We start from the raw sequence: 72,089 nt of genomic DNA on the forward strand, positions 1-72,089 counted from the left end.
AAAAATCTCCAAGTCCTAGCGTTCCTGAAATAAAGGAAGGAGAGTTGTTTGAGGCTCATAATTAGCCTGACTGCAAAACTGAATGAAATTTTTGAACAACAGTATTAGAAAAGTTAATTGAAAATGCCATCAGCTAATAAGACACATACCAAGGTTTTTTGTTTTTTCGGTTAAATTGTTAGATGAACTGTTCACTGAAGTTGCTCAATAGAATGGCACTTGGCAGATCATACCCCTTTATTCACCACACATTTGCTCAAATCCTTACTTTTGTCTCACACACTCTTTTAATTGCCAGAGAGAAGGGTATGGAAAAGACAGTTTTAATTACCTGTGATTCAGTCACACAATGGAAGTGTTTTCTGGGAGCACAAGACGGGTGTGTGAAGGGTCAGGAGGGACGTGTGTATGCAGCCATCAGGAAACGATGTGTTAATGCTTATTCTATACTAGATAGGTTGGTAAGGACTGAGAAAACACAGTTGCCAGAGAAACTGAAGCCAATTCAGTTTTTTTAATATCAGCCTCAGTAAACTATTAGTGATCTGTGAATGTCCCAGACAAAATGTTTATGGTAGGAATGTGCTTTTAACTTCACATTGTAAATAAAATTATTTATGTTTATATAGGTACCTCATTAATTTTAATATATAACTTTTAGCTTTTTACAGACTGCTAAACCTGCAAACAATGTTTTGGTGTATTATTTTCCCAGGAGCACTCTATTGTTATAATTCATATTGGCAATATATATAATATGTAATTTATATATACTACTTGCATATGTATAATATACATATATAATTATATCTCTAATCTGAATTATATAGTGATTACATGTAACATATACACAAATATATATATATATATAATATGTAATATATATATAAAATTTTAAAGTCTAACATGCTATCACTGGGTGTTCTTGTCATTTAAATATATCATCTCCTTTGTCAGTGTGAGCTATTGTGGATAACAGAGACAAAAAACAATTTTTATAGCGAGGACTACTTTTACTAAATATAGCTTGTGAAAGATATTGGGAGTTGAAATATCATTGACCAATATTCATAGGTTTCAGGCTTAGCACAGAAGGAATAAATGAATTAATAAAAATAGAAAGGGTTGAAAATAAACTAGGACAAGAGTGACAACACGTAATCATAGGTATAGAGATAAAAGGAACGTATACATCTGGTTGTTCATTTTATTGTAATGCTTACTAATATAAAGGAACCCCTCTTGTAGCATTTCTTCCTCCTGAGAAGTTATAATATCCAAAAATTATTGCCTTGTCACAGCCAAACATGAGGACAGCAACCTCGTCCTTTAGAAAGTTGGACAGCAATTGCCCTGGAGACTCTGGAGACTTTGTCCCCTCCTCTGCCCCACCCCACCCCTGCCTTTCCCAGCCTTTGAAAGATCTACCCATGCAGACTAACTACAGTTCCATTACCCATGATAGAGTCAGGACATTAGAGATCAGAGGGGACAAAGTTACTGTCCTTGGGAATCTTAGTAACACTTCAAGGGCTTCAACTTTAATTGTCAAAGAGTTGTATCTAGTATTTGTCTAACTTCTTTTATATCTGTGACTATTCCTATTTTATGATTAATCTTATATATTTTGGCTCTTCTTTAGAAGTGTCAGAGTAAAAATTTATTTAACTATTAGTTTGATATTTTTGGAAATTTATTTATTTGTTTTAAAGTTTACTTATTTATTTTGAGAGAGAGAGAACAGAGAGCTCAGGAGGAGAGAGAGAGAAAGAAAGAAAAAATCCCAAACAGGTTCCACCCTGTCTGCACAGAGACGGTGTGGGGCTCAAACTTGCAAACTCTGAGATCGTGACCTGAACCGAAATCAAGAGTCAGAAGCTTAACCGACTGAGCCACCCAGACGCCCTTAAGTTGCTCTGTTTCTTTCACGGACTCTCTTTGATTGTATTCTCTCAATATTCTGTGTCTCTTCCTGTCTCCCTTCATTGAGGTGTTCTATTTTTTCTTTGTCTATTATTTGAGATTGGGACCTGGGTGCAAGTTATAAGTTTTAATAGATCTGTGAGTGATGTTAGGAAAAGTATTCTCTGCTGTATTCTTGGTTTGAAGTAGTTGGACCAGCTTTCAATCCCCCACTGTAGCACCAGCAGAAGTAGGTTGTTTTCTTAGTCTTGGAAAGTAGTAGAAATAGCCCACCTTAATAGCTCCTCTTTGGACGCTTGGGACCAGAGGAACCAGATGCCCTCAAAGGTGCACTCAACTACCCTACTGAAAGATCTACAGATCTCTGTGAATTGAATTCTTCTGAGTGCCCTGTGTTCCGACCCCACACTAGAACAGGCTGATGGTGTGTCCAGCCTCTCCAGTGACTGACCCACCAAACACAAATCTCACACCTCTCCCTCAGTCTGCACGCACAGAATATCCCAGGCCTGATTCATGCCAGTCTACTTGCTGACTCTGGCAGGAACTGGTCCAGAGAGAGAAGTTTGTTGCAGTCGAGAGTGTTGCAGAAACCAAGTCATTTCTCTCTTAGAAAGTTCCACGAAACAGAGCATCTATTCCTAGTTCATTAGAAATAAAAGTTTCTTACACGACCACAACTTAACTTTAAAACAAGAAATGCATTAGCATCTTTATTACAAATGTAATTGGTTTTCTTTTATTTTTCTTCTTGGGGATAGGGTCACTAGTTAAAATACACCACTGTAAAATCTGCAATTTAAATTTCATTTCATGGTGCATTGTAGAAAGAGTTTACATAAATAGCATCCATTAATCATTTAAAACAAAGGTTAAATGTAAATTAGGATCCTGCTATTTATTTCTGTGATTATTTATGGTTTTCTGGTAAACTTTGATTTTTCTGAGGGTAAAAGAACTAATGTTTTTGAAAGTAAAATATCTTTAAACTAAAACTGATAACTCCCGGAAATCAATGAGCCTGGAGAGAGGACCATAACATCACAAACAGTATTGAAGTTAAAAATCATGCTAGCTCTTGGTCAAAATTATAACTGTCACGATTTAGTGATGAAATCTCTTTCTCTAGGAGTCCTACCTACTAATATTAAATACATATATCAAACACAATTTTGGAAAAAAATGGTATTTTTCTGGTGGCTGTAAATTTTTGAAGAGGGTTAGAATATTGGTTTCATTATCTTTCTCTTTTTTTTCAACAAAAGAAGGTAGCAAAAGGATAAGTTAAGAAAGACTTTAGTTTAAGCTGTACTGATAAGAGAACAAAACACCTGAATGAGCACTTTGTTTCAGTGGTTGGTATAAATTATTTTTATACCTTTGTTATGAAATACCTGAATAAGTGACCAACTATTGATTCACCATTTTATTTTTTTAAAGATTTTTGTTGTTGTGGTTGTTTATTTATTTTGAGAGAGAGAGAGAGAGAGAGCGCGAACGAGTATGTGCAGGAGCTGGGGGAGAGGCAGAGAAAAAGAGAATCCCAAGCAGGTTTTTGCTGTCAGCACAGAGCCCAACTGGGGCTCAAATGGTGAGATCATGACCTAAGCCAAAATCAAGAAGAGTCTGATGCTTAACCGACTGAGCCACCCAGACACCATTATTCACCATTTTAAACTATTGTCCCTGGATAATTGCAGCTAATTTCTTTTAAATCTATTTATTCTTTAATCTGTCTCGTATGGTTTTACTCTATTACCACAGCTTTGATATGACACTTATGTCAACAATGACAGTCTGAACTTTAGGAAACAGGATTAAATAAATAATTGAACATTAATCATTTTACTGAAGTTCAAAATGAAAGCATAAAAGCTGTTATCGAAATTAAAGTTGTCTGAAAGAAATTAGTATTTTGATGCATAAGAACGTAGAAGTAGTAAAGACCATAGTCATAAGGGGAAAACAAGCACCAAAATAAAACCAACTGTGTTCATTTTAGCACTCGGTGGCATCTATTTTATCCTGTTGCTTTCTTTATGAAGGTTGTTAAAGGTATATTCAGCATTGAAGGTACAGCAAGGTTTCTTAGAATCTTAAAACAAAGAATTTGATATTCTGATGAACAATATCATTGTAGCTAGATGTTATTGTCCATCTTTCTTAATTCTTAGGGGTTTTGAGCAACAATCCTAAGAACAAATTGAAGTAACAATAGGAAAAATTTTATCTTTTGTAATACCACAATAACATCTATGCTGTTAAATAAGAGTTTTTCAATATATTTGCAATAATTTTAATAAGCCATCATTATAATATCCATTCAGAGAGAATTTAGTTTAACTAATATGTTAATTTGAAATATCTGAAGCAAAGTTCAAGTAATTGTCTCTAATAAACTGTCTTAATGGCTTTTTATTCATATTATTTCCAGATCGTGTTATAGAAGGTTGATTATATGTAAATACAACAGTTTGCAGCTCATTGTCTCAAGCAAAAATTATACTTTAATTATGCTCTGAATGTATTTGGTGTTGCTCTTTACCCGTCCAAGAACGCAACTGCACTTTAACTGTTTCTGATGATATAATAATCCGAATGCATTACCATGTTAAAAAGGATAGATTACTACATGCAATGTCATTTAGAGAGTGAAAGTAAATGAGTCGGGGTCAGGAAATTATTTTCAGGGCTTTGACAATAAAGCTTCTCACAATGAGACCAATCTACAGATGCTTCTGTTTGAAATCTCGTTCTCCATTACTCTATCTCTAAGGACAACATGGCTTTAATTTGATCGTTCACGATGTACCCTTTAAAATGAACAAAATCCATATTTTAATATCTCCTGTGAAGAGGAAACAATATGTGTAGCAAGCACACAAGGGGAAACTTTATAAATTAATTTACATTGAGAACAAATGTCATACGAAGTGCATTTTTGATACTACCCCGGAAGGACAAACATCAGCCCTTGAACACCATATGTGGTCTGCATTATGGCTTCGTGGCACCAATCCATCATCTATTTCCAGCAGCTACCATTTCAAACATTTATGAGGACCTGGAAAGCACAGAAGGGCTAGAGAAGCCACTTGAGTTCTGCTTATTAGCATACTCATTAAGCCTAATCAATAATTGATGAACCATTTGTGAAAAACATATGGATTACATTACTTCTTGGCTTAGACCATTCAGAAAAGAGTTATAAGTATTTTTGCCCTATTGTTTGCTGTGTACACATGATGTCAAAACTGACTCTATAACAGAAAACTGAAAAGTCTTGGGCTTTCTTTTCTCTACAGACCAAAATTATAATGTGTTATGGCATATTTTTAAAATGATTGAAATGAATTTAATACAGAAGCTACTAAAATGTAAAATGAATGGGATATAAAAACTCTTTTTAAAAATTCAAATAGCCCCTAAAATATGCTTGAGAGAAAAAAACCAAAGGCATCTATTAGCTAAAGTTCATACTTCATTCTGATTTCTTTAACTTTTATCTATCGTCCTTTTTTTATTTCATGATCCCATCCATAATACCACATTACATTTAGTTATCATATCTCCTCAGGCTTTTCTTGGTTGTGATAATTTCTCAGACTTTCCTTGTCTTTGGTGACCCTGATAGTTTGAAGGAGTATCGGTATTTTGTAAACGATCTCTCCTTTGAGTTTTGTCTGATATTTTTTTTCATTATTAGACTGGATTTTGGAGGGGTAAAGAACATTTCTCAACACACTGTATTAAAGGTATATACTACTAACATGACTTATTACTGCTGGTATTAACTTTGATCACCTGACTGATATAGTTTCTAAGGTTTCTCTACTCCAAAATTCTTCTTCCCACCCTAATGTATTTCTTGAAAGGAAGTCAGTATGTACAGTCAACACTTAAGTATTGGAGAGTGTGCTTCAAGAATGAAGTATTTATGTAAATTATTTAGAATTCTAATATATGAGAGATTTGTCTATTCTCCGCATTTATTTACAGTATTCATTTATTCAATCATTTATTTCTTTTTTTTTAATTTTTTTAACGTTTATTTATTTTTGAGACAGAGAAAGACAGAGCATGAATGGGGGAGGGTCAGACAGAAGGAGACATAGAATCTGAAACAGGCTCCAGGCTCTGAGCTGTCAGCACAGAGCCGACGTGGGGCTGGAACTCACGTACCGCGAGATCATGACCTGAGCCAAAGTCGGCCGCCTAACCGACTGAGCCACCCCAGCGCCCCTCAATCATTTATTTCTATCAGTACAGACTCATAGATATTTGTTTCATACTTTCAGTTTTAATCCAAACTACTTAATTTTGTTGCTCAAAGTGTTATAGTGTTGGCTGTTGGGTGATCTTTTGGTTGGCTTCTGTGTCACTTTAAAATACCACTGTCTTTCTTTTTTGGGATTGCTTTAGCTATTTGAGGTCTTTTGTGTTTCCATACAAATTTTAAGACTATTTGATTCCAGATTTTAAGATATACTACAAAGCTGTAGTCATTAAAATAATATGGTACTGGCCCAAAAACAGACACATAGATCAATGGAATGGAAGAGAAAACCCAGAAATGGATTCACAGCTATATGCTCAATTAATCTTTGACAAAGTATCAAAGAATATCCAATGGTAAAAAGACAATCTCTTTAACAAATGGTGCTGGGGATACTGGACAGCGACATGCAGAAGAATGAAATGGGACCACTTTCTTAATCATACACAAAAATAAATTCAAAATGGATAAAAGACCTAAATGTGAGACAGGAAACTATCAAAATCCTAGAGAAGAGCACAGGTAGCAGCCTCTTTGACCTTGGCTGTAGCAACTTCTTACTAGACATGTCATCAAAGGCAAGGGAAACAAAAGCAAAAATGAACTAGTGGGACTTCATTGGACAAACATCTTCTGCACAGTGAAGGAAACAATCAGCAAAACTAGAAAGCAACTTGGGAATGGGAGAACATATTTGCAAATGGCATGCCAGGCAAAAGGTTAGTATCCAAAATCTATAAAGAACTTATCAACTTCAACACCCAAAAAACGAACAATCCATTTAAGAAATTGGCAGTTAAGACATTTTCCAAAGAAGACATCCAGATGGTTAACAGACACATGAAAAGATGCTCCACATCACTCATCATCAAAGAAATTAAAATCAAAATCATGATGACACATCACACCTGTCAGAATGGCTAAAATTAACAACACAAGAAGCAACAAGTATTGGTGAGGATGCAGAGAAAGGGAAACCTTCTTGCACTGCTGGTGGGAATGCAAACTGGTGCAGCCATTCTGGAGAACAAGGGTACACACATTCCAGTGCTTATAGCAGCATTATTAACAATAGTCAAACTATGGAGAGAGCCCAAATGTCCTTTGACTGATGAATGGATAAAAAAAAAGATGTGGTATACATATACAATGTAATATTATTCAGTCATGAAAAGAATGAAATCTTGCTATTGGGATGACATGAATGGAGTTGGAATGTATTATGCCAAGCAAAATAAGTCAATCAGAGAAAGACAAATGCAATATGATTTCACTCATATGTGGAATTTAAGAAACAAAACAGATGAACATATGGGAAGGGGGAAGAGAAGAAAGGGAAACAAACAACAAGAGACTCTTACTGATAGAGAACAAACTGAGGGTTGATGGAGGTAGGTGGGTGGGAGAGGGGCTAGATGGGTGATGGGCATTAAGAAGGACACTTGTGATGAGCACTGGGTGTTGTATGTAAGTGATGAATCACTGAATTCTACTTCTGAAACCAATATTGCACAGTATGTTAATTAACTAGAATTTAAATAAAAACTAAATAAATAAAATAAAATACCACCGTCTTGCTTGTATATGTGTGTGTATTGTGTTGGAGACCTTCCTTACCAAATGGCACCACATTTCCAGTTTCAGTCATTTTGTATATTTTCATTATAGCCCTAGAATCATCCATTTCTCTAAGGAGCCTTTGTTTATTTGTTTTATAATGAAATTAGAAACAAAGATCTTGGTTCCAGGTGTGCTCTTTGCTATTGGAATGTCATTTCTTCAAAGTTCTCTCATCTGAGAAAGTAGGTAAATATACGGGTGCATACTAGCATATCTATAGGTATTTCTATATGTAACAATCTGTGTCCAGATTAAGCTAAATGTGAGTTCGTACTGATGACTCCAACTCTAATTCATTAACACGTGGATCATTATAACTTCCTCCCTCTGCTTATCTGTAATGTCCAACCCCAACTGTATGATACCTGGCTCTCACCATCCATCATCTATTTACTTAATTGTTCAAATCCAGTAATTATTCACCTACTGAAGCACATGTTGGTTGCTTCCAGGTTTTGGCAATTATGAACAAAGCTGTCGTAAACATTCACATGCGAGTTTTTGAAAAGTATATAAGTTCTCAAATCAGTTGTGTAAATAGCTGGGAGTGTGTTTTCTGGATTTCATGATAAGATTATCTTTAGCCTTGTAAGAAACTGCCGAAGTCTCTTCATCATGACTGTACCACGTTCCATTCCCACCAGCAGTGGATGAGAGTTCCTATTACACTATATCTTTGCCATCATTTGGTATTGTCAGCTTTTTAGATTTCTAGTATGTGTACAATGGTATCTCAGTGTTTTAAATTGCATTTCCCTAATGACAAATGATGTTGAGCATCTTTTTTAAGTGTTTATTTGGCATGTCTATATCTTTCTTGGTGAAGTATGTATTCAGAGCCGTTGGATACTATTTAATTGGGGAGTTCACTTTCTTAATGTTGAATTTTAAGAGTTATTTATAGATTTGGATACCAATCCTTTAACAAACATGTTTTGCAAATATTTTGTCCCAGTCTCTGACTTGTCTTTTCTTAATTTTACTAAGTTCAACTGTCCATTTTTTCTCCTTTATTGATTGCATTTTTGGTATTCCTTCTAAAACTCATCACCAAATTCAAGATAATTTTGGTCAGACATTTTCTTCTAAAAATTTTATTGCATTGCTTTTTACATTTAGTTTTATGATCAATTTTGAATTAAATTGTGCAAAAGGTATAAGGTTTAAGCCATGTTTAGCAGTTTGTTATTGTTGCTTTGTATATGGACATAAAATGTTCCAGAATCATTTGTTGAAAAGACCATACTTTTCCATTGCATTGTCTTTGTACCTTTGCAAAGATGCATTGGCTATATCGATATGGTCTATCTAGCTGTCTATTCTCTTCCATTGATCTCTGTGTCTGTTTTTTCACTAATACAACACTGTCTTGACTACTGTAGTTTTATGTTAACTATTCTTTTTCAATACTGGATTGGCAATTCTAGGTCTTCTGGTTTTTCTTGTAAAATTTAGAATTTTTTCATCAATATCTATAAAGTAACCTGTTGAAATTTTTAATGGAATTGTGTTGAATCTATAGATCACATTGAGTAGAACTGAAATCTTAGCAATTATGAATGTTCTTAACCATGACCATGGCATATTTCTCCATTTATTTAGAACTCCTTTGATTTGTTTCATCAGTTTTATGGTGTATTGCATATAGCTCCTTGCATGTTTTGTTAATGTCATATCTAAGTATTTCTCTTGTTTTAGTGCTATTTTAAATGGTATTGTTCTTTTTTTAAATTTTTTAATGGTTATTTATTCTTGAGAGAGAGACAGAGACAGAGCATGAGCAGGGGAAGGGCAGAGAGAGAGGGAGACACAGAATCTAAAGCAGGCTCCAGGCTCTGAGCTGTCAGCCAAGAGCCCGATGCGGGGCTCAAATTCATGAACCATGAGATCACTACCTGAGCTGACATCGGACACCCAACTGACTGAGCCACCCAGGCACCACTTAAATGGCATTGTTCTTAAAATTTCAAATCCCAATTGTTATTTGCTGGTATATTAAAACACACACACACACACACACACACACACAACTGACTTTTGTCCATTAATCCTGTGACATTGCTAGACTCATTCATGAGTTCTGGAAGTTTTTTTGTTGAGACTTTGGGATATTCTACATAGATAATCATGTCATCTATGAATGAAGACAGGTTTATTGCTTCCTTTCCAATCTGTATACCTTTAATTACCTTTTCTTATCTTACTGTACTAGTTACGGGGTCCAGTATGTTTAATAGCAGTGCTAAGAGAAGATTTCTATGTCTGGTCCCTGATCTTGGGTAGAAAGTGTCCTATTTATCACCATTAAATATGATACTGCCTGCAAATTTTTGTAAATATTAAACACAGTTTTTAAATACCATTTTTATAACCCTCAGAAAATCCCAATAATCAAAATTTGTTCCAAGATCTGTCATAAACTTGTACTTGTTTCTCTAATTTATTATTACTTGCCCATTATCAGTAAACATTTTTTCTAATTCCAGCATGGAGAAACATAATTTAGCTTTAGTTAGTTGGTAAGGACATAGTTATTAAATTTAAAATCTACAGAAGTTTACAAGCCTAGAAAATAATCATAAAAGTAGACATGTAGATAGGGCATTTTGTAAATACAAAATGAATTAGCATAAGCATTCAAGGGAAAAAAATTCAGAAAAGTCATGCAAAGAATAAAAAAAATCATGTAATATAGACAAAAAGGATAATCAGGAAATATTCAGCGCTTAACATCCAACTAGAGAAATTTAGAACATAGAAGATACTAAAACAGCAGATGTTTAGAATTTCTATTTTCTTCTCATTCTATCTGTAATAATATTTTTTAAATGTCAGCAGGCTTCAGATTGTTTCAAACACCTGCAGTTAGAGGATTAAAAGTCAGATTTAGCTAGAATAAAAGACATAAAGGTCATTGTACAAATAAACACCAGGCCACTTTATCATCTACCCTAAAGTAAAAAAAAAAAAAAAAAAAAAAAATTCTTCTACAGTATAATTGTATTTCTCTATGTCCATAGCAGTAACCCTTTTAAACGACTATGAAAATAGAGTTCTCTAATAAAAGAATTATGCTATAGCTGATACTCTTATTAATGTTGGATCCTGCAGTATCTAAGTGCAATTGAAGGATAGTAATCACAGACTCAATACCAGGAAATTGAACTATTCAACTATTAAAGAATAATTTTTAAGGAAGTTAAAATCCAACTGTGGGTCTTACTCATTCACTGAACAAATGTTCATGGAACATCACTTTGTCCGCAGATATTATTCTGTGTGCTGGATACAGTGGTGAGGAAATAGTCCCTGACCTCATGGAGATTATATTTTAATAGAGGCATATATAGTTAATAATTAATAGCCCTTTGTCTCTATCATATTATATGTAATGTTATATATTATACGTATATGGCATTTAGCAGAGAATACAAATATTGAAAAATTAATAACTGTGTGTTTAGAATCAGGTCATGTCATTCTGAGAATGCTATTTAAGGTGCATAAAAAAGCTTTTTATTGAAAACATTAAATCAGCAGCCTTAAAACCATTTTAAATCTTTGACCAAGAAATTCAAATTCTGATTTAGCATAAAAAGTCACCAGAGAAACAATTTTAAAAATCACATGTCCATCTCCATATTTATAACAGGCAAACTTTGGGAATAACTTTAGTGTGGAGAGGGAAAGCTGTTTCAGTGAATTTTGGTATATTGATGTGATGATATATTATGCAGCAATCAATATTGTGTCTTATAAAATTTGAATATTAAGAAAAAGTGCACATAATGCATTCTGTGGGGAAAGTGAAATATGTAACTGTATATGTAATAGGATTTTCTCATTTCAGTATTTTTATTAATGTGTTATACTGTCTGAACTAAAGTTCCAAGAGACATTCTAAATAGAAAAGATTTCTGTCTTTTTCAGTGGCAAGGACTTGAATTATTCTGTGTAAGTTTCCTTCTACCTGAGAAAACTTCCTTATTCAGTCCTTTAATTACTCATATAGAAAGCAAGCATATTCTCCACATTTAGAAGGAAAAAAACTGAGAAGAAACCATTAACCTGAACACAAATATTTTAGAGAAGCCAAATGTTCTGTGTGGAATGTATTTTATTTATTGTGCTTTTTATGAGAGGTTTGTCTCTGCAGAAATCGTGGCTCTTAGGATTTATGCTTCTTGTTCTAGGAGTGGAGTCTGATGGCTCTGTGCTGTACTCTACTGCTCAATTTTTGTGGAGCTGTCTTCTCCATTCAGTAGTTATTTGCAGGAGATGCAGAGCTGAGACAGAAGAGCCCAGAGGGATGTGTGGACCTGAACTTCACCTGACCCTACAGGGGAGGGACATAAAAAGTGGTTCAGTGAAAGCTCAGTCTGGACTGGATTGCTATTGATGATTGTATCCACAAAGGATTGTTGAGTTGCAAATCACCCCAAAACTCAGTGGCTTCAAACACAATTTATTATGGTTCATAAGTTTGCACATGAGTTGGGGTTTGGCTAATCTAGGCTGGGCTCTGCTGTATGTCTCTGTTTAGGAACAGCTGGGACAGCACTGCTCACTGTAGACCTATTGGTCACCTAGGGTAATTTTAGCCCATGTATCTGTCACTCTTCTTGCACATGTGGGCTACCTGGGCAGGTTTATTTTCCTCTTACAATTGCACAGTGCAAGTGGAGCACACAAACGTCTTGAGTTTAGGCTCTGAATTGGCATTGTGTCACTTCTGCCCATACACCATTGCCCTAACAAGTGAGATGGCCAAGCCTAAAGTCTAAGGATGAGGACATACACTGGACCTACACTGACCACAACAATGTAGTTTGTCACAATGATATTATCCACGCATCAAGTAGCTTGACTATGGGAAATGCACCAATGTTGGGATATTGTTTTCTGATGTGACCCATTGAAATCAGTGTAGGAAGTCACAGCCTTGGGTGTTACTTCCTCTCTAAAGGACATGAACATTACCCACTGTTAATCATCCTAATAAATTGCAAATTCTGTGATTCAGTCACTATGAGTAAGTTGGGGCATTCTTCTCCATTGGTCTTGTTCATATTGGCCCTTTGTGTTCAATTAATTTCTGTGGTTTTAGAAACCCTTTCTCAAAAAATGATGTCCAAGTATTTGTGTACAACATCCACCCATGGCTCTGGTTTTTTGTACTAATTCTGGTTTCTTTGAAAAGTGTGTTCTTCCCTATAGTCTCAAACTTGTAGTAGGAGCTCCTTGGACCTGCTTCACCTAGACTAGTAAACTCCAGGCTTAATCCTTACATTTAAAGAGATAAATAGACAAGAGTTTATTTTAGTCTTCATGATTGACCATGTTGATTATTTAAATTAAGACTTTCTGGGGGTGTCTGGGTGGCTCAGTCTGCTAAGCTTCCAACTGCGGCTCAGGTCATGATCTCACAGTTCATGAGTTTGAGCCCCACATTGAGCTCTCTGCTATCAGCACAGAGCCCACTTTGGATCCTCTGTCCCCTTCTCTCTCAGCTCTTACCCCACTTGTTCTCTCTCTTCCTGTCTCTCAAATAACTAAATTAAAAAAAAGACTTTTGGGTTGCCTAGGTGGCTCAGTCAAATAAGCATCCAACTATTGATTTTAGCTCAGGTCATAATCTCATGGTTCATGAGATAGAGTTCTGAATCTGGGTCTGTGTTGACACCATGGAGCCTCCTTGGAATTCTCTCTCTCTCTCTCTCTCTCTCTCTCTCTTTCTCTCTCTCTCAATATAAATTTAAAAAGTTAATAAAAAGACTTTGTAGCACTAAGTCTCTTAAAATAAAAGTCAACTGATTTGAGGATATATTAGTAAATGAAACAAAACTATGTAGCTTTCTTTCATCACATTTTAACTCAAGAGTAGGCTAATTCTTTTTCTTTTAATGTTTATTTATATTGAGAGAGAGAGAGAGAGAGAATGAGCAGGAGAGGGGCAGAGAGGGAGACAGAATCCCAAGCAGGCTCTCTGGGGCTCAGTCTCAGGAACCATGAGATCATGGCCCAAGACTAAGTCAAGAGTCAGATGCCTAACCAACTGAGCCACTCAGGCACCCCATTACGTGATCATTTTTATAGAGCTTTTGAGTCCTTTAACAGAAACCAGTAGAGGTACAAGTGGGCACTCTTATCCAGACTAATCCCACATGTGGGCCATTGCCAAATCCCAACATGTATCTCAAGGAAGCATCCAGACCAGGGTCATATCTCAGTTGATAGCTCTCAATTGTGGAATAACATCCATCAAAACATCTGGGGCTGCTGGTTTATTGGAAGATACTCATGTTTTTGAAGTATGGTTGGTTCTTTTTCACCTGGGAATCCAATCTCTACTTCCACACTTGTCCTGAAAGAAATTAAGCTAAATATACTTAAGGAATGTACTGATTCTTTATAGCTACAATTGAGGATAATAGTCATTTGCCAATCCCTTTATTATTATCCACTTGTTGAATATTCTGTCTCTAGTATGTCTTCACTCTTTCCCAAAGAAGAACTTCAACACAGAGAAAATCTCTAATGCACCTACTTAGATTAGCATAAAATTTCATAAAATGATTTTTTTTCATTTCTTATACATCCATTCTACATACAAAATTTTAATACTTCTGTTATTTTTATATAAGAGAATTGGGTTTTTATACCATCCTGCTATAGAAAATTCTAGATCACTGAGATGATAGTAGCTGGTTAACGTCCCGCTAACACTTCTTGGCACAAACTAACATGAAGATGATCACTGAAACTTAGAAAGCAAGAAGTGCCATTATATGACACAGATCATATGAAGAAGGACATATATATGAAGAATGATTATTCTATTTAATCATATGCTAGTAACAAAGGCAGAGGAAAACTGCCAAAGAGGGTAGAGTTGGGGAATCTGAGGTCCTACTCTGCAACAGGTGAAACTTTAAAGCATTAAGAATTAGTTGGTATGGTGGCCCCTGGGTGGTTCAGTCAGTTAAATGTCTGACCCTTGACTCTTGACTTTGGCTCAGGTCATGATCTCACAGTTCATAAGTTCGAGCCCAGCGCCAGGCTCCATGCTGACAGTGCAGAGCCTGCTTGATACTCTCTGTCTCCCTCTCCCTCTCTTTCTGCCCCTCCCCTTTCTCTCTCTCTCTGTATGACTCTAAAATAAACATTTTTTAAATTAAAAAAATGAATTAATTGGTATGTTAACATTACCTTATGCTGGTAAGTCCAGTTACCTCTAATTAGAATGAAGCACTCATAAATGTTACCAATGAGTTTTTAAATAACAGCAACAAAAATAACAAAGACTATTGTATCTGTTAAAAATATAAAATGGAGCTGATGCCCCCAAATTGCTGTGGTAAAAGGTAAAATCATTAAAGTGGTCCCTTTATCTTTTCCATGCCATCTCATGGTTCAAGGATACAAAACTGGAGATTGTGGAGTATGGTAATGGTTGTTGGGTACTAAGAGGGGATGAGAACCACAGTAGGATCCGTGGATAATTGCCTTGATGACTCAGGTTTTAGTATCACACCTACTTATGGCAACTCATGCTCATCAAAAATGAAATAATGGATCTAAAATAATAACACATATAAATGGGCATTGAAGGTGTTTTTTTCCCCTTTGCACTTTTGTTTATGTACTGTGATAAGTGCATAAGTGAATTGCAAATTATCCTAGAAAATTAGGCCCCTGAAATGTTATCAAGTATAATAGTGAAGAGACAAAGGTTAAAATGAGATTAAATATTACTAAAAGAATGAGAATATCCTGCGTTTCCCTCCTTGTTCACAATGACCCACCATTCAGTCTTGCCTTTGCAAACAAAAAGTGTTCTTTTTCATTTTGTAGCTTCGGTTGAAGCTCATATTATACTTTGTGAATGGCCTTTTGCTACTTATCACAATACTGCAAATGACTTTGGGGGACAAAAGCAGATTTCAAAGGCAGAATGAAATTTTAATACATGAGATGAAGAATCTTAAAGAAAATTATATAATATGATCTGACTGTTATTCTGAAAATTCATTTGCACTGAATTATTAGCACCAAGGAATGAAATGTTTCTGAAAGATGATTTAATTTTCCCAAGAGTTATTGGTCCATATCTGAAAAGGAATAGTTGGTTTCTTCCTTGATGATTAATTAGAATGTGATGAATAGTGTCAGATAAAGGAGTAATACTTGGCATATATTAATGATATTGGAATTTAGGTATCTGTTCCACATTACAAACACCAGTGGCACCTTAACAAGAACAGAGTGTAAATGCACACTATAAATCCTGTTTATGACACAAATATTTAAATATATTTTTTTGCCATAGGTATAGCTATTTAAGTGATTTTTTTGCCTTAGGTATAGCTATTCAAATATTTTTAATTATTTAAGTATGTTTATTTGTCATTATTTTATGTGATTCTTTAACTCAGTTTTTCTCTGCTACTATCCATGTACTTTTTTGCCTTAGCGCCTTAAGTTATAAATAAAAATCCAAATACATGCACCGGAATTTTCAATATTCGAACTAAAATAAGCATCAAATATCAAATCTGAAAAAAGACACTTTTAAACAATTTTTAAAACACAAAACTTGTAAAACGATCAATAAAATGTCCTTAGAGATATTTTTTTTTTGTATGAAGAGTCATTATTTCTTAATTACAAATTGGATATTTCACATGGATAACATATTCCCAACCCCCAAAATGGTATCTAATTAGAGCAGTTTAAATCTCTTTTAAATAGAATGTTAATTATGTTATGGTATTATTAGTTCTGATTAGACATTTTCTGTAAAATAATAAAACAAATTCTTTGAAAATATAGCCAAATGAATTATAAAAATATATGTTCAGAAATGTATGATATTTAGAATTACTTTGTTTTTTTTCTTAATGTTTTTATTTATTTTTGAGACAGAGAGAGACAGAGCATGAGCAGGGAAGGGGCAGAGAAAGAGGGAGACACAGAATCGGAAGCAGGCTCCAGCCTCTGAGCCATCAGCACACAGCCCAATGCGGGGCTCGAACTCACAGACTGTGAGATCATGACCTGAGCCAAAGTCGGACGCTCAACTGACTGAGCCACCCAGGCACCCATAGAATTAATTTGTTTTTTAATCTTTTTATGTTTATTTATTTTTGAGAGAGAGAGACAGAGCACAAGTGGGGGAAGGGCAGAGAGAGAGGGAGACACAGAATCTGAAGAAGGCTCCAGGCTCTGAGCTGTCTGCACAGAGCCTAATGCAGGGCTCGAACCCACGAATCATGGGATCATGACCTGAGCTGAAGTCGGACACTTAACTGACTGAGCCCCCCAGGTGCCCCTATTTAGAATTAATTTGAATCATTACTGTTATAGGATGAGTAGCATTTATATTATTCACAGTTTACTTGATAAAAAATCAGTTGTATTCAAACAGTTCATTTGAAATTTATCCATTCATTCATTCAACAAATATTTATTAATTACACGCTGTGTGTTCCAGACACTGTGCTGAAAGCTGAGTTAAATCATTGAAGTGAACAGACACTGCCCATGACCTCTTTGTGCTTACCATGTGCTAAGGGGGGAGTATAGATTTAAAATATGGTAATTAAAAGTAAAGAGGCACCTGGAGGTTCAGTTGGTGGAGCAAGAGACTCTTGATCTTGGGGTTGTAAGTTTGAGCCCCATGGTGTAGAGAAAACTTAAAAAAAATCTTAAAAAAACAAAGTAAAGAGTGTGGCAAAGAAAAGTACATAATACTATGGATGTGAGGATAAAATAATATAATAATAAATTTTTAAAAACTCATCTGTAAGATAAAAAAAAGTAGCACAAACACAAACAACACCTTGAGGCTGAGACCTGAAAAGTGAGTAAGACTCAGCCAAGAGAGAGGTTATGGGAGGGGCACAGGTAAAGTGGGCGGAGGGTGGAGTAAGAGGGGCATGGGGTCACTCTAGGAATTGAAAAGGGTACCAATGCAGGACATCCACCATCTGTCTTTGGGCCTGGAAGAAATAACCTGGCTCGAAGATAAAAACTGAAGCAGGATATGGCATGAAATGATTAAGTGTGAACCTAGATCAGACATGACTTTATAGGCCATAATATGAAATTTTGCCCTTATCTTAAGAGCAATGGACAACAAGCAAAATGATTTAAACAAGGAAGTGAGATGATAGATGTGAATTCAGGAGAAATTCCTCAGACTCTGGAAAATGGAGACTAAGTTAGCTTGCAGCCGGGGTAAGCATTTCAAAAAACTCTTAATGGCAGGCCGCTGGGAAAGAAGTGGTAGTATCAACTGTGGGGACAATAATGAAATGCAAAACATAAAAAGGGTTTGAAGGATAATCAAGATGTAGAAGTTATGCCAGTTGGTGAGTGGTTGCATGCAAGGAGTAAAGGAGAAGAATGACCAAAGATGACTCCCAGATTCTTGGTGTGAAGAACCAGAAGGCTTCTGAACTCTGAAAGTGGGAACAATATATTCAGTTATAGACATAGTGAATTTAAAGTCTTCGAAAATTATCTAGATAGAGAGCTCAAGGATAAGAAAACAATGCTTCAAATACTGTGTAAGACTGTTCGTACTTCATTTAACAGCAGTAACAAAGTTGACAGCCTGTTAACCCAGGTACTGTTTTGCTATTCAGGGGTTAGAAATGAATAAGATGGTGATATACCTGCATTTTTGGATTTTCTTTGAGGATAGGAGTGATGGGCAGTCAGAAAAAAAACTAACAAATTAAAATACATTCATAAGGATTCAACCGAAGTTGAACTGATGTTTTGATTATTAAAAAATTTGTGATTGTTTTAGTGGATTTTCTTAAAAGACTATCACTGAACGCATTAAAATATACCAATAGGAACATGTGCATACTGTTTATGAGTAAATAATTTTGTTTGTTTTTATGTTTTCTGGCCCTGCAACAAACACAGTAGAACAGATTTCTGCTAATTATACCACCGTGAAGACAAGTTATGCAAATAAGTGTAATGGAAAGTTTGAGTTACAGTAAATCTAACACACAATAAGTCTACTTAGAGGACTAAGGTGAGGACAGAATGTTTAATTTAAAAAATCATGTCTGGGGGCACCTGGGTGGCTCAGTCGGTTGAGCGGCCGACTTCAGCTCAGGTCATGATCTCGCGGTCCGTGTGTTCGAGCCCCGCGTCGGGCTCTGGGCTGATGGCTCGGAGCCTGGAGCCTGCTTCCGATTCTGTGTCTCCCTCTCTCTCACCCTCCCCCGTTCATGCTCTGTCTCTCTCTGTCTCAAAAATAAATAAACGTTAAAAAAAAAAATTAAAAAAAAATCATGTCTGTTTTTCCTTTTTCTTCAAACTACAGAATATTAACTCTAAGTACTTAAAGTTGAAGACTACCTTGTTGAGTAAGAAATATAGGAAATATAAATTAACAAAATTCAAAAAGGATGAAAAATATTATAAATTTAGTACGTATTTCTTACAGGACACTCCAAATGTATGTGATTAATGGCAAAGCAGGGACATCACAAAGAAGTTGATCATATGACATATCTCAGAATATTTTTCAAATTTTACTGGTGTATAGTTTAAGCCACTATGATTTGCAGTTTAGCATTTTAAGTCCCATTAATTGTAGAATAAAGCCATGCTTCATTTTTGACAATTAAATATAATTTTACTGGAAGGGAGAAAGCACTCTGAATTGGACTCAAAGGAGAAATCTTCTCTAAAGGTCACCCTTATTAAATGGCATGACAATTTGATTATGCCGTTCATGCTCAACACCCCACTCCATTCCCCACAGAGGCTGGAGTAATGCTTTTTAAAATGAAAGATCGTATTACTCCTATACCCAACACCCTACCATGCCTCCACATTTCTCTCCGAATGAAAGCCCAAATCATGCCAGGACACTCATGATCTGTTCCCCATCACCAACCCCTCCTTGACAGCTACTCTTCCCCTCACCCAGTCTAAGCAGCCACACAGGCCACCTTGCTCTCTCACACATGGGAGCTCGCTCCTGCCTTATAGCCGTTCACACTGGCTATTTTCATGTCCTGGAAATACTGCCTGTCCATCCCAGATTTTTACAGAGTGAACTTTGTTTTCTTCTTCAAGTTTCTGGTGAAAGTGTGCCATCTCCATCAGACTTTCCCTGACCTTATTTTAAATTAAAAACATACCACTGACGTCACCACTGATCCCTATTCTCTTTTATTTTATTCTTTCCCCAGAGCATTAAGCAACGTTTAAAATACCATAAAATTTATGTACATATTATTTTCATTGTTTATTTTCTGTCCTCCCTTTCCCATTGAGAGTAAGAGCTCTCAGATCCTAATGATATTGTTTATCCTGCCTCCCAAAAAGTACATCCCATGTAGAAGTGCTCAGTAAGCATTTGTTGGGTGAACACTTATTAAGCCTTATCCTTACAGATGGATTTTGAAGGCTTTTTGTGGATAAACTTCAGAAGGAATCTGTTGGCTTCAACTTAAGGTGTACAAAGTTGAAAAGAGCATTGTTCTTACACTTATAAGAAAGCCCCAGAAAATCTGCAAATTGACAATTTTTTAAAAAATCAGAGATCAACAAATTCCAAATCTAAGAAAAAACAGGCACCTGTGAAAAAAGATAGCAAGCTAACTTTCTTAACTGAAACTGATTGTGCTGTCTACATCCAAAGGAAGAAATCAGCAAAAATTGTTAAAAACTGTCTAAGTGTGGGCTACCAAGGTAATATAGAACCTGTGAGGGGCTGGTGATGCTAGGAAAAATTGCATCCACTTGCAGGGTCGTCTCTAAGATCTCAAAGATGATTATAAATACAATTAAGGGGACACCTGGGTGGCTCAGTTGGTTAAGCATCTGACTCAATTTCGTCTCAGGTCATGATCTCAGTTTGTGGGATTGAGCCCCACACCGGGCTCTGCGCTGACAGCACAGGGCCTGCTTAGGATTCTCTTTTTCCCTCTCTGCCCCTTCCTGGATCGTTCTCTCTCTCTCTCTCTCTCTCTCTCTCTCTCAAAATAAATAAATAAACTTAAAAAAAAAAAAGAATAAGGAAGGTCCTGAGAACTTATACCTCTTGGTAAAGACCTGTGGAATATAAATGTCCAGTTATGGGGAAGGCATAAAACATCAAATTGATCCTCTATTCCTCTCTCCTCTATGAAACAAAAGCCTCAACGTCCTGGGAGAACAATAACAAATACTGTCACTTTTAGGTCAATGGTAAAAATATGTTTAAGCTGAAAGAAGAAATTATAAAAATACTCTCTGTCCAGAGACCAAGTAAGAATACATATGGGTCCCAGAATTAAGAACTGGTGCAGAGCAGAGATTCTACAAATGCTAAACCTCTGAGATCCATAGACACAGACCAAAGCTGTGGAAAAACCAGAAAAGCAAGGAATGTTTACTCTCTTGAGATATCACCACCAGGCTAAACAAATGTCAAGTGCTAAGTAATGTTGGAATACTGCTTGAAAAGGGATAAAGGTGTGGAGAGAGAGAGAGCTTTTCTAAGATGCAGTGCAAATGGAATATCTAAAACTGAGGGTGAAGCAGATTTTTATCAAAACTGTATGGCAAACCTGCCTTAACCTTAACACAAGGTAACACTGGAGAAATTTTTAGCCTGTGATTCACAGAGGATAACCACAGCAACAGTCGATCTCAAGCCTCCTTCACATCTGTCTAGATTTCTAAATTGACTCATACCTTCACACTAAAGTCCCAACAGAAGCAAAGGCATGCTTATTTCCAAGCTTAAAAGCTAAATAATTCAATTTGTGCTAGACACAATTTCAACAAAAATGTATGTATTTTGGGGCGCCTGGATGGCTCAGTCAGTTGAGCGTCCGACTTTGGCTCAGGTCATGATCTCGCGGTCTGTGAGTTCAAGCCCCGCGTCGGGCTCTGTGCTGACAGCTCCAGGTCACCTCTGCTTCAGGTTCTGTGTCTCCCTCTCTCTCGGCCCCTCCCCCACTCATGCTCTGTCCCTCTCTCTCTGTCAAAAATAAATAAACATTAAAAAATTGTTTTAAATGTATGTATTTCAACAACTAATAATTATGAAGTATTTAAAAAGTAAAGAAAAAGCAGTGACTGTACAAAGTAAAGAAAATACAGACAACCAGGGGCACCAGGGTGGCTCAGTCAGTTAAGCATCTGACTCTTGATTTCAGCTCAGGTCATAATCTCATGGTTTGTGAGCTTGAGCCCTGCATCAATAGTTGTGCTATCAGTGCGGAGCCTGCTTGGGATTCTCTCTCTCTTCTTTCTGCCCCTCTCCTGGTCATGTTCTCCTCCCTCCTCTCTCTCTCTCTCTCTCTCTCTTTCTCTCTCTCTCTCTGTCTCAAAATAAATAAATAAACTTGTAAAAACAAGAAAAACAGACTTATACATCACATGGATGTTTGAAGTATAAAACAAAGATTTAAAAATAACTATGGCTAATATTTTAAAGATTATCATAGAAAAAGTGGACAACATGTACAAGCAGATGGGAAATTTTAACAGAGAGATGAAAACAATAAGAAAGAATCAAGTAAAAATTCTAGAAATGAGAAACATCGAAAAGCTTTAACTCAACACACCCAAAGGAAGAAACAGTTCACTACAAAGAATCCAAACCAAACACAAAAAGAAAAAAAAAGTGAAAAATATTACCAATAAACCAAGAAATTGTAGAACAATATCAAATGGTCTGAATTATGCAAAATTAGAATCCCAATTATAAGGAAGGAGAAAATAACTAGAAAAGAACAGAATGAATATTTGAAGGAACAATGGCTGAGAATTTTTCAAAATCATAGACTTAAACCACAGACCAAAGAAGCCCAGAGAATATCAATCCAGATCAATAATAATAAAAGAAAAGCAGACAACAATGGCTAAGTATATCATCTTCAAACTGATGAAAACCAAAGAGAAAAAGACAACTTTGAAGACAAGTAGAAAAAGAATATTTGTTACACAGAGAAATCAATTATAAGACAGACTGCCAGATCTCATTAAAATCACACACATGCACAAGAGCTATATGATGATGTTAAGAAACCCATTTAAATACATAAACATAGAAAGGTTAAAATAAAGAGATTAAAAAAGCATACCATACAAAGACCATTCAAAACTCACCTGTAGTAGCTGTAACTTCACTGGACAAAATAAATTTCAGAATGAGGAATGTGACCAGAGAAAAAGGGGAATTTAGATAATGATAAAAGTGTCACTTTAAAAAAATCATAACATTTCTAAATGTGTATTCACCTAGCAACAGAGTTTCAAAATATCTGAAGCAAAAACTGAAAGGGACTGAGAAGAGAAATAGACAAATTCATATTTAGAGTTGGAGACTTTCCCACTTTGCTATCCATAATTGGTAGCACAAGTAGACAGATAATCAATAAGGATGTAGAAGACTTGAACACCATCAGATGTTATGATCTAATTGACAGTTGAAGGACCCTTCCCCCAACAGTAACAGGAATTATTTTCAAGTCCATATGGAACACTCATTAAGATACACCAGAGTTTGTGTCTTTCAAATACATTAACAAATGTACAATAACACTGTAAAGTGCGTTTTGATCATAATATTGTGTATGGCCACACAATGTTATGTTCATGTATTTATATGTTCCTATGGTTTCACTGTATCCAAAAACAGAAAAGAAACTCTCAGTGGAAATTAAGAATACCTTGAAATGAATACAACTGAATATATATCAACATTTGAGGGATGGAGCTAAGGCAGTACTAAAAGAGGAAATTATGTAATTAATGTAATTAATGTAATTAATGTTTCTATTAAAAATAAAAGTGTTGAATCAGAAACCTAAATTTTTCCTTTAGAAAACTTGGAAAATAAGCAAGTTAAAAACTCAACTTGAGCAGAAATAAAGGAGAAATAAAAATAACATCAGACACTGATGAAATTAAAAACAGAAAATCAATGAAGTCTAAAGCTGGCCTTTGAAAGAGCAATATAATTAATATACCTCTATCTAGATTGGTCAAGTAATGAGAGAGAAGGAAAAAAAGGGGGAATATATGAATTAATTATACCAGGAATTGAAGTCATACAATAACTACAGAAACATGGACATTAGGAAATTATTAAAAGAACATTATGAACCATAGTATGCCCATAAATTAAAAAAAAAAAAATTAGAGAAAATTGAACAAATTTCTTCAAATGATACAAACTACCATATCATACACAAGAAAATAAATAACTTGAATAGTCCAACATCTTTTAAAGAAATTTAATTCATAGTTAAATACCTTCCAACAAAGAAAACTCCAAGCCTAGACTATTTCTGGCACTCCTGGTCTAAGCTTTGAGAGTTATTGGAATATCCCCTCTCTTTCAGTCAGAAGCTACAGAAGTTGCCTTGTTATCTGAATCATGGTATAGAAGAGATTAATTACTGGAACTTGAATGCTTCAGAGAAAGAGTGTATGGTCTTATAAAGCATCAGATAAATTTACTGGGTGTGAATATAGCTAAGAAACAGACTGGAGATTTGGGTTTAAGCAACCATCATGGATGCCTAATATTCTGAGAAATTACATCCACTCTTGGGATAGAAAAATTCAGTTGTAGATCTACCTGAACTTATTTAGAATCCTTAATTCACCTCACTTGTTGAAAAGAAGATTCCCTGAAATGAGAACTAATGCTGCAAGACAAGAAGATGGCCAACAATCAGCTATAGAAAGATGTAGGAAGCACTGATGTTTTGTGTAGGGAATAACAGGACCAGGGATGGGAGGAAGGGATTTGGATGGTATGACCTTAACATGCTACTGAAATCCCTCAGAAATGCTGGGCTTGGAGGACAAGTGATGGCAATTCATAGAAAGATCCACAAATTCCTGTCTCTAAAAAATGCTTGACAGCATTTGAATGGGAATTTTGCAATATGGATGTTATTGGGATGTGAATTTAAATTTTTGACCACATGCACGCAGGAAGGATGAGAGTGGTCTCTGCATGTGGTATAAAAATGAAAGGACATGTGGTGAGAGCTTTTGTAACACAGTTATCTGAAGAACATTTTGGAAAATTAGATTTAGCTGGAGTAAATCACTGTGGAAGTCAAATATCTATACCTGGAGAAATGTAAACTTTCCCCAAGACGAAGGATTATACAAGAGGTTGGATCAATGAGAAATTTGGAAATAGCTGTGCAATTACCTCTATATCCCAATGGGATCTACCTCTTTTCATTCATTCTATCAGAAATTGTAAAAACAAACAAACAAAAAACATAAATTGCAAGTCTTTGAGCAGCCTTTTACCAGCATATGAAAAAAGTCATAATAAGAATGACAGTAGATAAATTCCTGAGACACAAGAGAAATATAGGGAAGAAAGGAAGAAGGTTTATAAAAATTCATATTATATTCCAACAAAGATAAAACAAATCTTTATTTGCAGGCACAGTTTGCTGCTGTTTCTTCATATAGCACCCCCTTCAATTGTTTTTACTCTGAGCTTGGTGATATCGAAATCATTATCTCTAGGGGTGTCTGGGTGGCTCAGTCAGTGGAGCGTCCGACTCTTGATTTCAACTCAGGTCATGTTCCCAGGGTTGTGGGATTGAGCCCCGCATCAGGCTCTGCACTGAGCATGAAGACTGCTTAAGATATTCTCTCTCTCTCTCTCCTCTCTCTCTTTCTCTCTTCCCCCTCTGCTACCCCTCTCCCCTGCTCATGCTTTCTCTTTCTCTCTAAAATATAAATAAATAAATAAATAAATAAATAAATAAATAAATAAAAATTAAAAACTCATTATCTTTAAAAAATATATGAAACATGTATTTTCTAAAATATCTCCTCACAAGACTCTTTGGTATGTGAAAAATATGCTTCATTTTGCCTGATAATATATCATTTCATACAGCCTGGGATAGCAAAGTCCATTTATGAACAATAATTTGATGTCTTATGTTTGAGTAAAAACCATCAACTGAAATTATTGTATGATTAATACATAGTAATATCCTATGTAATGTTTCATATTGCTATCATATCTTAACATTCTTTGAAAGGATTTAATTGGATCGAATTTCTTACAGTCCCAGTTTCAAAAGTTTAAATTTAATGCACAATTAATTTTTTAAAATTTTTACCAATTATGCTTCATGAAATATGCAAGCAATATGTTCTTTGAGTTGGCACCGTATTTATAGTGCAATTTTGAGCAGTATTACAAATTTAAGATAAATTAAAAAGGTCTTCATAAATAACACTATGTTGAAATTAAGCAGAAGTAAAATCAAACGAAAGCATGTGGCAGAATTAAAGTACCTAATTTGAGGATCATCAACATCAAACCTCTGATAATAAGCAGATTACCTATTAAGAATACAAACGTATCTACTGGTCATTTTGACGTATAATGACTACGCTTCACTGGGCTGTTTTGACCTATTTCCACCATCCACTCTCTTCTTCAGGTTAGTGCTCTGCTTGTTATCCAGAGCAGTCTGCACAGCCCTTTCTAAGTGACTCAGCCCTTCCTCATTTGTCACTGAATTTCTCAATATATGACATTCCTTGACAATTCTGCTTGTGTCGAGTGATTTTTCTCTTAAAGGAAAAATGCCACTACAGAATCGTCTTAAAAAAAGAAAGAAGGGTAAGTTTAAAACCCAAGCAAGGAGAAATTTCAGGAGACTGCCATTATCACATAAGTAGAGAGTTTGTGTTTAAACTTTTCAATATTCACAGGCATATTTCAAGATTTGTCTGATAGGAGGTGATTTTTAGATTGTGTCTGAATGTTGTATTGGATGGCATGTATGAAATAAATGAGTTTTTATATTTGGCATTCTACTCCTCTATCATTAGGAAAATTTATTAGTAGTTTTCAACATTTTATATTATAACAAATTTGTTTTCTTAGCACCTTTCATTTGTATCTAGATTTTTCCATTCTTAATCTGGTGTTACATTCTGAAACTAAGATGCATAATTTTACCGATTTTGAGAGATGCCAAAAAGAAGATGAAATGATGTAGGAAAGTAAATTGATAACTATAGTTACATGAAAGTTAGATCATATATTGTTTCATTTTGCTGTGAAAATAAGTGAATAAAGTGAAAATATAAAAGCCATATTTGTTATATCAAACATGCATATACACACAACACACATATAGATAGCTTGTTTGAAAAGAATTTTATTTATACTATATAAGATTATGGATTTTAATGTCGATAAGTTGATAACAACCCATGGATGTTATAGAGATGCATAGATGAATGTAGTATGAGAATATCAGGAAGATGGCTATTTTATCTTGTCAATTACCTGTTCTCTTTTACTTTAGCAGAAGTTCATTCTAATTACTAATTTCACAGAATACTAATTCACCTCTCTGGCTCTATGTTCTAGCAAACACAGAGATAAAAAAAAAAAACTCATCTATGGCTGAAGAAAAGACCTCTAATTTTAGTTTACAGTCATTGGTATTGCAATTTATTTATTTATTTATTTATTTATCGCAATTTATTTATTTATATTTTACCTCTTTCAGTCACACTAATGGCTATTTCTGGATCAATATATCCTAAGAATCTTTGTGGTACTACCGTTTCATTTATTGAAAATTAGAACGTTTAAGATTTTTTTTCTTTTTCTTATTTTAAGATGCTAAAGAATTAAAAGTTGAACTTCAATGGAAAGTTCAAGGTCTGTAGCACAGTCTAAATAGTCTGCTAATTTCCGTTTTGTGTTTTAGTCTTATGTCTACATACTACCTTCAGATGAGAGAATGACTTCAGTTTTTGTAACACTGACAGCACTCTGGGTTTGGCAATGTCATCAGAGAAAAATCCACCAGTCACAGAGATAGAACACCATGAAATCATTAATATTTATAAAATACTATATTGATAAAAGTCTATTTCAAATACATAAATCACAATACCAAATAAAGTAAAATATATTAATAATCAAAAAACTTTACAAATTCAAACAATATGTTTTACCCTGTACTATCTCAATGGTAACAAAGTTCTATTCCTTTCCAATTATTTGATTAAGTCTAGGCACTATTAGGTTATACCAATTAGGTTGGCAGTTTTAGGTTATTGTCTGATAACAGAGGAAAACACAATTCAACATTTTTTTCAAGTTTATTATCCATTTTTGTATCTTCATAATCCTCTCATACGACCTCAGTGGGATGATTTCTGAGATCAGCCACTTTTACTCAGTCTTGGCAAATTCTCTTCTCTTTCAAAGTTCTTTTCATCTTTTTAATGGAGCCATGTAATCTGCACTTTTGCTGTCCATTCACTCAACAGTTTTTCTTAATAGTTCTTAAGATTAATAATTCAATTTAATGGGAAGATTTAATTTCTGAAAGGGTGAACAAATTTTGTAACAACTACTTTATTACCAAAAAAAAAATCACATTCAATATGTTCATTATAAGGTAGATAGTAATAGAAATCCAGTGTCTTTTTTTGCCTGACTTATTTCACTTAGCATAATACCCTCTGGGTCCTTTTGTGTTGTTGCAAATGTCAAGATCTCATCTTTTTTTATGCTGGTGTAACGTCCCGTTACATACACATATCACATCTTCTTTATCCATTTATCTATCAATGGACATTTACGTTGCTTCCATACCTTGGCTTTTGTAAATAATGCTGCAATGAACATAGGGGTGCAGGTATCTTTTCGAATTAATGTTTTTGTTTTTTTGTTTTTTTAATGTTTACTCATTTCTGAAGGAGAGAGAACCAGAGTGTGCATGGAGGAGGGGCAGAGAGAGAGAGAGAGAGACAGAGAGACAGAGAGACAGAATCCGAAGCAGGCTCCAGGCTCCAAGCTATCAGCACAGAGCCTGACGCAGGGCTTGAACCCACAAACCGGGATATCATGACCTGAGCGGAAGTCGGACACCCAACCAACTGAGCCACTCAGGCGCCCCTCAAATTAATGTTTTCAAAACACTGCTGTACACCTGAAACTAATGTAACATTGTGTGTCGATTATACTCAAATTAAAAATAAATAAATAGTGATTCAACATTTCCATACAATACCCAGTGCTCATCACAAGTACACACCTTAGTCCCCATCACCTATTTAACCCATTCCCCCATCCACCTCCCCTCTGGCGTTGTATAGAAGTGTTGAATCACTATATATTGTACACCTGAAACTAAATTGCATTTCATGTTAACTAATTGGAATTTAAATAAAAACATAAATTAAAAATAAATAAAGCACTTAAAAAAACAAACATAGCTACAATTTTTAATATTACAGATAAAAAGTGTGTAAAGTATTATTGTTTATACAATTAAATCTATTTGAATCAAGAATATTATTGAATATTATGTTTCAGTTAGTAAATGGAACATCCAAAATTAAAGTTTAATGGAGAACTATTGCAGCTTCAAGATTATCATGTGCCAAAGTATATCTAATATTATCAGCTTTTTCTTTCCACTTCTATGTCTTTCTTCTTGAGAAACCCTTCCCAGAAATCTCATCTTTCTTTATAAAACTATAGATTCCAAAAGAATTTAAGAATTGTTGTTCACAAATTATAGAAGAATGCACTGAAGAAAGTGGATTATGGGATCTCTGAGATACAAACAGAGAAATTGGTGAGGATACGTATTTTGAAATTCAAGGAAATCTAAATATTTAACTTTGCCTAAACTTCAAAACTTAAATTATATAAAATATCTATCGGTCCTGACTTTGGGCAAAAACAAATAATCATTTTCAAAATAACTTTACCTAATATACAAATGAAGCACAGACCACTCATAAAAAAACTTTTATTAAGGTGCAAGATAACTAGAATGCATTGCCACCTACTAGAAGGCAAATGTCCCTATAATTTCTGAGGAAAACACCCAGACCTCAGATGGCACTAAAAAGAAATGACAGCATAGTTTGTCATCACAAGAATGTTGCTGTATTCTGTTCGTTATGCCTTACTCTCTATTATTGAACAGAACTGGATGATCTTTATTTCATTTACTTTAATCAGAAGGCTCTTCTAAAATGCTTCTGGTTAATATTTGGTTTGAATGCAGCACTTTATTAAAAATGCTAGATGTTTCCACTTAACATAGTCTGCATAGCTGAAAGGGGAATAATGACACAAGCATAAAATGGCATAATAAATCAGAGGACACCCTTTTCCTTCTAAACGTTTCCAAGGTTAGTTTTCATCTTAATAGAATTGCTGATCTGTCAACTGATCAACTGTAGATATGCCCGTGACTTGTTTCAGTGGAAAGAGGGATGCCAAAAATAATGAGAAATAACCCTCTGAGTCTTATCTAAAAGCATTTTTGTTTTGCTGCACATGCTTTGTGTGCATGGAAAATTCTTTTCCCTTCCTGAACAGTAAAATTCCAATTGTTTCAAACTGGAAGGATTTTAGCTGGTTCACATTTCTAAGGGTCATGGGACAACAGATCATTGTGGTAAATACCATTTTCAGGATTTGTTTTTTTTTTAACGTAACAGGAGTTTTTTGTGTGTTTTTTTTTAATGTTTATTTATTATTTAGAGAAAGAGAATGCACATGTGCACAGGCACAAGCAGAGGAGGGGCAGAGAAAGAAAGACAAAATCCCAAGCAGGCTCACCTCTGTCAGCACAGAGCCTGACTGTGGGCTCCAAATCACAAATCATGAGATCATGAGCTGAGTCAAAATCAAAATCGGGCACTTGACTGACTGAGCCACCCAGGCCCCCCTTCAGGATTTACTCTTAAATTGTAATGGTGGTAACACTTAGTCAGAAGTGTCCAGTTCTACTCAGGACAATAAGGTGTTATGGCCATTTGAAAGATTAGAAAACAATATAATATGAAGCAAGAACAATCTTCATATTGGATCAACAGTTAGAAACTTCAAATCATTTCTGCAAAAAGAGAGAGGGGGCGGAGAGAGAGAGATTCTTTCTTTGGCCTCTTATGTACATTCCAGACTACAATTTACACTTTCACAGATAACAGGAATTTTGAAATCCCTTCAGACACTTACAGTGACAGTTACATGACAATTCTCACTTAATTCCAGGAAAAGATAAAGAGTCTCTAAGGAAGATAAGAAACCCGGGTAGTGCCATATCATATCATCCAGAATAAAGCCTTTAATCAAGAAGCCGGCACAAAAGAAAGGTGTTTCAATCAGTTTTGAAATTAGGTCATCACAAAGTAGGCAGAGAAAATATCTACATCTCTCACCCTGTAGGTGAAGGCCCTTCCCTATTTATGTCAAGTAAAAGTGCCTGGTTAGGCTTAGTGGCTGCCTCCCTGCAGGCTGGGCTCTTTCTCCAAACTTGACGTGTATACTCCTATATTAGAATAATTCAGCTGAAGTTATATGTATCTCTAGGTGGAAACTAAGTTTTATACATGATAGAACCCCGGTGTTTATCACATAGTAAGCATTCAATACATCCTTCTCGAACCCCTGCGGAGGTATACATTTCACTTAATCAGCCATCAAATTTCAAGTTCCTCTCAGGGAGTTCCTCTAAAGCCCGAGTTTTGCTCCTCTTCTAATCAAGGATTATTCACAGAGAAGCTAAAAGTCCCAAATGTTACAAAGGGTAATTGGTATAGCTTTAATTCATCCACAAATCCTTAAGATTGGAGCATATACTTTTGCAAGGGATGAAAGTGCTTTCAATAAGGGCACATCGTTTAGAAGTCTTATCCAGTATTTCATATGGATATTTATCCTGATACTGCTCAAGGGCGATAAGGAATATTTTGAGTTTTAACTTGAGTTGAGCACAAGTACATCTTTTAAGTCATTAGTCTAATTGCTTTCATCTGAGCTTTAAAAAAAAAGTATTCTCTTAAGAGAAAATCAGAGAAAATAATGGATTTAATATACAAGTTAAATACCAAGGGAACACACACATATATTTGTGTGCACGTGCCCACCCTGAAAAACATTCAAAATACTTATTACAATCTTTATTCCCACCAGCTTAAAAAAATAGCTATAACACCCTTTTCTGTAACGCAAAAAACACAAAATAAAATGAAAGCAATGGGACAGTTCATACAGGTCTTCACTTTTCATTTCTTTCTTTCTTTTTTTTTTTTTAACGTTTCATTTACTTCTATTATCGATGCCACCCTTATTCTTTCAGGACATTTTGCATTCATTCTAATCCCTGATGGCACAGTTTGTATCTGCATTGACGAAGTTCAGCTCTTCTGATTTCGTCACCGCAGTTTACAAAACACGGATAGAAAAACTTTTCCTTCATAGAAATAAGTATGAGAAGCAGAAGACAAACGCTTATTTCACTTTCTAAAAATAAAGAAGCACAACCAATCCCTGCATTCTAGAAAATAAGTTGGAAATTAAATGATGTAATAGTGAAAAAGTGCTCACAGATACAAGAGCAAGAATTTAAATCATCATAGACAAGATTACATCATTTGTGCAATAATACATATGAACCTCATTATTTAAAACAGTAGTTGTGTGATATAATATTATATTAATGTAATTTTATTCTTTTTTATACTTACCTATTTTTCTCTTATAGTGTAGCATAATGACTTTTAATATTTATTGAAGCCCAGCTAATCTTTTTTGGAATAAAATAGGTTCATATTTATTAATAATATAGTATTTATTATAAAACTAAAAATAAAATTCATGAAAAAAATTTTAAAGGTAGCAATTGAAAGAAAAATCATCCACAGTCCATCTACTTACATGCAATGCCAAATTAACATTTTGTGAATTAGCTTTGTTTAATATAACCCTATCTGTGTTACAGTACTAGCTGTATTTTTTCATTTTTACAACTTTGCCAGATAAAATAATAGCATTGTTACAAACTACATTATTGTTTTAAGCTATAGATGTAGTTCATAGTTGAAAACAATACACATATATTTCTATATATATTTTATAGTTTGAAACAATATATTTATATTACATTACATTGTATTATACTATATTATGTTATGTTATATTTAAATAATAATTTAACACCCTTTAAGTGTTTGTCATTGTTCATTTTTATGTACAAATTCCACTGGGCTAAGGGATACCAAGTTTACTGTTGAAACATTATTTCTGGGTGGTCTGTGAGGATGTTTCCAGAAAAGATTAGCATTTGAACTGGTAGACTGAATAAAGAAAATGGTCCTCATCAATTCAGGTAGACATCATCCAATCTGTGAAGGTTCTGAATAGAACAAAAAGGTAGAGGGAGGGCAAATTTGGTCTTTGCCTGAGTTGGCTTGTTCTGCCCTGGGACTTTGGCAGTCCTCGTTGTCAGGACTTTGAACCTGGACTGGATTATATGACTGGCTTTCCTCATTTTCCAGCTTGCAGTCCCCCCATTTTCATTGGGGGACTTCTCAGCCTCCATGATTGTCATATGCCAATCCTATCATGCATTTAATAATCTCCTTTGGTCAATTTCAGATGATAGATAGATAGATAGACAGATATCCACTTGGTTCTGTTCTGTGGAGAGCCTGTTTGGTGATCAACTATTAGAATTTCAGCATTTTATTGGCTTATGTGAGTTCATTAAATATTAAAGCTATAAAATCTTGGCAGTATTTCCTGAATATATTTCCAAACCACTTGCTCTTTACTTTTCACTCAAGATGTGCTTTAATTTTATTGCTGTGTAGTTCCTGTTTTGATATATAAAATTCTTATATCAACCATTTCAAAGAATAGATTGTACAATATATGCAGGTGAGATTCTGAAGATGTTATCACTAAAGTATTTCTTCCAAATGATTCTGAAAGGTTACCATTCAGTGTCAAATAAGAAAAATGTCCAATGTTTAAAAGTTAATATTGCCAAAAAGGGATAGAAAACATGTTACTACATAACAAATGAAGTGGAATTATCTTCACCATGTAGCTGACATCAGTTGGCTTGGCCTAGAGTAATAGTTATCATTTTGTGTGGTTTTGTATGAAAATAACAATCACAGGGGATGCATCTTCCCTTCTGTTGTATCTTGGTGAAGTTTGAGTTGATTTCATTTCCTCCCACATTTTTTCCCATTCATTCCATCCCTCATTTCATGCAACTACTGTCCCTTCATTCTAGGACCGTAACAGTACCTATTTTGAATCATTCAAAAAGGTATGTCAGGGGGAGTAAAATCTTGAGCAAATCAAGCATCACTCCTCCTGGGAAAAGTTTGGGCGGTTTAGCTCACCAGCTGGCAGGAGGAAGACCACTGGGCACTGACATGTAAGTTGTTAGCTGTCACTGACAAAGGATCCCCGAGACTCCACTTTCTCCCACTCACTCTCCTGTCCCTGTCATACTGCCCTTCTCTCTCTTCCCTGACTTCACCATCTTTTATCCATTTTACAGTCATTATATCTGCAGACCAATTAATACTTCAAAATATCTTGTCATAATGCAAATAAGAGATATTACCAAAAAAACTGGAGACCTGAAACAATGCATTGAAGGACACGAAATTGAGACAATGGAATGTCTAAACAAAAAGACTCTCTTCTGCTACAACCACAGTTGTATACATGAAGGAACTCAAAAAAAACTAGGATGTCTGCAGGGATTTTTAACTCCTATCTGTTCTTTTCCTACTTGCTAGCTGCAGATTATTTTCCTCTAAATAGATTTCTGTCTGACAGTTTTGGAGGACACAGACTGTAGTAAGTGTTGGGTACGCTATGCCTATTTCACATGCAAAAATTCTCTAGCTCTTTATAGATGGAGAAGCTTTTGCCCAGAAAAGCAATATTCCACAACATAAATTATCCAGAAGAAGGCTATTTGGACTTGAATGTTTATCAATATTTTCTTCCATTAAATCTACATTCTCCTGCTAGCCTCAGATGTATACTTTTCCTCAAACAAAACAGACAAATATCTGAATGTTATAAAATGCAATGACCTCTCATAGTGGGTGGGGCTGTGGCGAGGGTAAGAATTTTTTTGAATTTCCAAATTGGATTATATAATCTTCCTATAAAATATATAGGTGATGAGAAGCAGATAATTAAGAAGCCACACTGGATATGGTTACTGAGTGGCTAGCTAGGCTCACTCATTATCTTGTGGACACACTCTTGACATGATCCCCATTGCATTACTGAAAATATAGCTCAGTATACTTACATCAAAATACATACCTGGGCACCTTGGTGGCTCAGTCGGTTCAGTGTCCGACTTTGGCTCAGGTCATGATCTCACGTTTCGTGGGTTCGAGCCTCACATCGGGCTCTGTGCTGACAGCTCAGAGCCTGGAGACTGCTTCGGATTCTGTGTCTCCCCCTCTTTCTGCCCCTCCCCTGCTCAGGCTGTCTCTCTCTGTCTCTCAAAAATAAATAAAGATTAAAAATTTTTTAAATAAAAAAAAATACCCTGTACATTCAAGAGACTAAAACTGTTAATGTTACAAATATATAATATGCCTATATGCAAGTGAGGAGACAAAAAAAAAAACTGATGAATAATACAGACACAAATTATAAAAGTAGTATTTTAAATATTTGCTTCCAATACATGTTACTTTGAGGTTTATAGCAATTATGTTAAAAGTTTGGGTGCAGTAGCAGATATATCAATAGGTCAACACATCTATAATTAACCACTGTTGTACAGTTTGGTAGATTTCGTAGCATAAACAACCAAAAAAGAATAAAATTACTGAAAAATCAAAATAACAATAAATGATGTGTACTCGGAGAAGCCATTTCTCCATAAAGAATCTCTCCTGAAATTACAGCTTTCAATATTGGAAGTATTCAAGGAATGAGGAAATTAAAATTCTACTTCTGAAAATGTAGCACAACTTGCTGAAAATAATTATTCAGTGACAGAAATAAATGCATCTAAGAGCATGTGAGCATAATTATGTACCACAGGTAGTAAATGTCATGTTATGTTTCAATGATTTTATGGATATCAAACTCATCTGTATGCTATTTCTAATAGAAATTTTATGACTAAAACTAATAAATATAGGAAACTGTTCTGATTTTTAATAATACATGGTTTCTTATGGTGGTAGTTTATTTTAGCTGATGTAAAATGATAAATCTGAAGGCTAAGGTTAAAGCAGGCCTTGAAAAATAACTTAAAATATTAAATGCATTCATTGTCCTGGATCTTCCTAGAATCATTATGGCATTTTTTGAAAGTATACTGCAGGGGCTTCTTTTCCACTTCAAAGTTAAAGCCATTAAACTTACTGTTCCATGTAATAAATTAATAAACAAGAATAGATTAACCAAATGATATGGAGCGTTACCTTCCTCCACTTCCTCTCCTTCTCATCTAGTTCATCGTTGTTTCTCTCTTGGGAGGTGGTGAAAAGTTCTATTTAAATTTAGATTGAGTAAAGTGCTCAGTAAGATATTTCAGACTCTTACAAGTGTGGTATGTGGTGGAGAGAGGAAAATGGACTTTTTTTTTTCCACTGGAGCTTTTAAATACATTGGCCTGTGCATAGCTCTGTTGAGCTGGTTGCCAACACAACACTGGCAGTGGGCAAGCTCCCACCAGAGCTGAGGAAGCAACCAGAAGTGATTTCACTAAACACCAACTATCTCATGTGGCTTGGTGAACTCTAGGTAATATTGGCCTTCCTTGTGAGCCTTTGCCTTTATGTTGTAAAATTCCTTCAGACGTTGCTGGATGCCAAGGGGGAAAAGACCCATAGCAGCAACTACCCGGCAGCTTTTTTGTGGTTGAAACTCTTCCTGGGGCTTTGTTTTCATTTGTGACTCACCAAAAAGGGCTTCACTATGTCTAGGACAGTCCTCTGTATTGTCTATGGCGGGGGTAAGATGTAACTTATTAAACTGAGCGCTTTTGAGAATGAAGGGGATCCAATTCGCAATTATATCAGGACAGTAGATGTAAGTTGGGACTGTGTCAGGCACGCCACAGCAGGCCACCTCTCTGTGACATACACATAGTACACCAGCTCCCCAGTTCTTCAACTTACCAGCATGGCATTTCCATCAGTTAAAAAATAAGAACAAAAGTAAATAATTAAGCTGCTTCCTTCTGCGTAAACAGACGTGGTCTGTGAGCTAGTGGAATGTGGACAACATGTTGAGGCTGAGAGCATTTGGTTTGTGTTAATACATGCATACGCTTTAATTTAAAATAAAATTCCTACATAGCCTTTACACGACTAGTAGCAATCTTTATACACAATTCAAACTGCCATCTCTACTCTATATATCTTCACCAAAAGTTTTCTTTCCTACCTCTAAGTTCACTTCCACAAACACTCAAACTCTCCTGTGACCATGTTTCCTGTCCTTGTTGAGGATCACTGGGTCATGTCACATCTAAGGAGCAAATTCACACTAATGCATAGAGAGGAATGGACTTTAACAATTGATTAAACACCAGTGATGATGCTGTCATGAAAGACATGCATTCTTTTAAGCAAAGAAAAATGTTAAATCAGGTTGCACTTTATAACTACATCCTGACAAAAATCACTTAGTCAGGTATTAAGGGTTTACTTGTGCCATAGATGAAAGTCAGGATCTTGACTTCCTAATTTTTATTTTTAATGGTTTTCAGTAGCTACTCTGTTTTGGCATCTGCCTATAAGACTTAGCCCAAGAGTGGCTGACTTCAGTTATTTAATTTTGCTGGTTGTTACAAAAATGCTCTTTGATAATCTCGGGTCCAGTCATTCAACAAATATTTACTGAGCACTTACAATCGGGGAAAAATCCTTTTAGGCACTGGGGAAAAGTATTGAAAATGTTATATGAGGTTTCTGCTGTCAGAGAATTTCTAGTCTAGAGTAAACAGATATAACACAAATTAATAACTCAACAGGAAAAATACCAGTAGTGACAAATCATAATCAGATGAGTAGGGACATATGACGGCAAGTGACTGACTCAGGAAGACCTTGCTGAAGACATGCCACTTAAATGTACAACTCAACTTGGCTAGAAAAAAAACAACTCAATGTTGTTCCCCAATAAGTATTCCCCATTCTTATCCTCATCATCCTCTCTTCTACCATTCTTTTTTTAATATTTATTATTTTTTAAGTTTATTTTGAGATTGTAAGTTTATTTTTTAGATTTATTTATTATTATTTTAAGTGTATTTATTTATATATAGAAAGAGAGGGAGCATGCGGGGGGAGGGGAGCAGAGAGAGAGAGAGTGAGAGCGAGAGCGAGAGAGAGAGAGAGAGAGAGAGAGAGAGAGAGAGAATCCCAAGCAGGCTCTGCACTTTCAGTGGAAAGTCTGATGTGGGGCTCAAACCCACAAAACATGAAATCATGACCTGAGCTGAAATCAAGAGTCAGAAGCTTAACTGACTGAGCCACCCAGGCACCCCTCACTTCTACTATTCTTAATAGCTCTAAAGCACCTAGTTTTCTATATGTTTATCCTGTTTGGGATTCTCTCTCTCTCTCTCTGCCACTCCCGGCACTCATGCTCTCTCAAAAATAAACATAAAAAAAAAAGAATGCAAACAAATCTTCCTCATTATTTGAAATTTGTCACACTCCACAAACATCCTCTCCTATATATGAGCATTTGTATAATGCCAGGCTATGAGGTAAGAAAATTTATTAACCCCTCACCTTAAATATGAACAGTATTAAATTAAAAGTACTTATTCTTCAAAGGGTTTTGAGGTGTTTTTTTTTTAATTCTTTAAAACTATCCTAGACAGACCAATGGAATAGAGAATCCAGAAAATAACCCAGATGTATGTGGTTGCCAAGGTATAACAATATAACCAAGGTAACACTAAAGTAAGTAGTTTAAATAGTGTTGGGTCAATTGGCTATCCATATAAGGAAAAAAAAAAGTATCTTGGTTCCTATCTTGAACCATATGCAAAAAATAGTTCCAAATCTTTCATAGATAAATGTGAATGGTAAAATAAAACTTTGGGGAAAAGAGGGACAAATATCTTCATGATGTGGGGATAGCCAAAAATTTCTTAAGCAGGGTACAAAAAATACTGCCAACAAAATTATTAACAAAAAGGAGCACATTAGGGGCTCCTTGATGGCTCAGTCAGTTAAGTGCCAGACTTTGGCTCAGGTCATGATCTCACGTTTCATGGGTTTGAGCCCCACATCAGGCTCTGTGTTGACAGCTCAGAGCCTGGAGCCTGCTTCAGATTCTGTGTCTCCCTCTCTCTCTCTGCCCCTCCCCTGCTTGCACTCTGTCTCCTTCTCTCTCAAAAATAAATAAACATTTAAAAATCTTTAAAAAAAGACTACATTAAAATTATTAAAATTTTGTTCCTTCAAAGACACTATTAAGAGAAACGACAAGCTACAGAATGGGAGAAAATAGTCACAATACATACAGCCATTGAACCCACAATATATATTCACTTCTACAAATTAATAATCAAATGACATCCAAACCAAAAAATCGTTGTCAGAAGTCTTGTACCTTCATAACAAAATAATTCAAAATGGACAATGAATATAAGAAAAGGAACTCAACTTCATAAGTCATTATGAAATGAATATTAAAACCCTATGCAGTACCACTGCCCACAGATTGGTTAAAATTTAGAGAGAAAATGACACACAATCCCAACCGTTAGCAAGGGTATGGAATAATTGGAACTATCAGGCGTTGCACAGAAGAGAGTGATTTGGTATAACTACTTTGGGAAACATTTGGCACAATCTACTAAAGGAGAACATGCGCAGACCTTATGATCAGCAATTTTACTCTTATGTGTTTTCCCCACAGATGTGGATATACATGCTTGTCAAAAACATGTATAATAGTGTACATGTTTGTACTATTCTTTAAAAAGTAAAAACTAGAAGTAAATGCTCATCCAGAGTAAAATGGATAAATAAAATGTGATACATTTATATAATTGAATATTATACAGCCAGGGTCAAGAAACCATGGCCTTTGAGCCAGTCTGGTATGAGGCCTGTTTTTATATGGCTTGAAAAGTAGGAAGAGTTCTCATATTTTTAAAGATTTGTAAAACACGCACACACAGAATATACCATAGATCTGTATGAGTCTTCAAAAGCCTAAAGTATTTTCTATCTGTCCATTTAAAGAATATATCTATTGACCCCATTTTACAGCAATGAGAATAAATGGCTACACCTATACACAACAATGGATGAATAACATAAACATAGTATTGAGAGGAAGGTGCCGGATATAAAAGAGAATATAAAGTAAGACTCAGGCAAAAGTCATCTATATCAGAAGTTAGGCTAGTATTTTACTTGGAGAATCAAGTAAAGTGTATAAGAGAATTCCTGGAATTGGGCAAGTGGCTTTTCTTCTTGCCATGCGCTGGTTAACAGCCAGCTTCACTTGGTGGGAATCTCTTGAGCTGTACATTTATAATAATGCACAATTTTCAGTCGTTAAGTTATAGTTACATTTTAATAAAATCTAGGAAAAAACAATAAATCACAATAATTCACATATATATGCATGTGAAAATATTCACTATAGCATCATTTAAAACAGATAAAAACTAGAATAAATCTAGCTGCCCAACAAATAACTTGGTTAAGTAAATTATAATTTACCCATACAGTAAACTCTTGAGCAACTGAAAAACAGTAAGTTTGTAAAATAATATTTATTCATGTGGAAAGATGCAAATAATATAATCTTAACCAAAGGAGATTTAAAAGAGGATATGTCAAATGAGTATTTTGTAAAGATACAAACACACATTAAAATCTCAGCCTAGAGTCATCTGCACACTGGATAGTACTTTCCTCTGGCCATGACATTAGAAGTACCTTCACTTTGTTATTGTTTTGTTTATTAGTATTTCCTGATGACATATATATATATATATATGTGTGTGTGTGTATATATATATATATATATATGTATATGTATATATATAGGTATTGACATATATGTAGGTATATATATACATATATATATACACACATATATATGTGTGTATATATATATCTGTATATGTATATGTACACACGTATACATGTACATGTAAGTGTACATCTATTTGCAGCAATTAAAAAAACTTTTAATATTTGTCCATTTTAGGTACTTTTGGAAAAGTTTGAAATGGGCACTATGATTTGAAAGCTAGGGGAGTTACCCTGGCCAGTGTCAGTCTGGAAGATAGTTTGGAGAATATGCAGACAGATCTATTAGTATCCACCGCTATAGCAGAGCTCCATAAATATGCTGCTTCTAGATGGGTCTCTCAGTATAAGATCTCAACCTCAAAGAGATCTAAGGCTTCACAGTATCAAAAATGTCACGCTGACATTGCCACCACCATTCATTTGTAAGCATCATAAGCCCCTGGGGGTGATAGATGACTTCCCTCTCCTGCTGATAAAGAGAAGCTGACATTGCTTTATTATCTCCTCAAGGTTAAAAATCAATGGTTTACCTGTGAAAACATCTGTTTGTAAGCTTGTCTTTGCTTCTCTCAGGGGCCACATTTACATGCTGGGCTTTAGGCATGCCAGAAATGAGAAGCTTAAGTTTCATTTGGCACATTTTCTTTTTAAACATGCCAGGACGGCTCTCTATGAGAGAAAGGGGAAAAAAAAAAATTGAACAGCAATGTAAGCCCACACTCATTCATTTGTAATGAGAACAAGTTAGATTTCACCTGTTAAAAATTAATGAATAGCCTCTCTGAGCAGGTGACTAGAGACATGAGCATTGATTTTAGATCAAGTGATGGATGTAGAATAAATACCAGCCAAGGGAATTCAAATAAGGATAACTTTGTTGTTGTTGCTGTTGGTGCTAGAGAAGCCTAAGGGAAAAATGGATTAAATTATCTCATCGAGAAACTGGAGAGATTTTCATATTTAATTTGACTCATCTTCACCAAAAACAAAAATCACAAAAACTCAGAAAATAGCCTATTGGACAGCTTAGGACTTTTCATTCAAAAATCTTTAACACAAGATAAAAGGAATTTAGCTTAACAAACAAACAAAAACAAACCACCAAACAAAACAAAAAAAAAACCTCTGCCTCCAGGGTCCTACAGTCAATTCATGGATGTATTTGAGAATAGTATTCTAGAATTTCTCAATATTCCTTAGAAAGCATCTCAAATTCAACACAAAAACTGAGCTCTTCTATCTGTGCCCCCAAATCAGCTCTTTCTTGGAGCCTTCTCTGTTCATGGCAGTCCCACCTACCCTGGGTGCTCAGGCCCCAAACCAAGTTGTCATCCTTGATTCTTCTTTCTTCCACATCCTACCTCCACTTTATCAGCAAGTCCTGTTAGATCTACCTACAAAATTGCCAGAAATGAACTTCCTCTCACCACCCTTACTGCTACTACCCTGGGCCATGCCACTTTATCTCTCACATGGATTATTGTACAGCCTTCCAAATGATCTTCTGACTCGGTCTTGCCCCCTGTAATGTAATTGCAACCTAGCCCCTCAGAGTGATTCTGTTAAAAAGCCACTGAAGTTATGTTAGCTTTTGCTCATATTTCTCCAGCAGTTCCACATCTCACGCAGAGAAAACTTCTCACCATGACCCTCAAACCATATCGGAGTATAACCTTTTATTCCTTTATAATATTTCCAAGAAAAAACTCATGGATTCTAGCTTCTATTAGCAGTTTGGGGTGGCTTTGGGTTTTCTTGTTTATTTGCTTGCTTTTGTTTCAAAATGTCATGGATTCTAACTTTCACTTAAATGCTGTATTCTGTCCTTTATGGTTTTATACATCATCTAAAGTGGTTCTACATATCATTTATACATCTACATCTAAAGTGGTAGCCTTGGGCATCTGGCTAGCTCAGTCAGAAGAGCATGAGACTCTTAAAGTGGCAGCCTCAATTCATTTGCATCAGGTCTTTTCTTTGTTTTAGGGCTTCTATATACAAGAGCCAGCAGACTATATGTAATGAATTAGCCATATTTATAAAGAGAATTTTCTCACAAATGATACCATGCCACATAGAATTACATATCCATAAAATGTTTACTAGCTAAAACTTAGAGGAATATGTACATTTGCTTTAAAAATCTGTGATCTTGAAGTTAAAAGTCATTACCGAAAAGGACAGCAATCTCCATAAAAACCAGAGGTCGAATATACAAAGGACATATCACTGATGCTATTGAACCAATGGCAATCATTAATACTTGAGGATCACTTGCATTTGGGGTAGAAACAGAAGGGAAAAGGTGTGTGTGTGTGTGTGTGTGTGTGTGTGTGTGTGTGTGTGTGTATTAGATAAATAAGTCACCCCAGATGTACTGATTGATGAAACCAAATCAAAGGCTTGGAAGGAATATTTCCAGGGTAAGATCTCAGTCTCAAGAAAAAGACAAGAACCAGAGCTCAAGAATCCTAATACCAACTTCAATTTCCCAGCACTTTGTAAACAGCTAAGAAAAGGGTCTGATTCACGGTTGATATGGTTTACTTCTCACCCAGATTATCTATGAAAACAATATTGTATTCTCAGATTCGCTTGTATTCGATCAGATTTAAAGAATATTTATAGAAACTTCCAAAGCATGTATGGTTTACCAGCAACCCCCGCCTGGAAATAAAATTGTACCTTTATAAACTAGATTATGGTGTTTAGGATTGCAGCCTCTGACGTGGGTCTGCTTGGTTATAAACCCATCTCTAACACTTACAGACTCTAACCTTAGACAAATCATTTAACCATTTCTTCCCTCTGTTTCTTCATTGACAATGTGATGATAATAGTTTCAATCCAACAGCATGTTGTGAGGTGTCAATATATATGAAATATATGCAAAAGTCCCGTAGCATTATCTGTTATCTTTTTACTAATAGTTGCTTCTCCCATCCATTCGACAGAGTTAAATTAGACAAGCGTCCAGTACTCTTATTTTTTATTAGCTTTTCTTACATACAAGATACTTGAATTTGAATATTTGTGAACTCTAATTATTCAGGAAAGCTAAAAGTAAAGTCAGCATTGGATTGCATTTTTTTCATTTAATCAGTGCCTTTTCCATAATAATATGGTTTGATAGGGGTGTAAGGGGTAGGTCTTTATTTGGGTTCCCCCAAACCTGACTCTATTCCAAGGACAGAGTTATAGGTAGTTTATTTGGAGATGATCCCAGGTAACTTCAGGAGAGGAACAGAAAAATGAGAAAGAAAAGATAAGAAAGCCAAAAATAGAGTCCATTATCAAGCAAGTTACCACCATGGATTAGTGCAGCTCAATCCCGCTGGTGAAATCTGAGAGTCAGTGTAGAACACAGACGTCAGCTATCCTGTCTAAGGAGTAAGAGAGCATAAGCATTTATCCACACTTAATATTCAACAGTCATTGGAAAAAAGTGCTGATTCTGGGTGGTAGACATTCCTTGGCACTCACAGCCTGGCTCAGGAAAACTTGGGCTCACAGGGCCAGAGAGCACCCTCAGACAGAGTCATAGGTTCTAGCAGTTGGAAAAAGCACCAGGGTGCATGGAAAGAGTAATTGCCAAGGTGCTGTGGACAGGGCACTGGCAGCATCTACTACACAGAGAAAGAAGAAAGATCAGAACAGAAAAGCACTTGTAAATTTCTGCATGACATCAAATCTCGGTAGAATGTATAAGTGTTTTGTGAAAAGGAAAATAATCTTAAAATTTAACCCTGGAATAGTTTCACAGAAAAGGGGACTTGAGGGTAGTTCAAATTTTAAAATCCCCCTAAGAAATATCTAAAGAATTCATTACAATTGTAGAATAGAATAGAAACAGGAAGAGCAAAAGAATAATACCAGTTACCAAAGACATTTAGTGTTATCCCAATTCCTCACATAATGATGAATTTTATTGCACCATAATTCTTATTTATTAAAATTTTTTGTGTTCCAACAGCTCCAATGAGATGCAACTCTTTGTTTTTATGTTGGTCCAGGGAGCATTAGAGGACACCATACTCATATAACATATTAAGCACGCCATCACTTGCACATCAAACTCTAATAAATTCCTGCATCTTGTGATTCAAAAGGAATGCAAGGTCCTGAAAGGTTAGAACACATTGCAGTCTTAAATTTTCAAGTGAGAAACCTTGTTTTCTGTACAAATTGTAAAGAGTTTGAACACTAAGTTTTAACTAGGTTTGCTTAAGAATGAATTATTCATACTAACTTTTTATAGATTTTTGTTTTTAATTGACTCTTACAAGAAGAACATGTGGATTTATCAGTAAAAAAAGTCAGACAATTATAATGGGTGGAGTGCAGTGTTAAGGAAAATAATAGGATATTCACTATAACCTATATTGGAGATTAGTTATGAGTCCCAGCATTGGACATGGAAAGGACAGTTGTTGTTATTGTTGTTGTTTTCTGGTATGAAGTGCTAGGTTATGTGAAAACAACTAATACGCTAGATAAAAACATATTTTTCATGCATATTAAAGCATAACAGAAGGGCACCTGGGTGGCTCACTTGGTTGAGTATCCGACTTCAGCTCAGGTCATGATCTCACCGTTCATGGGTCCGAGCCCCAAGCCCTCTGTTGGGCTCTGTGCTGACAGCTCAGAGACTAGAGCCTGCTTCGGATTCTGTGTCTCCCTCTTTCTCTGCCCCTCCCCTGCTCATGCTCTGTCTCTCTCTCTCATTCCCTCAAAAATAAATAAACATTAAAAAAAATTTTTAAAGCATACAAGAGCTGAAAAGATATTAGAATACCATCTGGCCAAATTCTGAGAAACGAAACCTAAATTCAGAGCAATAAGTGATATATATTAGAGTACTAAAGTTGCTTTTGTCCTTGGGATATCCATCTGTCATCTGTCAATCTGCCAAGTGTAGGCTGTGGTCTGTGGCCTGAGAGCCATAGAGAAGTCACTGCCTCACAGTAAGTGGAAATTCCCCCTAATGGACACCATCAGAAGAAAAGTAACCCAGATCTGGTATCCCTCACCACTCCCACAAATCTGGCACATGGCAGGTAAAGACGTCCGACTGGCTCTGAAAATAGCCTGGAGAACCAAAAGAAATGAAACAAACACAAACTTCCCTTGATAAAGTGCGAGTACAGTGCACTACAGAAGAGCGTGTAGTCACGAGACACAAGGCTCAGTGAGCCAGGGAAGGACAAGCTTGGAACTTGCTTTAAAGGGGTTTCTATCTTGTATTGCTCCCAGGTTTCTGGTAGAAGCACATACAAATCTTCCCTGGGATATACTTTCATCCTATGCTTTGAAGAATCCCCACAAACATTTCCCCCAGGGCAAACATTAGCACACTTAAAGAGAACCAGGCACCCAAGGCATCAGGAACAGGAATAAATTCAAAAATATGCATTAGAAACAGACTCACACAGGCTTTAGATATTGAGATTATCAAACATTATATAACAACCATCTTATTCTATGAAAAGTTTGAAACTTCCTTGGGTAACACAAAAATCTAAATTGACAGTTGATCTGAAAAAGAAACAAAAACAACTTCCAGAAATAAGCCAACCAATTAAAAAAAACATATTGGACATGGCTGGCAACAAACAGAAATAAAAAAATAACAGAGAAATAGTGAATTTAGCAACTAGTTTAGAAGAAATGAACAAGAATATATTACAAGGGGGGAAAAAAACTACAAAACAGAGGGTAAGAAACATAAGCCCCATGGTGAGAAGTCCTGGTATATGTTTAACTGAAATTGAAAAGAAAAAAAGAAAAAATTGAGTTGGAGGCAATATTTCAAGAGATAATGGGTAAGAATTCTAGAATTTATGAAATACACCAACTTAAAGATTCATAGAATCAGGCAGAAAAGCCACTTCCTCTGAGTAGCTTTATGATCTTATGCAAGTTACTTATGCTTTTGGACTCTCAGCTCCCTCACTTATAAAAGGATAAAGCCCTAACATATTAGGTTTTTCATAGAGATTGAGTGAGAAAATGTACAGAAACACCTATTACACTGACTGTCACATGTGGAGACTCAAAAAAAAGGTAGATACTATAACCTCTTGCATTCACACAATTGCCCCATCTTCTACATCATGGGACAAACTAATAAAGATAGGCCCTGTAGGAATTTCATGTCTATAGGATATCAAATATCCTATATAAGAAGAGTTGATAAACTTTCTAAAATAGTCTAAAAACTTATATGCTGACTACCAACAATTAGTTATACCAAATGCTCACTGCTAACATTCTTAAGACTCAAATGTCCTTCTATGTGAAGAATCTGTAAATATCCAGACTGAATCTGATCAATTCAAAACATTCCTAAGAAAATATTTATCTAATAAGCTAAATCTAATAAAATAGAAGACAAAAAGGTAAGAGTAGGGAGTAGTTACCCCTGAGATGAGATAAGTGCAGGTGACATTAGTTAATAAAAGTCACTATGTAGGAGTAACTGATGGACCACAACATTAGCAGATATGGAAAAACATTGGAAATGGTGGGCAATTACAGATATTTTATGACATTGAAGAGTCAGCTTGTGTGTCTTTACAGGAAAGGTTGAAATATATTTAGTCTCCTTATAACCTATCCTTCTGAACTGAGATTGCTAACTTACTTGTCTGTCTACCAACCATGTCTATAATCTCTTTTAGGGAACAGACTAAGCCTAGACCTCAGAGCCTGACACAGAGTAAATTCCCCCAAAACGGTGAGGATCAATTGTATCAAAGAATTAATGAGTATGAGAGGCAATAACATGAAAATATTTCCATAACATATTAACTGGAAAAGCAATATTGTATAACGCAAAACTGTATATAATTACAATAGTATTTTAACCTACGCATAGAAAAATAAGAGAAAACATAAAAAAAACGCTGGCAATTGTTATCAATGATTGTAATTACATACTCAAATTAGATTTTTTCCCATTTTTTATACGCCTTTTTAACTTTAATATGTTCTCAAAAGAATATTTGTTGCTTCTGTATTAAAAAAATAATATATAAATGTAGATATAATCAACACAGTTTCTAACACATCTCATCATAAAACTTAGCATTATATCTGGCACTGATAGATTATTACATCTCATTTTCACGTCAAGTCAAATCAATACATATTAGCTAAATACTAGTTCAGACAAGAGCAAGATGAGATTCCTTTCTACACAGAACTTTTTTTTAATTTAATTTTTTTAAATTTACATCCAAATTAGTTAGCATATAGTGCAACAATGGTTTTAGGAGTAGATTCCTTAATGTCCCTTACCCATTTAGCCCATCCCCCCTCGCACAACCCCTCCAGTAACCCTCTGTTTGTTCTCCATAGTTAAGAGTCTCTTCTGTTTTGTCTCCCTCCCTGTTTTTATATTATTTTTGTTTCCCTTCCCTTACGTTCATCTGTTTTGTCTCTTAAAGTCCTCATATGAGTGAAGTCATATGATACTTGTTTTCTCTGACTAATTTCACTTAGCATAATACCCTCCAGTTCCATCCACATAGTTACAAATGGCAAGAGTTCATTCGTTTTGATTGCCAAGTAATACTCCATTGTGTATATATATATATATATATATATATATATATATATATATACACACACCACATCTCCTTTATCCATTCATCCACCGATGGACATTTGGGCTCTTTCCATACTTTGTTTATTATTGATAGTGCTGCTACAAACATTGGGGTGCATATGTCCCTTCGAAACAGCACACCTATGTCCCTTGGATAAATACCTAGTAGCGCAATTGCTGGGTCATAGGGTAGTTCTATTTTTAAGTTTTGAGGAACCTCCATACTGTTTACCAGCTTGCATTCCCACCAACAATGCAAAAGAGATCCTCTTTCTCCACATCCTCGCCAACATCTGTTGTTGCCTGAGTTGTTAGTGTTAGCCATTCTGACAGGTGTAAGGTGGTATCTCATTGTGGTTTTAATTTGTGTTTCCCTGATGATGGGGGATGTTGAGCATGTTTTCATGTGTCGGTTGGCCATCTGGATGTCTTCTTTGGAGAAGTGTCTATTCATGTCTTTTGCCCATTTCTTCACTGGATTATTTGTCTTTTGGGTGTTGACTTTGATAAGTTCTTTATACATTTTGGATGCTAACCTTTTATCTGATATGTCATTTGCAAATATCTTCTCCCATTCTGTCAGTTGCCTTTAGCTTTGCTGATTGTTTCCTTCGCTGTACAGGAGGTTTTTATTTTGATGAAGTCCCAGTAGTTCATCTTTGCTTTTGTTTCCCTTGCCTCCAAAGACGTGTTGAGTAAGAAGTTGCTGCGGCCAAGATCAAAGAGGCTTTTGCCAGCTTTCTCCTCGAGGATTTTGATGGCTTCCTATCTTACATTTAGGTCTTTCATCCATTTTGAGTTTATTTTCGTGTATGGTGTAAGAAAGACGTCCAGATTCATTCTTCTGCATGTTGCTGTCCAGTTTTCCCAGCACCACTTGCTGAAGAGACTCTTTTTTCCATTGGATATTTTTTCCTGCTTTGTCAAAGATTAGCTGGCCAAAATGTTTGTGGGTCCATTTCTGGGTTCCCTATTCTGTTCCATTGATCTGAGTGTCTCTTCTTGTGCCAGTACCATACTGTCTTGATGATTACAGCTTTGTAGTGTAGCTTGAAGTCTGGGATTGTGATGTCTCCTGCTTTGGTTTTCTTTTTCAAGATCACTTTCTCTCTTCGGGGTCTTTTCTGGTTCCATCCAAATTTTAGAATTATTTGTTCTAGCTCTGTGAAGAATGCTGGTGTTATTTTGATAGGGATTGCATTGAATATGTATATTGCTTTGGGTAGTATTGACATTTTAACAATATTTGTTCTTCCTATCCAGGAGCATGGAATATTTTCCCAATTTTTTGTGTTTTCTTCAATTTCTTTCATAAGCATTCTATAGTTCTAAGTGTTTAGATTTTTCACCTCTTTGATTAGTTTTATTCCTAGGTGTTCTATGGTTTTTTTGTGCAACTGTAAATGGAATTGATTCCTTGATTTCTCTTTCTGTTGCTTCATTGTTGGTGAATAAGATTGCAACCAATTTCTGTGCATTGATTTTATATCCTGCAACTTTGCTGAACTCATGAATCAGTTCAACCAGTTTTTTGGTGGTATCTTTTGAGTTGTCCATATAGAGTATCATGTCATCTGTGAAGAGTGAAAGTTTGGCCTCCTCCTGGCCAATTTGGATGCCTTTTCTTTCTTCATGTTGTCTGATTGCAGAGGCTAAGACTTCCAATACTATGTTGAATAACAGTGGTGAGAGTGGACATCCCTGTTTTGTTCCTGACCGTAGGGGGAAAGCTCTCAGTTTTTCCCCATTGAGGATGATAATTAGCATTGGGTCGTTCATGTATGGATTTTATGATCTCGAGGTATGCTCCTTCTATCCCTACTTTCTGGAGGGTTTTTATGAAGAAAGGATGTTGTATTTTGTCAAATGCTTTCTCTGCATCTATTGAGAGGATCATATGGTTCTTGTCCTTTCTTTTATTGATGTGATGAATCACATTAATTGTTTTGCAGATATTGAACCAGACCTGCATCCCAGGTACAAATCCCACTTGGTTGTGGTGAATACTTTTTTTAATGTATTGTTGGAGCTGGCTGGCTAATATCTTGTTGAGGATTTTTGCATCCATGTTCATCAGGGAAATTGGTCTTTAGTTCTCCTTTTTAGTGGGGTCTCTGTCTGGTTTTGGAATCAAGGTAATGCTTGCCTCATAGAAAGAGTTTGGAACTTTTCCTTCCATTTCTATTTTTTGGAACAGTTTCAAGAGAATAGTTATTAACTCTTCATTAAATGTTTGGTAGAATTCCCCTGGAAAGCCATCTGGCCCTGCACTCTTGTTTTTTGGGAGATTTTTGACTACTAATTCAATTTCTTTACTGGTTATGGGTCTGTTCAAATTTTCTATTTCTTCCTGTTTCAGTTTTGGTAGTGTATATGTTTCTAGGAATTTGTCCATTTCTTCCAGATTTCCCATTTTATTGGCATATAATTGCTCATAATATTCTCTTACTATTGTTTGTATTTCTGCTGTGTTGGTTGTGATCTCTCCTCTTTCATTCTTGATTTTATTTGTTTGGGTCCTTTCCTTTTTCTTCTTGATCAAACTGGCTAGTGGTTTATCAATTTTGTCAATTCTTTCAAAGAACCAGCTTCTGCTTTCACTGATCTGTTCTACTGTTGGTTTTTTTTGTTTGTTTGTTTTTTTTTTTTTTTTTTTTTTTGGTTTCAATAGCATTAATTTCTGCTCTAATCGTTATTATTTCCTGTCTTGTGCTGGTTTGGGTTTTATTTGCTGTTCTTTTTCCAGCTCTTTAAGGCATAAGGTTAGGTTGTGTATCTGAGATCTTTCTTCCTTCTTTAGGAAGGCCTGGATTGCTATATACTTTCCTCTTATGACTGCCTTTGCTGCATCCCAGAGGTTTTGGGTTGTGTTGTTATCATTTTCACTGGCTTCATATACTTTTTAATTCCTCTTTAGTTTCTTGGTTGGCCCATTCATTCTTTGGTAGGATGTTCTTTAGTTTCCAAGTATTTGTTACCTTTCCAAATTATTTTCTTGTGGCTGATTTCAAGTTTCATAGCTTTGTGGTCTGAAAATATGCAAGGTATGCTCTCGATCTTTTTGTACTTGTTTAGGGCTGATTTGTGTCCCAGTATGTGGTCTATTCTGGAGAACGTTTCATGGGCACTGGAGAGGAATGTATACTTCCACTGCTTTAGAATGAAATGTTCTGAATATATCTGTTAAGTCCATCTGGTCAAGTGTGTCATTCAAAGCCATTGTTTCCTTGTTGATTTTTTGATTAGATGACCTGTCTATTGCTGTCAGTGGGCTGTTGAAGTCTCCTACTATTATGATATTACTATCAATGAGTTTCTTTATGTTTGTGATTAATTGATTTATATATTTGGGTGCTTTCACATTTGGTGCATAAATGTATACAATTGTTAGGTCTTCTTGGTGGATAGACCCCTTAATTATGATATAATGTCCTTCTTTTAGACTCTGATACAGTCTATTTTAAAGTCTAGATTGTCTGATATAAGTATGGCTACTCCGGCTTTCTTCTGTTGACCATTAGCATGAGAGATGGTTCTCAATCCCCTTACTTTCAATCTGAAGGTGGCTTTAGGTCTAAAGTGGGTCTCTTGTAAACAGCATATAGATGGATCTTGTTTTCTTATCCATTCTGTTACCCTATGTCTTTTGATTGGAACACTGAGTCCATTGACATTTAGAGTGAGTACTGGAAGATAGAAATTTATTACAAACTCCTTTTATTTTGGTTTGTCTAGGAAACGTTTTAATCTCTCCTTCTATTTTGAATGACAGCCTTGCTGGATAAAGAATTCTTGGCTGCATATTCTTCTGATTGAGCACATTGAAAATATCCTGCCACACCTTTCTGGCCTGCCAAGTTTCTGCAGATAGGTCTGCTGCAAACCTGATCTGTCTTCCCTTGTATGTTAGGGACATTTTTCCCCTTGCTGCTTTTTCATGATTCTCTCCTTGCCTGAGTATTTTGTGAATTTGACTATGATATGCCTTGTTGATGGTCAGTTTTTGTTGAATCTAATGGGAGTCCTCTGTGCTTCCTGAATTTTAATGTCTGTGTTTTTCCCCAGGTTAAGAAAGTCTTCTGCTATGATTTAGTCACATAACCCTTCTACCCCTATTTCTCTCTCTTCCTCTTCTGGGACCTCTACGATTCTGATGTTGTTCCTTTTACTGAGTCACTGATTTCTCTAATTCTTAAATCATGCTCTTTTGCCTTAATCTCCCTCTTTTTTTCTGCTTCATTATTCTCCATAAGTTTGTCCTCTATATCACTGATTCTCTGTTCTGCCTCATCCATTCTTGCTGCTGCAGCATCCATTCGAGATTGCAGCTCAGTTATAGCATTTTTTTATTTCATCTTCACTAGCTTTTACTTCTTGTATCTCCACAGAAAGGGATTCCAGTCTACTTTTGATTCCAGCTAGTATTCTTATTATTGTTATTCTAAATTCTAGTTCAGACATCTTGCTTGTATCTGTGTTGGTTAAGTCCCTGGCTGTTGTTTCTTCCTGCTCTTTCTTTTGGGGCGAATTCCTTCACTTCATCATTTCGAAGGGAGAAAAGGAATTGATGAGGTAGAAAAATTAAAATTAAAAAAATTAAAATTAAAATATTAAAATTAAAAAGTTAAAAACAAATACATACACACAAAAAAATTGAATGAATGATGCTACATCCTAGGTATGTTTTGGTCTGAGTGTTGAAGGTGACTTGATAGATTAGAGAAAAAAGGGGAAAAAAAGAAAAAAAAGACAAAAAGGAAATCATTTGAAAATTTGAAAAAATGAATACACTGAAGTAGACTAAAATGAAATGATGGAAGTAAAATAGAATTTGAAACAATTGATATGAAAGTAAAAAATATAGTGAAAAAAATTAAAGAAAAATATTTTTAATAAAAATTGAAAATAAAAATGAATTTTTTCTCTTCGTGTATTCAAGAAAAAGAAAACAAATGAAAAAGAGAAAAAAAATAAAGGAAATTGAATAGATGGACTGGCTAACAGATTGAAATATGACTGAAATCACTTCGTTTTCCCCTAAAAGTCAAACTATGAAGTGCTTTTAGTCCACAAACTAAGCAGGTGGTGAGACTTGTGTTCTTGAAGAGTGAGGTTGGCCCAGTTGGGTGGGGTTCAGTGTAACAGCTCCGTTCTCCACTAGATGGCGCTGCAAGCTTACTGGGGTGGATTGTTGTGGTGCTCATAGGTGCGTATGTGCATGCGCGGGAGTGGTGAAATGGTGTCACTCAGCTACCTAGTCTCTAGTATTAGAACTCTGTTCTCCCCAATCAGCAATCAGGCACTTGTCCTTCATCTTTGGCTTCCATCCACTCCCTTCTTCCACACTGTCTGTGACCAAGCCCCAGGCAGCACCTGCCTCCTGAGTTTTGTCTCAGATGTGGCTGCCTTCCCCGGCCCCCCACTTCTGAGGGACTGTGGCTTTGACCCACTCTGCCCCTCTGCAGAGGGTCTCACGGAGCCTTGGCCGGATACTGGCAGCATCCAGGAACGCTTGCAGGACCGTGCTGCTGTCGATGCCCAGAGACTGGGTCCAGGTGCCAGCCCACCCCAGAAAAAGTTCATGAGACAGTGTAGCAGCAGCACCTCAGGGATTATGGAAAATCACTCCACACATCTGGCACCAGGCTTCACCCCCAATGACCTTGTTCCAGCACCAGTGAATGTGGCCGTTCTCTGGGGTCTGCTGGGCGCAGGTGGCCCCACAGCCTCTACCAAGTGTCCTTCCAGCAGTGGAACCTCTTCTCCCCGTGTGGTCTGAGAACCTCCCAGACCCCACTCTGGTCCTGGGGATTCTCTCTTCCCATCAAAGCACCACCAGGTATCGAGGTGCGGAGTTTCAGACTCTGCGCTCCCCCTGTTTACAGTCTTAATAGAATTTAAACCCTCTCCTTTCTCCCTTTTTAGTTCAGTCCCTGCAGCTGTTTCCAATTTTCTGCTTTTTCTCCAGCTGTTTTTGGGGAGGGGTGCTTTTCCCATATTCTTCCCCACCCCCTCCCCCTGTCTCCATCCTCTCTCTGCACGCAAAACAGGCTCCCTGCCCTCTACGGTTTCTCTCTCTCCAAGTTCACCTCTCCACGCCATGTACCTGCTGAATTCTGTGGTTCAGGTTATGCAGATTGTTGTGTTAACCCTCAGATCAGTTTTCTAGGTGTGCAGGATGGTTTAGAGTGGTCTGGCTGTATTTCATGGATGGGAGACACACAAAAAGCTTCCTTGCTGTTCCACCATCTTGGCTACTCTCTACACAGAACTTTTTGAAGGCAAAAACTGTCCTTTAATTTTTGGGGTCTTTTATGGTGCCTACCATAGTATCAGGCAATAACATGTGCATGTAGTAAATATTGATGACTTTCTTGAACAGAGACTTAAAAGAAGATTAACATTTGAGTTTGGGGAGATGAAAACAAAAGGCATTTATCTAGAAAGGGAACTATATCTTCAACAACATAGAAGTGAAGATAATCACCAGCCATGTGAAATCTGATAGGTAAGAAAGACAGTATTTTTCTTTAAATATTCTGCAGAAAGCACCCATTTATTTTATGACACCAAAGGGAGAGAGGGGGAAACCTTCAAAACTTGTTTTTCAAGACTTTTAAGTGTCTCTTGAATGAGTAATCAAGTAAGAAGACAAAAAATGAGGAGTATGTGTGCTTTTAATTATTAAGCTTAATTATTTTACTTTACTAAGTCCTATTTTTAGAAATAGAACTTTATAGCCTATTTTTGACATTTAATACAAGTATATTCATCAGACTCTGACCATAGGTGACATCAAGTTTCAATTGTAATCTAACATTTATATAAAGATTTTTTACTTGAGGTATTCTGTGTAATTATGCCACCCACACAAGGATGAACAGAAATGCCCTTGGATACAAATGGCAGGTTATTTATAAAAAGAAGAAAGCAAAAGAGTCCAAAAATACTCTCAGATTTATGAAACCTATCTGTTTTGCAATTTGAATTACATTCCCAAATTGCCACTGTTTGTGCTTTTCATACAAGTTATTTTTAAATTCCTTTGAGATCAACGAGGCATCTTAATATGTAAAGTTTACTTAGAAAAAAAATCCCATAATTAACTAGTTCAAACCCCCTAGTGAGGTAATTAAAGTTATCTTCATTAACTATGTTTGATGTTTAGCTAGTCACCTTCTTGTGTCATTGGTAACTCTCAGAGACACATTGTGCAATAAATGTTAAGTCATCCCTTGGACAAAGGGGTGGGGGCAATAAAACCTTGTCTTCTACATAAATCTTGAGATATTTGTTATATAAATGTTATTAAATTCCTTCAGTCTATTTTATAAAGTTTCTTTTAACAAAATCTGAATTCTTACTTTGGTTAATGATTTTAGCATTGCTACTGACTTTGTCTCCATGAGTTGTGAACTCTTTCTTGGGATTTAGTCCATTCAATTCTGGGAACACATTCTTTCTTTTTTTTTAATACAATTTATTGTCAAATTGGCTAACATACAGTGTGTAAGTGTGCTCTTGGTTTATCACTTACATACAACACCCAGTGCTCATCCCAACAAGTGCCCTCCTCAATGCCCATCACCCATTTTCCCCTCTCCCCCATTCCCCCCATCAACCCTCAGTTTGTTCTCTGTATTTAAGAGTCTTTTATGGTTTGCTTCCCTCCCTGTCTTTGTAACTACTTTTCCCCTTCCTTTCTCCCGTGGTCTTCTGTTAAGTTTCTCAACAGCCATATATGAGTGAAAACATATGATATCTGTCCTCCGACTGACTTATTTCACTCAGCATAATTCCTTCCAAGTCTATCCACATTGCAACAAATGGCAGGATTTCATTCTTATTGCCAAGTAGTATCCCATTGTATATATAAACCACATCTTCTTTATCCATTCATCAGTTGATGGACATTTAGGCTCTTTGCATAATTTGGCTGTTGTTGAAAGCACTGTTATAAACATTGGGGTATATGTGCCGCTATGTATCAGCACTCCTGTATCCCTTGGACAAATTCCTAGTAGTGCTATTGCTGGGCCATAGGGTAGTTCTATTTTTAACTTTTTGAGGAACCTCCACACTGTTTTCCAGAGCGGTTGCACCAGTTTGCATTCCCACCAACAGTACAAGAGGGTTCCCATTTCTCCACATCCTCCCCAGCATCTATAGTTTCCTGAGTTGTTCATTTTAGCCACTCTGACTGGTGTGAGGTGGTATCTCAGTGTGGTTTTGATTTGCATTTCCCTGATAATGAGTAACGTTGAGCATCTTTCCATGTGTCTATTGGCCATCTGGATGTCTTCATTGGAAAAGTGTCTATTCATGTCTTCTGCCCATTTCTTCACTGGATTATTTGTTTTTCTGGTGTTGAGTTTGGTTAAGTTCTTTATAGATTTTTGACACCAAGCCTTTATCCTATATATCATTTGCAAATATCTTTTCCCATTCCATTGTCAGAATAGCCAAAGTAATATTGAAGAAGAACAAAGTGGGAGGCATCACAAGCCCAGACTTCAGCGTCTACTACAAAGCTGTAATCATCAAGACAGTCTGATATTGATATTGGCACAAAAACAGACACATAGACCAATGGAATAGAATAGAAACCCCAGAACTAGACCCACAAAAGTATGGCCAACTAATTTTTGACAAAGCAGGAAAGAATATCCAATGGAAAAAAGACAGTCTCTTTAGTAAATGGTGCTGGGATAACTGGACAGCAACATGCAGAAGAATGAAACGGGACCACTTTCTTACACCATACACAAAAATAAACTCAAAATGGATGAAAGCCCTAAATGTGAGACACGAAACCATCAAAACCCTAGAGGAGAAAGCAGGCAACAACCACTTTGACCTCAGCCGCAGCAATTTCTTGCTCAACACATCTCCAAGGGCAAGGGAATTAAAAGCAAAGATAAACTATTGGGACTTCATCAAGATAAAAAAAAAAAAAACACCTCTGCACTGCAATGGGAGCACATTCTTAAGTAGGGTAGGAAGGTGTCTGAAAGTAACTATTTGTAACTATAATGTGCTAAAAATAAAATCTTTAAATAAACAAATAAATAAATAAATACTTTCAGACACCTTAGCTCATGGTTCACAAAACAACTTATGACTTTGATAGAGCAGGTATTACATTTACTCTTGTTCCTTTTTTAACAGATGAGACTCATGTTAAGTAATTTTCCCAGAGTCACACAACTAGTAAATAGTAGAGTCAATTTGAACATAAATATACTGAGTGCAAGAAGCACACCTACTCTGTTTGCTTCTCATTCCAGTGCCTCCCAAGGTGCTTTGCACATAATAGGTGCTCAAATACCAGATCTAGAGGCATAACTTACATTTCCTGCATGTTACAGAATGTCTTTGTTATATATCTTAGGAAACATTAAAAGGCCTATATGAACAAAACTGTTGCATAGGCCTGTCACTGAGGCTCAAAAAACTTCTATGGAAATACCTTTAAGGAACTAATCACTCCTAAAATTGAAAGACTTCTTGTTGGAGTGATTTATTTAACCAATGGCAATCTTATGTCATTTCTTACAAGTTTAAGTCAGTTTGGCTGTATAAAAGGCCTATTTCACAGCACCTGGGTGGCTCACTCAGTTAAGCAACCTGCTCTCGATTTCAGCTCAGGCCATGATCTCACAGTTTGTGAGATGGAGCCCCGTGAGGAACTCCATGCTGACAGTGCGGAGCCTGCTTGGGATTTTCTCTCTCCCTCTCTCTTTCTGCCCCCCTCTCTCTCTTTCTCAAAATAAATATACTTAAGGGTAAAAAAAAACTCATTTCTTAAAAGTTTATACCTGATTAAAAAAAAAAAAAAAAAACTTCACTGGAATACTTATGTTTGACCAAGATAAAGTAATGGAAAGTGGATTTAGAGAAGAATTTGGATGAGGGGGACTAACACAAAGAGCTCTTATTCTTGGAAATTGGAAACCCTAGCCTCTTTTGATACTCGTTTGAGAGTGTGTCTGAAGTCTAAGAAGTATCTGAGTCAGTGACCAAGAAACAAAATGTGGAGAAGGGCTTCCTCCAATGAGTGAACACCAAAGGTTAATATCTGGGCCAAAGGAACAATCTCAGCATAAGTACCCATGGATAATTGTTAGGGTAGAATTCCTGTAGCTTGTGTTAGGTATAAATGGCTGCTCCTTTCAGATCTTAACCATTAAATTCCCATCCACAGTGTATAACTAAGATCATAAATATACTTGTGCAAAGACCAACCCTTTCCAAAAATGAGAACACAGCCTCCAATCACCCAGGATTCTTATAAGCTTTGGCTTTGTCTAGTCACATAACTGGTCAGGGGCACAAACCACGTTGTGGGAAAATCTGGAGTGGTGTGTGGACATACAGAGTAAAGGACAGCAAGCATTCTTGTTACAAATATAAAGGGCTGTCGTATTCTTGAGTCTGGGGACAAATCTTCAAGTCGGTTATAATTCCAGCACCTAGAATAATGCCAGGCACATAGTTTGTACTCAAACACATAATTTTGCTGTTGAGAGCTATTTCACAGATTCTATGCAAAACGTCAGCCAGAAAGAAGCATGCAAGGATTGGCAATGAAAGACAAACCAGCTGGGATGAGGCACTGAGCAACTGCCATTAAGAGAAAATTCCATAAAGATGCAGATAAGACCTGAAGGTAATCTTCTATACCAAGGTATATCTCACCAATAATCAGACCTGCTTATGTGTACATTTATGAACTATAATAAATTACTGATGATGACAGCTATGAATATGAAGAAATAGTACCTCAAGTATGATAGGTAATTTAAGATTTGATGAGTTGCGCAACATAAAAATTTGACTCCAGGTAAAATCTTAAGTGGAGAAATAAAATTTTCAAGTATTGTATTTGAGATTTGGATTTGCATTCAGTTACATTAAAATAAAATTTTAAAAAGGATAATGAATTAGTCTCAAATTACAAGAATTATTATGAGATATATGAGAAGGATAAAGACACTGGTTTTTAAGAAGGTGAGTTAAACAATTAACAAGAAATAATTAGAAAAGAGTGGTAAAAGTTATGGTACATGTAAGTACTAAGGAAAGCAGAGAAGAGTCAAGGTGAAGGAAGAAATTTAGGGCAAAATCTATATCTTCAATGAATTTTATCTTCATTGTCCCAATAAACAGAACACAATTTAACACCATATGTCTATGGCTATATTTAATAAACTTTAATATTTTACCATGTTTCTTTTAGAACATTTTTCAAATAAATATAGCTGGTGTATGTCATCTCCATGCAAGTTTTATACTTCATCTACATAACTATGTAACCTCAGGGATCTTGGGGAAAACATAACTCTTTTAGTGAAACATAGGATAAACCAATAATATTTATTTAAAGTTTTCAAGTTATGAAGAACAAAAGATATAAATGTAAAATACTTCTTACTGAGTGGGGATTTCCTCGTGGATGTTTACAGCTCTGAGAACAATGAGAATCTTTTCCAAATGTTGCCTTGAAGCCCAGAGCTTAACCTACAAATAAGGGTGTTTCAATTATATAAATTATCTTACTTTGAATCCTACAGAAAGACTACTAAAGAAGAATTCTGAGATTTTTTAGCAAAATGGTATGTGTTAGTAAAATAATTTTTTAAACCATTAAACTCAACAGAACAAGCTGCACAATTAATATCTACCTTGATAGAAACCCTTAACAGGATTCCAAAAAGTCCCCAATGTCTTTTGAAGATTCATTTATGACTGAGATAATAAGAAGTCATTAGTTTTGCATCAAGGTTGAAAGGTAGACATACATAAGAGTGAACTCTGACTGAAAGCCAAGTCCCAGGTGAAACATTAAATATGACAAGAATGTTAACAGCCAATAAAAAAAAAGATCTTGTCATGCCTCAGTTCAATAAAATGTTTATGACACAGTTATTGTATCTGCTCAAATATTGCAAGGAAAGAAATAGAGTTATGGTTCCAAGTAGATATTGACATTGAATCCTCCTTATCAAAAATTGAGAATAAAATTTACAAAGAACGTCAAACTGACATCTTAAACTATGTAATTATATTAAAAGAGTAATTAGTCTTGCACAGAAAATTTCCCAATTGTAGTTAGGCAATATTAAGAGCAATTTTATATCAAAGCAGAAGATTTTCTAGTGTACTTCTTGGTGCAGATGAGCCTTTCAAAATTAATCATGGCGTTCAAAACAAACCACCTAACAAGAAGTCACTATAATAGAAGATTGTGGTCTTTTTGATGTTCCTTATGATAAAATGTGATTATTTCTAGTAGGACTCCTAACATATTTCACTCCATTTCTTTTGTTTAAACTTTATTTTTGATTTTTTTTGTTGTAATTCATGTACAGGAAAAGACTTTCATCATAATTCAAGTAATTGAGACCTGAACAGCATTCCCATCTTCTTATCCTGTCAGTGTCACCCTTAACTCTGATGGAATTCAGTTTCCTGATATTTATGTATTTCAAGGTTACTTTATAACATAATAAGAACAGTTTCTAGGGGTATCCACTTATATTTCAGTGTTTTGCATTGGCACTGTAAAATTTCCCAGTATGAGATTCCATGTTCTAGATTGTTCCAAAGGTAATTTCTTTAGTCTGCCTCTTGCCTAAACAAAAAAGCATTTGCTGGGACCTTCCTAACGAAATTGAGAAATAAAGAATTAACCATTACCTGGATAAGTCAAAGTATCCTAAACACAAACTCGTTCTTTTTTCTTGAATTCATAATTTACAGTCTCCCATTACTTATTGTGAATTATATGCCTCACTAGCATAGAAAATAATCCAAGCCTTGCATGTTCAAAAGCAATATGTTATATGCTTAATGTTGATTGGGTCTGTAATAGCAAAGTGGAAATCTCAGCCCTTATCCTGAAAGATGGCTAATATGAACCAAAAAAATGTTTAAAATTCTTTCTTCTTTATTTAAGGGTTTTTGCCTGTTTTATGAAATTGAATGTTGGGATTACAACCACTGTTAATGACTTAAACCAGGAAGCAGTACTTTGTGGTGCTTGAACGTTGAGCCCTGGAGTCCAACTGGCTTCAATTCCTTTGTGCTTCAGTTTTATCCTTTGTAAAATAATATCATTTGGATTCAATGAATTAAACCCTGTAAAGATCTTAAAACCACTCCGAGCAGATAGTAAACACTCAATAAATGTTAGTTGTCATTATTATTATCCCAACCTACCACCGCAACATACCATACACTTTATTATAATAAAATTTCATAGTATCCAAAAAGTTGTAACTTATAGCAATATATTATCTCTTAAAATACTGTAAAAAATTTATTTCAAAAAAAGCAGAAGATATTTCATATTCAAATTCGTCATCATGATAATTCCCTAGACTTTCTATACAAAATGCAGATCGACTTGTAAGAGAACGGTTAAAAATTTGGGGCAACTGTTGGGTTTGCATGTACCATCTTTCAAAAACTGATGAGTTGATTACTTTTTGTCTTAATACGTAGTATCCAAATTACCAGGGGAAAAATGGTCACAATAAACTAGAAAGAAAAAGTATTCAATGTGAAACAACAAAGAAAGAATAGCCTTTCAAGCATTTACTAAAGTAAAACAGCAATAAATTCTAATCAATGGTGTGTCAGTTCTCATTAAGAAAAACTATACTTGTCATCCTTTCTACATCCTGACATCAAGTTTTCACCTATAAGAAGTGAAATGTAAAACCTTAATATCTGAATTCAACAAGCAGATGGTAGCTGTCTGGAAATTAAAACAAAAATTAAAGCAAAACAAAAATTTAAATCATTCTAAGAACGGTCTTGTGGTATTAATATAGGGACACATTTATCCAGAAGCTACACTCTTTGAGGAGTGAGACTTTTGTGACTCTGGAAGATTTTCTGTAGTACAAGGATTTGTTTCTGAATTGGTACTATTTTCTCAAACCTCACTACTACCCTGTTTTAACATATTACCTTGACTTAGGTTTGGTGAGGTCAGAAGCAGATCTAGAGAAAAAGCAAAGTTTCACAGTTTTGCTATATTCACAGTTCCCTGGGGAAAACACCGGAGCCACACGGGGTCACTCAAGAAAAGCACTAAAATTTAAAATGAGTCAGAAAGAGAAAACCCATGTGGATAAGCACCTTTATTGTTTCCAGGAGAAGCAATGGGGCAAGGCAGGATAAGCGGGTTTAGGACTGACTAGTTATGTTTGAAAGTGGTACCCCTGTGAAGTTCATGTTCACTGTGACTGGTAAAACTATGGTCTGGAGCTACGTAAAGTCTCCAGATGTTTTTGGAGTGAGCCAGGATCTTCCTGGGAACAGCTAGTGGCCATTCAGTAGATGTGAAAGCATCAATTTACAAAAATTACAAGTATAATTGATACAACACAAGAGGGATATTCGGTTACGTAAATGTTATTTGCTCTTGTTTTTCAGAGAAGTCCTGAATAACTAAGTCAGAAGAATATCTTTAAGAGGCACATTCAACTTACCCATACCTCCCTCTCAGCCATGTCTCTATTTCATATATATTTTATCGATGCTACCTCAGGACTTGTAATTTAGTTTTTGATCCTTCCCCTCCCACATGGCAGAGTGATTAAGCCATTAGATTAAAATAAAGTAATTTAATTTGTTACCTCTCCTGCATAAGGAGCTCATTTTACAGGAGGGTGTAGGGCAGGGTTCTCAAACTTGGCTACACAGTAGAATTATCTGTGGAGAGCTGGAAAACTTCCTGCATGAGAGAATATCCCTTCCAGAAAGTCTAGTTTAATTGCTCACAAGTATAGCCTAAATGCAGGCATTTTTTAGCACTTCCCAAATAATTTGTGCATTCAAAGTTATGAACCAAGGGCACCCAGCTGGTTCAGTTAGTTAAGCTTCTGGCTCTTGGTTTCAGGTCAGGTTATGATCTCATGGTTTGTGGGTTCGAGTCTTGCAATGGGCTGTCTGATGAAAGCACGGAGCCTGCTCGGGATTCTCTCCCTTCCTTTCTCTCTGCCCCTTCCCTGTTTGTGTTTTCTCTTTCTCTCTCTCAAAATAAATAAAGAAACTTCAGGAAAAGGTTATGAACCACTAGGCTAGAGCAATGATTTCCATGTTTTTTTCTTGTATTGTTATTATGTCCCATTTTGATCAATATATGAATATCACCCCCTCTCAGGTTTTTGTGAAATACCTCTTTTTGAGGATCAAAGGACTAAGGAAAGGACAATATTTTGCATAATCAATACATTACCCATGATGGAACTGTTGAGAGCATTTTTCTCTTCTAGTGCCCTTCAGATCAAGCCACAGAGGCCCCAGTTGAGATTGATTCCATTTATTTTTGTTTTGGTAAAAAGATCAATGGTGTGCTCATCCCCCTTGCTACAGAGAGGTCTTCGTGAAACACAACCCCCATGCAGAATCCCTTTCTGCTACCTGGATGCCTCTGCTGTTCAGCCCTAGGAAGGAAGGTGCACTGAAAATCCCTCCTTTCTCCCTCAATGAGCTTCTACAAGTGGTTTCTTTACCCAATACTGTTATGCATCTTAGAAGACTAAAAACATAAATATAAAGATAGCCCTTTATCTTCAAAAATTTACAATGAACTAGGTAAAAATGATACATGTTAATAAAACTGTTAAATCAGAACAAGTAGATATAAATAAATGGGTCAAAATGAGTAATTCAGAAAATAAGTGTCTTAGAACAAAGTATTTAGACATTGGTTAAAAAAATGCAGAGGTGTTCAACTGAGGCAGAGGGAAATAGAATAGGCAAAAACCTGACTCTGTAACAGTTATCAGCCAACTGTAGCCAGTGGATCAAATTTTGGAAGGCTGCCTATTTTGGTATGGCCTGTGAAATAAGGATATTTACATGATTAAGAGACTGAAAAGAAAAAAAATAAGAGAAGACAATTTGCAGACACAAGTGAATTATCTAAAACTGTGTCCACAAATGAAATTCTATTGGAACCCTGCCTGACAGGCTCATCTGTTGGCGTCTATGGCTACTTACCCATTAGAGCCGGAGAACCAAGTGGTTGTGACAGAGGCCACGTGGCCTGGAAAGCCTAAAATACTTACTGTCCTTTCCAGAAAAATAGTCTTCCTACTTCAATTTTAAAAATTAAAAAAAAAAAGGAGGGGGTTGGAAGAAGCAAAAGTTTGCATAGAATAGAAGGAGGAAATTTGTGATGTCATGAGAACAAAACATGGAGGTCAGGACAGGAGGAACCATGTAGGAAACAAGCTGGTTTGTTTTAAGGAGCATGGAAGGTCAGGTGAGATACATTCATTTAACAAGTCTTTTTCAAGTGTTTACTCTGTTTTAAGTAAGATGCTAAGCTCAGAAAGAATAAAAGTCCTGATTTATGCTCTCCTGGAACTCACATAATCTCAAAGGCAAGATACATGTGCACACAAGCAATTAAATAGATAGTAATTGGATCCATCTACACTGAACACCCATTTATAAATTGGAGGCTGGCACTGACTGATATTTCACACCTGCACTGACATCCATTTTTTCCTGCCTTTACTTTTTAGCTTAGACACATTTACTCCAACAGTGTTCATTTCCTTTACGCTTACACAATCTGAACTTGCCTCTCTGGTTTGGTTTATATACCACTCCTTTTTAGATGTGTTAGAGCTATTATCATTTCATGAGTCATGTCTATGAAAAGGATTACATGAAAGTATTCAGTAACCCTTTTAGTATTGAAATATTTTATGTCTTCCTTTTTTGATTAATGTAAAATACTAGAATTTGCATCCTTCATCATATCTCTGCTATGTGAGATTTATGTAAATGCTAGACCCATGTCATTCAGATGCATTCTTGGAAGATAATTTAAGTGGTATCCTTGATGTTAAAGTATCAAAAGTATCCAGATAAATCTGGGAAGCTTCTATAGAGCAAGTTGATGGATAGTGAAAAAGCAAAAGAGCTCACAAGACGGAGATGAGAACACTGAAACAGAGCAAACGTTTTTTCATTCTGTCTTTCTTGATAAAATTTCCCTTTGTTTATTATGGAAGTAGGAGGGCTGCACTAAGAGGAAACCAGAAACAATATTAGAATATGGAAGAGGGCCTAGGCTACATAGGCTTCTGGAAATCCTTCCATGGTTGAAGTGAGGTAGAGACATTTCACTTTTACTCTCCTGATAACAGTTGACATTTCACAAAAAAGAAAACCTCCCTAGGAATCCACAAATTAAATTTGACTTTGTCTTCATCAAGTCAAACCCAAAAGTGGTCATATCTATGGAAACGTGAGAAAGGTAAGTGGTAATTGAAAATGATGAAGTCATAGATGTGGTTCAAAATAGAGAGTAATCATCTTTGTTTATCAGAGTATGTAGCAGAGCGGTTGAGAAATTTTTCACACAGGAAAAGAAATCTGATCACCTCTGTTTATTACAGTTTCTCCTTGAGAAAGTTCCTCAATTTATCTAACTCAGTTCTTTCACTATAAATCATGATAAAATTAATTCACAGATGTGTTATGAGAAAGATAGAAGGATAGGTACATAGAATGATAGGTAGATACATAGTAACATATAAGGGAAAAATCAATAAATGAAGTGCCTGGATATATATCCTGAGAGAGTGCAAGCAGGAAGAGACGACTGGCCAGTTGAGCCTAGGATGAAGACAGAACTGTGGCATAATTAACATGGTTCTCTGAGCCCTTTTATAGACATTAGCTCGACCCACCAAGGCCATGTATGGCACGGTCTGCAGCTATGGTTTCACAACATGCCTCGTGACGTGAGGTTGTTTTCAGTGAATCAGAGTTTAAATCATTTTCTGCCCTTCCTGTATTAGATAACCCCACTTCATCTAATATACAACAGCTGCTTAGAAATCTGCTGTTATTTTGTTCAAGCTGAAATCATGACAGTCAACTTATGCTGTATGTCTCTTTGGTGACAGTAAACTGGCTGCGTTCTAGGACTCTGTTGATATGCTTTTCATCTCTGATCTCTTGATCCTTAGGAAGAGCTCAGAGGTGGCATTGATATCAGAACCTGAGACGATCTCCATAGCAGGTCCACTGCTATGGCAGAAGGAGCTTTGGGGCTTACAGGACTTTTAATTTGTCTTAAAGCTACATTTCACAGTAACACAATACTCTCTTAGTCCGCTAAAGGACATATCGGACACACTTTGATTTATTTCCTACTCCTTTTCTGACTATGGCTAATAAGGAACGACTCTAATTGAGCATAGCTCTTTGATCTCTTGTAGCATATTGCTTTGAAAGAGTTTATTATAGCTGTTAAAAAGAAGCCATAAAGATATAGATCCTAATAAAACATCTTATTTGGTTAAACATTAGGGCAGGGGTTTTTCAATAGCTGTTAATACTTGTTTTCCACATAAAGTTATTCTTGGATCTCAGATTTCACAGGACACAGCCAATTCCCTAAAAGAGAAATTATGAGTAGGGAGGCTATTTGACACTATCATTGTAATTGGGATAGGCAATGCCCAAGCTACAAATGTTGATAATGAATGTTTACACACAGGGCCCCAAAACATGGCCAATTTCAATTTTATTCAAACAAATAGTTTCAATAGGGTAGAATGAGGTAAAACGGAAAAGTGGTACAATGATTAAATGTGTTCAAGGTGTTCAAAATGGGTGTAAGCAGGAGGTATGTGTGAGGTATATGTGTTAGTGGCCAGATGTCTATTCCTGAATTGGATTTCTGTGAAAAGATTATAGCCCTCAAGAAAGGGATAGAAAAATTAATGTAGATGAGGAACTGTGATACTAGATGGCTTGAATAGAAATTCAGGAAAATACATTTTTTTTAATCTGAAGCATATATGGATGAGCAACATGGTAAGAAAGTAATCAAGGTCAAGGACGTGGGATATGGACAGATGTGAAAGAAATAGGGCCCATGGAAACAGCTATATCATCTCCCTGGGAGATATTCTGCACTCTTATGACAGAGACAGAGGCTTTCAAGGATGGAAAACAAAAATGACATAAACTGCTGCCCATCTCACCTTCTCAACATGTTGGACATTCTTAATAGGTCATGTGTTCCTTAAAAGTAGCAGTTGAGGTTGTTTATAAATCAGATATGGATAGATCAAGTCATTTCTGAAATTAAAATATACAACCAGTATTCACATGACAACTCAATCATTTCTAGACCTGATTGATGACTCTAGAACACATCAATCTAGAATTCTAGACTGTGAATACCTTCATCAGTGCTCACTGTTTTAATAACTATCTTAAAAATGAACATATTTCTTTCCATGCTCTACCTGTTATCCAAAATCTTCCTGGTGAATCAACCAAACTCAAACCCTGGTCATTTCTAAAGTTCCTTTTGGAAACTTTGTCAGTTTTATTCAATCAGATTATTTAAACTAAAATTAGTGCTTAGACTATTTATTTAGTCATTCTTTATTTTCTGGGTACTGACTGAGGGCCAGATACTGTGATGGGTACTGAGGGTGGAATGTTGAGCACAACAGCAATGCCCTTGCAGTTATGAATCTTGCATTTTAGCAGGCTTGAGAGCCAGCGTGCCCTAGGGTCAAATGTTTACCTACTGTTTCCTAGTTCTGGGATGCTAGGGAGGCCATTTAATCTTTACCAGTTGCTTTTCTTAAAGCTTAATATATTCCCTCTTTGGATTCCAATAGCAATTTCATTATCTTGAAACATATTATTTTCAGACAAATAAATATGAGATGTATTTCGACAAAGATACACTTTTCCCTTGAATCATACATAAATATTCCAAAGAGCAGAACAGAGAGCATGTAGTTCTTTATGCAAGAAAACATACATATATGTACAATCAAAATTAAAATTAATATATATTTAATAAATTAATAAATATAATGCTAGAGCCTGACAGATTTTTTCGAAACCTTTATGATACTGACTATAGTACTTTTATGTCAATCCAAGAACTATTTCGTATATACACATCCCTGTATATACTTTGAAAAAATATATGAATGTAATACTCTTGCTCCTTATTTGCCAAGGTAACTACCATATTTGGAAGCATCCCCAATTATATCCAAGGAAGAGGAAGGTTGTCGTCATCAAAACTAAGATTTTAATTCTAGATCTTAATTCCTCCCTTTGGGGCCAAAGTGCAGACACAGTGTGTAAAGTTACCCACCACTTGATATACAGGCAGCTCATTAAGTTGTTCTTTAAAATTTGTATAACCATATACATTTATATATTACACTAAGTAACTAAAGAAAGGACCTATTCTTACTGGACCCACCTCACCATCCCTCCCTTCCTATTTCTGATGTCACTACAGCACTACTGTTTCACTTGAGAGACAGGGTATTGTCTAAAGACAGTTCCTTCTATATTTTTCCTTTCCTGATGCCTTCCGTTTACACTTGTTTTTGCCCAAATGTTATTGAGGTGACTATGTTTAATGTGCTCCACTCTCCCATGACCAAAGTACGTGGTAGAAGAAGGAACAATTTATGAAAACAATGTTCGAAAATACCATATCATCCTAACGTCTTTTAAAAATCTCGTCACTAGAAATATAATTCCACTGACCCCTTGGTCAGCATCTCTCAATGGAATTTCATCTGCCCAAGTGGACCTACAGTCCAGTGACTCTATCGCCATATGCCTAAGCACCTACTGTCTTAATAGACAATGCATCTCTGCAAAGTTTTTGTTACTATTTACACAGATAAGGTATTGCTCTGTGACAGTTAAGGTGTTATGCCCTAGACAGATTTTCCCCAGATGTACTGCATGAAATTGACATTTTCAAGTTTCTTCAGCAGGATATAAAGATTTCATATAAATGGAAATTTTCCATTTCCTAAGTGACATTCTAAATGCTATAACTGGCTTATACAGGTACCAGACAAGAATTTTCACATTCTAACTTAAGAAATAGGCAAGGAATCAATTGTAATAAAATGTCTATTTTTACTGATTATTTTCTGTTCATTAAAATAATCCTCCCTTGCTCAAATATGAAAATACCTAAATTTATAAATATCCTCCTATCTCCTTACTGTCCATATTTCCTAACCATCAGAACAATATAACAAAGAAATTAAATCAATCAGATGAGGCCTCTTCACTTCTCTCTTATATTGTGCATAAAATACAAGAAATACAGCAGAGGAAAAAAGTTCTGGTAATGATTTGCTAGAAATCGATATGCTTTCATTTATAGTATTTAGCAGTCATTCCTAATTATCTTGCAAATCCTGCTGAAAGGAAATTTAACTCACAGAATTGGTAATATTAGCCTCCTTTCCATTTTATGGTATGGCTAACACACCAGTGAGTGTTTCACTTTCAATGATCCCCCTTCTTGGGGAAGCCCTCATACACAAGGACCCGGAGTCCTGTCCCTCCAGCCATAACTGACTGATACAAGAGCAGATGCCTGGCCCAAGGTAAGGCAATTATGTTCTTTTTCCTCAGATACTAGAATTTTGAAAAAAAAAAAAAAGACAAAAACACTGAGGGTAATAAGATCTCAGGCTTATTAAAGGCAGCATAACAGAGGTTGTGTCTCTACATCTCTGTTCCTGATATGGAATGGGCTTCCTGACCACCTGAACGACATAACAGCTTGACCATTCAGTTCTTCCCAGCATCTTATGCCATAACTCCTGCCAGACATCCAAATTATATTTCACTCTAGTTGTTTAGCATAGTAAGAGTAAATTCTCCTTGTTAGTTACCAAAAAAGGAAATTTAGTCACAGTTTTTCAAGGATCAAAATGTTCCTTTTTTAAATCACTATTTGTTTTTCTTTAGAGCATTAATATTGCTCAAAGACATCTGTAGAAAGAGATAAACCTCTAAGAATGCCAAAGTACTGTTTTATAAGATCCCTTAGCCTCATCTGAATGTTTGTTTTAATAATACTCTCATAGTATAAACATAAGTGGAATTTTTCGAGTGTTTAAATCCAAAACATATTTTCCTGTAGATTCATTGAGTTTTGTTGTCATTAATTTAACAACACACTTTTTGGCAATTTCAAATCAAGGGCTTATGCCATTATTATGTTACACAATTTCCTGTTGTAATTATGTTCATAGGGCATGACTGAGCTGGAATCGCCCTCTCTTATCATGATTTCTGGAAATAATCAAAATATTTCTACTATAATAACAGTGATAACATGTAATAATATTATTTAAATTATTGATATGTGAAGCAAGAAAAACTCCTGTCTCCAGATCCCTAAGCTTAAACTTTTAATTTTTTATGTTGCTGATTCTTTCTCTTCCTCTTTTTCTCCTTCTCTCTCAGCCTGGCTCTTTAAAATCTGCACCATTTTTCAAGAGAAAGAAAGTAATTTCATCATTGGCCAACGAGATCTCTCTCTCTCTCTCTCTCCCTTCTCTGTGAGGGTGTCTCTTTCAGCCTCTTTGGAGGCTTATCTCATGCACTAAATCTCTTTCAGCCTCTTTGGAGGCTTATCTCATGCACTAAATCTACAGACAACTTGTATTATAGCATCTCTTACAATGCCTCGTTGTGGGATTTCATTCACTGAATTTTTAAAATAATTGTGGATTATTCAAGTGCGGAATGATCATTGTAAAACATCTAAAAAGTAGAGAGCTAGGGGCGCCTGAGTGGCTCAGTGGGTTAAACTGTCGACTTTGGCTGAGGCCGTGATCTCACTGTTCAGGAGTTCGAGCCCCACATCAGGCTCTATGCTGACAGGCCTGGGGCCTCCTTTGGATTCTGTGTCTCCCTCTCTCTCTACCCCTCCCACTTTGCTCCATCTCTTTCTCTTTCAAAATTAATAAATACATTAGAAATATTTACCGGGGCACCTGGGTGGCTCAGTTGGTTGAGCATCCGACTTTGGCTCGGGTCATGATCTCAAGGTCTGTGGGTTCAAGCCCTGCCTGGCTCTAAAGCCCTGCTTTAAATTCTGTGTCTCCCTCTCTCTCTGCCCCTCCCCTGCTCATGCTCTGTCTCTCTCAAAAGTGAATAAATGTTAAAAAATTATTTTAAAAAAATATTTAAAAAAATAAAAAGCAGAGAGCTAAAATAAATAAGTGGATAAAGTCTAAATAAATCAGAGAGAATATAATGAAAATCATACATGATTCTCCCACCAGAGACAAAAACTAATAATATTTTTGTGAACTTCTATTCATGGTAACTCAGGATGGTTCTTTATGAAGTCTGGCTGTGGTTCAGATGTCCACCAAGCTTTACCTCCACTTTCTTTAGCAAGAGAATTTCCACCTGCTAGCTAATAGCCACATTAGTGGCTAAGGACTAAGGACTTCATTAGTCCACATTAGTGGACTAAGCCTAAGGACTTCATTTTGCATGTTCTTTGTAGCTCCGTGGGGTCATGTGGCTCAATTATAGCCAATGAGATGGGAGCAGATGTGCTTCTTCTTGGTCACACTTCTGGAAAGGAATGAATACATCCTCCCCTGTCCTTTTCCCCTCTTCCCTCTGTCTAGGTGTCAGCGAGAACTGGTTCCTTGATCCTCAAAATGGAAGCTTCATGTAGAAGAAAGAAAAACTGCTCCAAAAGCTCTGAATTGCCTCCTTCCGAAATATTTATTTGAGAAGGAGGAAAAAGGTCTGTCTTAAGCTGCTAGATCTAAGATCCCTATGTTATTAAACTTCAGACTATGTTCAATCCAAGGCAGACATCTGTACCGGAAGCGGTGTGCTGCTCTTCCACACCCTAGAGTAGACGGTACTGGCTTAGCAGTGGATCAGGACACGGATTGTTGAGCCCTGGAAGTTGGTTGTGATAAG

The sequence above is a fragment of the Panthera tigris genome, chromosome F3, assembly GCF_018350195.1.
Source record: "Panthera tigris isolate Pti1 chromosome F3, P.tigris_Pti1_mat1.1, whole genome shotgun sequence".
In the NCBI taxonomy this organism is placed as follows: domain Eukaryota; kingdom Metazoa; phylum Chordata; class Mammalia; order Carnivora; family Felidae; genus Panthera; species Panthera tigris.